A 72,089-nucleotide genomic window follows, 5' to 3' on the forward strand; every position below is an offset into this window, starting at 1 on the left:
CATATGAGTTCATTTTTAATCATAAGGGCATTTTGGTAATTTGGCATGTTGAGGGCGTGATTGTGTATTTTCATGCATGTGGGTGAATTATAAATAATACCACATTATATGGGGGTTGGTTCGAGCCATTCGGCATGAGATGATCATGGAATGCAAGTTCTCGGTCTAGTCATAACAGGATTAAGTTCGGGGCTCGGAGTGAGTCTCGGGGTAATTTGGGTGATTAGAACGTTGCCGGGAATTAAAGGGTAACGAGATGTGAATTATTGGTGTTTGGGAATATTGAGAATAATGGGAATTGGAGGGTGTTAATTATAATTAACGAGATAGGCGGGAAACGACGATTTTACCCTTGGGAGTCTTTAGAAGCCTTTATTTGACCTAGGGGCAAAATGGTCTTTTCACCCCTAAGATATATATCAGCCCTTTGAGTTTAGAAGGCTGTGGAAAGTGTAAAACAGAGCATCATTCTCATCCCTTTCTCTCCCTCCCGTACATGTTCTTCCCTCCATCTTCCTTTCAATTTTTGAGAGCCAACTTGAGGTAACATGCTAGAAGATCAAAGGTGGGGGCTTAGGACTTTGGTTCAATCATTGAAGGGGGTCTAAATCCAACTTGAGGTAAGGTTTCATCCAAGAACTTAAGCTTTACTCTGCTTTTTTCTATTAAGTTTTCAGTTGAGAATTTTGATGTGTTAGTTGAGAATTAATGGAAGTTCTTGAGTTTGGTTACTTGGGTTTTGATGAGGGTGTGGTGTAGATGAGGTTTGGGGGTTGAGTTTGATGTTTTGATGATGTTTGGGATTGGTTTGGAGGTTTGTTTTTCAAGGGAAATCGCAGGGGAGAAGACCAGGGAAATTTCTGGTCTGCTGATGGAGCCCCAGCGCTAGGCAGGGCTGATTCTGGGGCTCTCTGACTTTGGGGCAGCGCCCCAACGCTAGTGTATTTTCCAGCAAGCATATTTTAGGGCTCGGGAGGACTTTTAAGGCTCGGGGGTTGGTTCCTTTACCCCGTTTGGGTAGGTTGAGAGTCCCGAGAGTGTGGGATGGATCCCGAAAGTGAGGTTTTAGATTGTAAACATTTTTATGATTTATTTTATTGATGGGATTCCATATTTGGTTATGACTAGGTGACCGCTAAATGATCAAATAATTGATCGTTCTCAAGGGTCATTCTTTTATTAGTTCTTGGTCGAACCTAAGGTAAGAAAACTGCACCCTGTGTATATGTGACATGCATGGCTATTCTTGGTGCATGTTGGATTGTTAAATATGATGCACGAGAAACATGTGATTAGGACATGCTTTATATACTGAGTATGATATTGTTCAGAGCATGAGCCTCTGTGTTCGTGCATGGTCCTAATTGCACTAGTACTTGTTAAGTAAGCATGCTGAATGCCTTGTTTATGGATATTGGACATGTGATATATGTTTGGCGGCATGGCTTACTTGTGTGTGGTACTCACTTATTAGTCAGAATCGGCAATGGTGTTAGATCCATCTGTGAAGCTGTGATTTACTAGTCAAGTTCACAATGGGTTGAACACTGGTCGTGTTTTACTGACCTAAGAGTCAGAAATGGCATAGCGTCATGAACGCCGAGCCAAATGAAGATTAGATCTAATCGATATCAGCAAAGAATGACTCATATGGGGTATTAACGCTGGACCGACCCTAAGGTCGATGAACTTATAAGCGCTTGGCTAGTCTGAGACTAGTTATTAAGAGCTAGGGCATATGGCCCCAGTGACTGTTTGTCACATGGCTAGGGAACGCTGTTCCAGGGTTATGACTGTAAGTCATGGGGAAGGTTATGTTGGTGACTAATCATCATACACCTATCCTGTTCAAACTTATGAAAAGTTCTCTTATCAGTTAAGCTCGAGTGACCCTAACGTCACATGGCTAGAGGGGGCTGTACCCACGTTTGTGACTGTTGCGACTGTCACCTATTTGTTTGGACTGAGAGTCCTAGATGATTATTATGATCATTGGTTGATGTATTATACTCAACATTGCGTTTCTATATTGGGGCTAAGAGTCCTGGATGATTATTATGATCATTGGTTGATGTGTTATACTCAACATTATGTGGATCTGTTGCCTGTTGGAGTAGGGCGTGTGCCTTATGATCCGATGACATGTTATAACTGTTCATGAGCATATTAAGTTTTCTTGCTGGGCTTCGACTCACGGGTGTTATGTGGTGCAGGTAAAGGCAAAAGAAAGTTGGACCATCCTTGAGTTGGAGAGCTTAGGTGATGATGTGTACATATGCAGCTGCTCGTCCACCACGGTTGAGGTTTGAAGAGGAACTAGGGTTTAACCCTGTTTTGCCGGTTAGATCGGCCTGTTGTAAATATTTTCTAGTAGTAGACTCATAAATTATATTTTGGGATCCCAATGTATATATTAAACGTTCTAATGAAACGTTATATCTTAACCAAAAATTTTAATCCCTAAACCACTAATCATACTTAATTACACGATTTTGGCCAATTGACTCGATTAGCAAGTTTAGCACTGTTTACAAGGCACACCGTAACGGTCCCTGGAGTTAGGGCGTTACACCTGAGATGCATCTGGATTATGCATTGGTTGCATCTGATAATCTCAGTGTTTACACTTGCTACGTAGGATAAGTTTTTTTCTATAAATTTTTACCTAATTTTGTTTAGTTGGTTGTTTGGAGTTTCTGTTAGGATTAATTACCTGATCATATATACAAGTCGGTTTGGGTTTTGAACCTGTGACCGACCAACTGATTTTTGCAGAGAGTTTTTGTTGTCTTCTTTGTTTTCTCTCTTGTCTTTGATGCAAGTTTTTGATTAGGGTTTGAAGCTTCTTTCTTGGAGTTTGATTCAACATACTTGAAGGTGAAGAACAAGGGAATCTGTTCTAGGTTTTCTGAAGGAATTTCAGAGATAAATCAAACTCTAAGGAATTTCAACACAACTTCTAAGGAATTTAAAAGAATGTACATTGAGTGGGAGACTCAATAGTATATGTGATTGTAAATCTTTCTATATGATACATGTTTTCTTTAGCAAATTAGTGTGTGGATATTGTAATTTGTAAAGAACTAAGTTTGATATAGTGAATGAATTTTACCCCAGTTTTTGTGCCCAAAAAGTAGTTTATTTTATTAATTAATCTTGTAAAAATTCTGATGTTCTTTACTTTCTCAGTGCTTCTCTATTATTCACTTGTTTGTATCAATCACATGGTTCATTGACTTAAAAGTAACTTTTCAGACACTACCTTTTAAACGAATTTATAACCCTACAATACTTTTATGTAATAGCAAATCCAAGAAGTTGTTAAAGCAATATCATAAAAGTTAAAATTAGCAACAACAAAAAAAAAACAAAAAGACTTGATAGATATATTAAATTGACAATTTATTATTATGACTTTAATTAATTAATGTCACTGCTATAATTAAGCATGAGACATGGATTAAAAACTGACATTCCAACACTTAGAGGTCGATTCAAAAATCAACGTCGAAATAATTATGTCATACGCAAAAACATGAGATCAAGAATCAGTTCCAACCACTAATACTATTCTTTACATTTTACAAGTTCATCCCCTATTTTTTTAAAAATTTATATGTAACTGTTTTTAGTCTTTCATTCTTTATTCGATCTTCTCACAATTATATATATTCTCCATTTTTAATTTTATAACTAATATTTATTAGAAAATTTGTATTAATTGATAATATATAAGAAAATTTTATGGTGCGCCTCAAAAGTGGTGTACCGTACTCTTCTTGTATTTTTAGTACTTGGATAATTTATAGTGTAATTTTTTTTTATAATTGTATGCATTGTAATTATTTAGAATATCATGTAAATTTTAGAAATTTTTTGAATAATTTACAATACCAAAAGTAATATTTAAATAATTTGTGACACATGTGACTATTTTTGTATGTGCGTAGAAAATAATTCGTTTGAATCTTATTTTAGGCACTATAAATCATTCAAAATTTCTAAAACAATTGCAGAATATCCTAAATAATTAAAATATACACAACCATAAAAGAAAATTACTCTAAAATTTATTTAAGTACCGAAAATAAGCACATGGTGCATCGTATATCCATGTTCATACCATGTGAAATTAATAATGGATAATGGAATGAAGGCCATTAATTAATTAGTGAACCTCTAATCAATGATCACCTTGCTGACTTTACCGCCATATGAGATTATATTGAAACCATATGAGATTACTAATTGATTATTATAATGTCTCCACCCATTAGAATCATTTGACTAATATTATTATTGGGATAATAATTATGATTATTAGTAATAATCATATAATTAATGAATACATTAGTATATTATTAGTTTAATAGTAATCAAATAATGATAATATTACTAATGGGCCACAAAACTATTCTATAATATAATATTACTAATAATGATAATGGCATAATTATGGGTCATTATGTAAGCCACAAGGTGACCAAACTCAGTGACGAAATCTCAAGGGTAGACACAACTATGAGCAGACTCGTCTATAGGATCTCAGAAGTACACGAAGAGCTACTGACTATGGCAAAATCTCAGCATGCTCCACATGACATCTTTCGGGCTAAAGAAGCAGAACTTAAAAGTCTAAAAAACCAATATGTCGCTATGCAAAGTCAGCAAAAAGAAGTCTCTCTCTCCCCAGGCGTAAATCCCATACCATGGATGTTTTCAACACTACCACAACATTCCCAACCACTAGCGATGCCTACAAAAAAGGATGATCAAAAACTTCGCCTCAAAAGAATCCTTGAAGAAGAAGACCAACTAAATAAACAACAAAAAGAAAAGCAAGTAGACGACGGTCAGACAAATCGCCTCACTGAGTTAATCCATCAACATTGCATAGACAATCTCCCGCAAATTAATCTTAACGAAGAACTGGATGGCTCAAGCGACGAGATGCAATCATCCTCCTCTGACAAATCTGAATTAAGTACCAGTACCCATTTGCCAAACTCTTTCACATGGAGAATACCATTTTTATGCCAAAAAAGATTACCCACATGTTCTGGTACTTAATGAGCTCCTACACTATTGCTATTGAGGTTCACACCATAGGACTTCGAACATCTCGTCGCTTGAGCCATCCAGTTCTTCGTTAAGATTAATTTGCGGGAGATTGTCTATGCAATGTTGATGGATTAGCTCAGTGAGGCGATTTGTCTTTTGGACAATGAGCTGGTGTTTTGTCTGACCGTCGTCTACTTGCTTTTCTTTTTGTTGTTTCTTTAGTTGGTCTTCTTCTTCAAGGATTCTTTTGAGGCGAAGTTTTTGATCACCCTTTTTTGTAGGCATCGCTAGTGGTTGGGAATGTTGTGGTAGTGTTGAAAACATCCATGGTATGGGATTTACGCCTGGGGAGAGAGAGACTTCTTTTTGCTGACTTTGCATAGCGACATATTGGTTTTTTAGACTTTTAAGTTCTGCTTCTTTAGCCCAAAAGATGTCATGTGGAGCATGCTGAGATTTTGCCATAGTCAGTAGCTCTTCGTGTACTTCTGAGATCCTGTAGGCGAGTCTGCTCATAGTTGTGTCTACCCTTGAGATTTCGTCACTGAGTTTGGTCACCTTGTGGCTTACGTGAGAGAGTTTTTCATCGATCTGTGCTAGAGTTTTGTTTTGAGCTAGCATGTTCTTCGTTTGCCAATTCACGACGGCCTCTGCAGGCGAGATCTTTTTTAGGGATCCATCAGGCTCTCGAACTTTTGGATTTGTGATCTTTGGTTGGTGGGTTGTTGTACCATCTTCATCAGTAAACGAAGTAGGTAGTGGAAAATCGCGTTTCTGGGTATTTATCATGAAGTGATGAGCGATTTCTGGGTTGGGCCTTTTCTGCTTGTAACATGGTAGGATCTTCTCTTGTTTTGGTTGAGGGGAGGTTTTATGGTGGTTGTCGTCTTCATCCCATCCGGTAGGTGGGGGAAGGGGTGAGGATGGTGGATCGAAGGAGTACTTGACTAAGTAATCAAATTTTCCAGAAGGTTGCCCAAGGGGAGCAAAATTCGGGTGTCTTTCTGCCCATTTTTCTTTTAGGACTTTGCCAGCACTAGGCTTCTTGGGGATTCATTCCAGGTCGTCGATGTTAATGCAATCTGAGCAGTTGCATACGTCCCAATAAATATGCCCAGAGGATGACTTGTAGGCATAAATAGGGGCCCCATTTTTGTCGAACGAGGTGATTTCTGCATTTTTCGGTATGACGGAGAACATCATGTACTGAGTAGAGAACACCGGAGGAGTATCTTCCTTCTTTTGAAAGTTAATTTCAATAAACCCATCTTTATTTGTAGAGTACACTGGATCTGCCGAATGGATTGTAGGAGGTGGTCGGTGGATTCTTTCATAATTAGTAATCCATGAGGTCGGAAGGATTTTTTGTAGTTCTTCTGAGTGATTTTCCTGGGTATGTGGGTGCAGCTTTGCTATTGATTTGTGTCAATAGTGATCATTAGTGCATCTGAGCTTCCCGGAAGTGCGATTTCAATGGCATGGTTTTGGACTCGGTAAGCCATTTGGTAGTGTAGTGTAGCACCAATAGATTCTGGATCTTGGTCTAAACCCACTATTTGCAGTTGAACCTTTAAAGCATCGAGAAGTCTTTTATCTTTCAAAGACATGCAGAAGTTTGGATAGAATGTGACAATTACTGTACCCGCATTAAGCATTGTTTCAAGAGTACCGATGGAGGCATGTTGAAACCTTCGCATTTGCGTATCCAGCAAGGTGATCCTAGCACAAACAGGTAAGCCTTTTCGTCCATGATTGGTGAAGGCGAGTCGAATAGCCCCAAAATGGATGTGTGTCAGCCCTTGGTCTATCCATTGTTGAGGGAATTCCGGCGGGATCTCTAGTGTAACTAGCTGTTCTTGTTCGGTGGCAGGGAGGTTACATTGGTCAAACTTCGTTGATTGGATGTATTCTTTGACTGACTTTGGTTGTTGGCGAATGAGTGTTTTTATGGATCGAGTGAGAATGCCTTGTGGTTTTGAGAAGGCATGGTAAGGATTTATGAGAGGTAGGTCGGAAGGGACGATCTTATCATCATCGGAGATGTAAGAGAGTTCATACATGTAGGCAAGTTTATTGGCTGAAGATTTTTTGAGGGACGGAGTGCCAGAGGAGGCCATAGAGACAGGAGTAGAAAACATGGAGAGCTGAGATGTCGAGGAGCTAGGATTTTGAGGAATGAGAGACATTTGTGAGAGGTTGGGGTTTCTCTTTAGAAGGAGCGTGAAGGAGTCGACCTGAGCTCTGATACCATTAGTTTATAATACAAATTAATATAGCATATCTCAACATATTCACCTTTGATACACCCTTAATGAGTAAAAGACTAATCCCCAAGAAGCCATTAATACACCCATGTTCCGATGACAGGTTGAAAGGTGTATACAAGTTAAAGGTGACCGTATCCATTGTGAGATCCCGTAGATTAATCCCTCAATATGATCAAACGCCATTTGGGTGACCATAATAATGAGATCTAATAGTATTATATGATTAGACAATAATGAGAGCACTAGAAAAAATGTGCTCCCAGAATAAATTCCTACAAGAATACATGAAGCAAACAAAGCAGCTCGATAAGGTATGCAGTCCAAGAGACCTAACAATCAAATGCTCAACTAAGTCATCGTGTTCCTGCAAAAGGCCAAACTATGGTGGGAAGAGATACAGAAGTAAGTCATTCAAACCAAGAACTCCATGGAAATTTCTCCGGAGAAAAAATAGACCAGGTAAGTCTTCTAATAGATGTTTCTTGTGCGGACAGAAATGGCACTTTGCCAAGCAATGTCCAAAAGGCAAAACGGCGAAGATGATATCACACATCCAGGATGTAACAGGAGTATCCCTCTCAGACGATGATGTAGAATCTGTGTTCTCTATAGAAGATGAAATCTCCCCGTATACTGTCTATGCATTATGACCATTCTCACACTCAGACAACGATAGTGCAGGGGGAATCTTCAAAATGAATGCCATAAATTATGTTCAACCCATCCCTATGGAAAAAATGTAAATCATCCCAACCAAATACTCCAAGCCAATCAAAGTAGCTGCCTTCTTTGATACTAGAGCCTCCTACACCATCATGAATCCTGATATTCTACCACCAGAATTTTGGAAGAAAAAGAAGCAATATTTCCACGCAGCAAATAACCAAATTTTCTGCACGGAACTAATCAGCAGGCCTATTAAGCTGCAATTTTTTCCAGGCTGCTCAATAGTCCACAAGGTCATCGTCTCCAAACTTCTAAGAAATGACATAATTATAGGTTTCGACCTCTACACAAAGAAAAAAGGTATGAGAATACTTCCACGGGGGTTGGCGTACAAGTAATACTTCACTCCATGGGAGCAGGTTCCGAATTACTTCCACATGACTGAAGATTGTCTGTCATCGATCAAGGAACGCATTATCCAAAAATCATGTGCTAATTCCCATATGGAGTTCTCACATAAATGTGACCACCCACTGTGGAAAAATGAGGAATTCTTCATTTCCCTCCCATTTAAGATGAATGGAGATGCAAACCCAACTAAAGCAAGCCATCCTGGAATGAGCCCCGATCATCAAAGCCTGGAAAACAAGGAATGCGAAGAGCTAAAAGCACAAGGGCTAATCGAAGAAACTGAATCTCCATGGGCCTGCCATGCATTCTACGTCAACAATAGATCAGAACAAGCCTGAGGCAAGCAAAGATTAGTAATCAACTACCAACCGCTCAACCACTTCCTAACAGATGACAAGTTTCCTCTGCCAAACAGAAATTCCTTGTTCTCCAGCCTATCACAAGCAAAGGTCTTTTCCAAGTTTGACTTAAAAGCGGGCTTTTGGCAACTAGGAGTCAAAGAAGAGGACATGCTGAAAACTGCATTCTGTATCCCAAACCATTATTTCCAATGGACTGTAATGCCATTTGGGCTCAAAACAGCCCCATCCCTCTTCCAAAAAGCCATGAGCAAGATATACAAGCCCATCTTAAACCAGACCCTCATCTACATTGACGATATCCTCCTATTTTCCCCTGATATAAAATCCCATACCAATCTCCTAACCCAATTTGCTGGTATCACCGAAAAGTATGGAATAATGTTATCAAAAAAGAAAATGGTGTTGGGCCAGCCCAAAATCGAGTTCCTAGGGATGAAATTGCAAAATGGCACGTACGAAGCCCAACCTCACATAGCCCAGGAACTCCACAAATTTCCAAATGAAGGCCTCACAAAGACCCAAGTCCAACAGTTCCTAGGGATTGTGAACTACCTCAGAGACTTCGTGTCCCACCTGTCAGGATTCACCAGCTCATTAACCAAGATGCTTTAAAAAGATTCCCCACCTTGGGCTAAAGAACAGACAGAAGCGGTAAAAACCCTCAAAGAGTTAATGAAAGATTTACCACCACTTCAGATTCCATCAGATGGAAAAAGAATCCTGCCGACTGACGCTAGCGATAAGAATTGGGGAGCGGTCCTATTAGAGGAGGACACCAACAGCAAAAGAAAGGTGTGCGGGTACAAGAGCGGAGCATTCAAAGATTCCCAACTCCACTACCACTCTACACTAAAAGAGATCTTGGCGATCAAAATGGGAATAATGAAGTTTGAATTCCACCTCATCGGTCATAATTTTTTGGTAGAAATCGATTTCTCATCCTTTGAAGGAATGCTCACATTCAAGCAAAACAAAGCTGTCAATGCCCAATTACTCCGATTAGCCACGTGGTTCTCTCGTTACACCTTTCAAGTCAAACACATCAAAGGAAAATCAAACACCATCCCAGATTTCCTGTCAAGGCCAAACCGGAGTACTATAAATATAATCTCCCCAGAAACTAAACAACCCATCCCTCTAGTTTTCATGGCAAACCCTGCAGCAATCATCTCTACATTTCCAAAAGATGTCCAAAAGGTTATCAACAACAAAACCCCAGAAATAAAGGCCATCCAAAATGCCCTAGATATCCAATCTACCCTTATTAGAGGTCATGGAAAATCAATGGCAAAAGAGTTAGGCTTCCATCCAAAGTACCCATTTGCCAAACTCCTTCACATGGAGAATACCATTTTTATGCCAAAAAAGATTACCCACATGTTCTGGTACTTAATGAGCTCCTACACTATTGCTATTGAGGTTCACACCATAGGACTTTGAACATCGGTTCGTAGCTACATGCAAAGGCTGACCTCCGCCCGACATACCAACATCCCATGGATCTATTGCAATGGTTCAAGCCTTTATCTGATTGGAATGATCTGCTCACCCAACAATGGGAAAAGGTCTGCAACAAAAGACCGGTTGGTCTCTCTTATCCAGCTGATAAAAACGTGGCAAATCCAACAAAGTGCTACACCATTTTGTTACTAAAGCTAAATGTCAGCCCTGATCTGAAATTTACACCAAATGTTCAAGTATACAGATCCAGCGAATACTCAATGGTTGTCATCGGAAACCCTGAACACCGATAGCTGGAAAAACTTATGTTTAGCACAAATGGCATCATTCTTGATGAAATATGGCCATGACCAGAAGACGACATGGAAATTTCAATGTATATAACTTTCAACCATTTCGCCCTACCGGAATACAAATTAATACCATTAACTAATACAATGGCCCAATACAAGAGAAGATTTGTATTAATCATTATTACGACCTCATTCCATTGTTCCTATTAGTTAATCAGGAATTATGATTAATGATACATTAGTAATTAATACATGGATAAGAGAAACTATAATCATATTCAGGTATAATGATATATACCAATATATACCCATTATATATTAATTAATTAATATATTATAATCACCATAATATATAATGATTATGATAACCTCAATAACCATTAGTTTCCATTAATATGGGTCAGGATGACTTGTATTCTTCATTAATTAGTATCCATTGTATTATCATATTAGGGATGTTTTTATATTGAGGTTACCATTTGAGAAGGGAAATTTCAATTTATATGCTTGATAAAAGTTATAATTACAAAAAAATGCTAGGCATATTAAAATTTAAAAAATAATGTTATTTTTTTGCACTTTACCCAAAATGTCATTTCCACTTCTTCCTTACTTCTCTCTTCTCTCTTCCCTCTCTCTCTCTCTTATTTCACTCTCTCTCACCTCACAACACCACCACCACACTAAATATTATATTTCGAACAGATTTGGACATGATTTTTGGGTTTTTTTTGCGATTTTTTTCAGATCTGAAACTTTGAAATCTACAAAAAATCGACATTGCTCGATGGTGCTCGATGCCGGCTCGATGAGACCTTCAAAATCATGATTTTTCATGAAAAAATGACTTTGCTCGATGGTGGTTCGATAGTAGTTCGATAGTGGCTCGATGGTGCTCGATGCCAGCTCGATGAGACCTTAAAAATCATGATTTTTCATGAAAAAATGACTTAGCTCGATGGTGGTTCGATGGTAGCTCGATAGTGCTCGATGGTGCTCGATGCAATTCTTGTAAGAGACATAATTTTTCACTCGGGTGTCCGTTTGGGGTGATATATATTTTTTATTTTGGGTATTTTTTCAAGATCTACACGTTTGACATGTTAATATGCACATTTGGGAAGTGTAACACTTGTACAAAATAGAAAATTGCAAACATACCTCATGTTTAAGACATCTTTTGGTATATTTTTAAGTTTTAAACTTCCCAAATGTGCATATTAACATTTCAAACGTGTAGATCTTGAAAAAATACCCAAAATTAAAAAAAAAAAAAAATCACCCCAAACGGACACCAGAGTGAAAAATTATGTCTCTTACAAAAATTGCATTGGGCACCATCGAGTCATTATTGAGCTACCATCGAACCACCATCGAGCTAAGTCATTTTTTCATGAAAATCTTGATCTTGAAGGCCCCAGTGAATGGTGGCTCGATGGTGCTCGATGCCAGCTCGATGAGACCTTCAAAATCATGATTTTTCATGAAAAAATGACTTAGCTCGATAGTGGTTCGATGGTAGATCTATTTCCACCAATTTTTCTTAATTTTATGATAATGAACATAGAATATCATATGTTACAAATTTAAACTTTATAGCAACATTTTTTTAATCTCATTGAGATCTAAGCCCGCTGTTATAATTTTATATGACCACGGTTTAACCAAACTAACTATCAAAGAAATAAAAAATAATTAAAGAAATTATTAATTTATTTAAGATGCTTTTTGCTAAGTATCTTGAAAAAGGTCATAAAGTCTTAAATTATGGCCATACCATGTATGTACTATTCTAGTCAATTTGTCAACATTTTCTCCTCATTTTTTGAGTCTTTGAAATTAAAAAAGAAAATATCCGAACACAGAATATTTTATGTTGTTAGAAATATTCTATGGATTTGTGCTGTTAAATCTCTACCTTATGATCATAACGGATTCCACTTATTTATTTATCTATATTAAAAAAAAATTATTTTTTGTTTTGTTTTTTCTACTTTTTGTGGTGGTAATATTAATTAACTATTTATCTTATCCTCAAACAATTATTATTTTATATATACATTATTAATTAATCAGGGATGTCACATGACACATACTAACCGACCAAGTTTTATGCTTTGGACTTGGAGATTTAGATATATTTAGTTGACATAATTAGGAAATTATAGGAAATGATCCAATACATTGCTATTAGAAAAATGATTATTTTATATTGTTAATTATCTAAATTATATTTTTCTATAATTCTTTTATTTATTTAGCAGTATATGACTTTAATAAAGTTGTATATGTATATTAGTTTTTATTTTAAAATTAAATTGGTTTTTTAAATTTTTTATGGGTTGTTGTTATATTATTTTTCAACTAGTGTATATATGTTTTATAGTATAATATATCATTTTTTTATGATATTTAATTTCTATCTTATTTTACTTAATATTTTGTATCATGATATATATACATTTTAATAATAATATATAATTTTGTTAGCATAAAATATATATTTTTGAGTAATAATTTTATAAATTTTGTTGGTATATTATTTTTTAACTCAGTATATATATTTTGTGGTATGCTATATTATTCAAAAACTCATAAAAAATGAAAAAAAATAAAAATAATTATAAAATAAAAACCAATATACATAAACCATAATATTAAAATATTTAGAATAAAATAATAATTTATTAAAAAGCATATTATTTGATAATATGTAATAGTAAAAAGGTGATTAGACTATTTTATTACAAAATAAAAAATATAAATATTTAATTATTTTCATACACTATTAAAAGTCACTTTGTAATAAATCCTAATAATAAATTATTTTGTAGGAGAAAGAAAAAAAATAGTGAAAACAAATAATAAAGATAGAGGGAAAATATTTAAAGATTTTTTTAAAAATAAAATAAATATGAGAGTAAATTTAACGCGCTAAATTTTGAATTAGTTTATTTTTATTTTTACTCAGTTTCCTAATTCTATTTTTCGTCCCTCTTGTTTTTTAACCTCTACCAAACATAGCCAAAAACTCACACTTTTATGTTATTAGAATATTTGTTGATCTCATATCATATCGTTCAATTCACATGTTATTCCTTAGACTTGTTTTCCCATTCACTCAAAGTCTTGGAATCTCATATCAAGAATCTCTATAACCAAACTAGATAGAGGCAATCCTTAACAAATATATATAGGAAGCGAACACGACGCATTTTTTTTTTGCAACACTAGTACATTATTTTTCTATTTCGGCACTTGAATAATTATAATCTCAATTTTTTTTATATGATAGTGTACATTATACCTATTTAGAACATCCTACAAATTTTCAAGAAATTTTGAATAAATTATGGTACCGAAACATGGTCTAAACTGTCTGTTGCACGCGTGCCTGTTTTTTTGTGTGCGAGTGTAAAGTTTGACAGTTTGAACTCTATTTTCGGCTTCGTAAACTATTCAGAATTTCTTGAAAATTTGCAGGATATTATAAATACCTACAATGTACACCGTCATATAATTTTTTTTTGGATTATATCTATCCAGGTGTCGAAAATAGAAAAATGATGCACTGGTGTTGTAAAAAAAACAGAATGTGTTGTAGTCGTTCCCTGTATATATATATAAATGTCATTGTTTATTGATAATGTAATAACCATATTTTTCTGCAGTAGATTTTATATGATAAATCATGATTCCTGAGATGCATCTGGATTATGTATTGGTTGCATCTGGTAATCTCAGTGTTTACACTTGTTACGTATGATAAATATTTTTCTATAAATTTTTACCTAATTTTGTTTAGTTGGTTGTTTGGAGTTTCTGTTAGGATTAATTACCTGATCATATATACAAGTTGGTTTTAGTTTTGAACCTGTGACCGACCAACTGATTTTTGCAGAGAGTTTTTGTTGTATTCTTTATTTTCTCTCGTTTTTGATGCAAGTTTTTGGTTAGGGTTTGAAACTTCTTTCTTGGAGCTTGATTCAACATACTTGAAGGTGAAGAATAAGGGGATCTGTTCTAGGTTTTCTGAAGGGATTTCAGAGATAAAAAAACTGAAGGGATTTCAACACAATTTCTAAGGAATTTAGAAGAATGTACAGTGAGTGGGAGACTCAATAGTATATGTGATTGTAAATCTTTCTATATGATACATGTTTTCTTTAGCAAATTAGTGTGTGGATGTTGTAATTTGTAAAGAAGGAAGTTTGATATAGTGAAAGAATTTTACCCCAGTTTTTGTGCCCAAAAAGTAGTTTATTTTATTAATTAACCTTGTAAAAATTTTGCTGTTCTTTACTTTCTTAGTGTTTCTCTATTATTCACTTGTTTGATTCAATCACATGGTTCATTGACTTAAAAGTAACTTTTCAGACACCTTCTTTTAAACGAATTTATAACCCTACAATACTTTTATGTAATAGCAAATCCAAGAATTTGTTAAAGCAATATCATAAAAGTTAAAATTAGCAACCAAAAAAAAAAACAAAAAGACTTGATAGATATATTAAATTGACCGATTATTATGATTGTTCAATATGAAAAATTTATTATTATGACTTTAATTAATTAATGTCACTGCTATAATTAAGCATGAGACATGGATTAAAAACTGACATTCCAACACTTAGAGGTCGATTAAAAAATCAACGTCGAAATAATTATGTCATACGTAAAAGCATGAGATCAAGAATCAGTTCCAACCACTAATATTATTCTTTATTACATTTTACAAGTTCATCCCATATTTTAAAAAAAAATTATATGTAATTGTTTTTAGTCTTTCATTCTTTATTCGATCTTCTCACAATTGTACATATTCTCCACTTCTAATTTTATAACTAATATTTATTAGAAAAAATGTATTAATTGATAACATATAAGAAAATTTTATGGTGCACCGCAAAAGTGGTGTGCCATACTCCCCTCGCATTTGTAGTACTTAGATGATTTACATTGTAATTTTTTTTTTTATAATCGTGTACATTGTAATTATTTAGACATCATACAAATTTTAGGAAAATTTTAAATAATTTACAATACCGAAAACAATATTTAAATAATTTGTTGCACAAATAACTATTTTTTTATGCACGTAGAAAATAACTTATTTGAACCCTATTTTAGGCACTGTAAATCATTCAAAATTTCTAAAAAAATTATAGAATACTCTAAATAACTAAAATATACACCGTCATAAAAAAAATTACATTAAAATTTATCATAGTACCAAAAATATGCACATGGTGCTTCGTATATCAAAAAACAAGGGGTACACCATAAAATTTATCTGTATATGTATATGGCTTTAAATTTTTTAGTATTAACCTTATTATTTGACGTAACTTGTTTTATTATTTTTGACATCCAGTCTTAATTTTTCTTTGCTAAAATTTCTATCAAATCATCTGTTACACACATTTAAATGGTCTTTGCGCTTTAATTCGTTTTTATAATTTTTTTAAATATAAATTCTATTTTTAATTTTGAACGATAATTATTAATACATCCACCTTAACAACAATTATGATGGTTGCATTTGTATGAATATCATTTTTGTAAATATAATTATCTTTATCAACATAATTTATCAGTTTTAAGGTCAATTTTTGAACGGTTGATCTTGAGGAAAAAAAAAGTAGTTTGAAGTACGGTCAATTTGTAGTGAGTGTAGTAGTGTAACACTCGTCTAAAGACAAAGTTGTCAACTTTACACATGCTATCTCTGCACAATTTACACATGTAATGTTGTAATGTACTTTTTTCTTTATTTCTTTTCCCCAAAACCCAAATGTGCACACAACTGTATCCACATTGGAAATTATTTCATTAATAATTAATAATGTAGGGAATGAATATATATAAATATATATATATATATTTATACTGTTTGCTTTGAATAAAAAACATGGGGTGGTGGAACTCCCAAAACGCCCATGGTATATCACATAAACTTTCCCAACTCATATTCTCACTCTTCCACAGTCGAGGGGTACTTTGGAGTTAAGAATTAACAAGACACACAATATATATATATATATATATATTCTCATTATGATCTTAACCATTTGGGAACATCATTTTCATATATTGGAGAATAAAAAATGGATGTTTTTATTCCAGAAGAGTATGTTGTGAGGAGGAGAATGGAGAGAAAAGCAGCTTTATCATCATCATCATCATCACCATCAGGGAAAGAGAAGAATATTATTAGCTCAAAGATGGCAGTAGTATCATCATCTGATAATAATAAAAATAATGAGGAGAACATGATGATGATGATGCACAGTGGCAGAGCCAGGATTCAATTGCAGTGGGGCACATAAAAATAATACATTAAATATAAAGTCAATTACAATTATCATTCTAGCAAAATAAAAAATTACAACTCTCCTCGTCTAGTTTTCATATTTTGAAAGCGTAGCATAATAGTTTCATTATCTATAGCATCACAAATTTCTTTCTCGATGTATACAACCAAACTGTCATTTATCAATTGATCTCCCATTCGGTTGCGTAACTTGTTCTTCACAATGTTCATGGCAGAAAATGATCTCTCAACTGTAGCTGTAGCAACAGGCAATACCAACGCTAAATTTAACAAACGATAAACCAAAAAATATACCCTATTCTTTCTTGTTTCAACCATTTTTTTTGTGAGATCACCAATGCCTTTCAAATCTCCAAACTCTTTACTTGTGCGCATATCAACAATGTAAGTCTCAAGTTGATCATCTAGTGCCAAGATTTCAAAAGCAGAAAAATCATCTGGATAAAACTCGGCAAATCGAATTAATTTTTCTTTGTCAAAAGCATAGAATAAATCAATAGGAGACAAACATGACATGCATACAAGCAATTCAGTATTCACCTCATTGAAACGATTATTTAGCTCTTGAAGTTGCATATCAATCACTGAATAAAATAGCTCCACACGAAAGAAATGCAAGTTTGTAATTTCATGAGATTTGCGTCGTGATCTACCTCGAGGTGTCCAAATATCATCCATCTTGGGAATATTAATGTCGTTCTTTTTGCAAAATGAAGAGACTTTATCAAGCAGATAATCCCACCCATTCTCCCGCATGTTTTGTAATTGTTGCTTGCATATCTTAACTAAGCACATGGCATTTAAAATATCTTGATCCTCCCTTTGTAGTGCTCTTGACAACTCATTTGTAACACCCAATATGGTTCTCATTAAATGGAGACTAAATATAAAATCAAATGATTGCATCGTTTCCAACAAATTCTTTGCTTCAAATCTTTGTTCACTTGATCCATCTTCAACAATTGTTTCAATAACTTTAATTGTAGATGAAAACATAGTAATCAAGCTCATTAACGTACCATAATGTGAACCCCAACGTGTGTCTCCAGAGCGTTTAAGAGAAGTATTTTGATTCAAACCACGTCCCCTTGAAATCTCACCATTTTCAAGTGCTTCCGCAACTATTTTAATCTGATTATCTTGAAGAATATCACAACGCTTAGATGACCCACTAACAACATTCACCACACTAGAAGTAAAAAAAAATAGTGAATCAATCTGAATATGTCTTCTGGCCACAGCTACAAGCGCTAATTGAAGTTGATGTGCAAAACAATGAATGTAAAAAGCACAAGGATTTTCCTTCAAAATAAGTGCTTTAAGACCGTTGAACTCACCTTGCATATTACTTGCTCCATCATAACCTTGTCCTCTTAGTCTTGATATACTCAACCCATATCTTGAAAATAGTTTATCAATTGCAGCCTTAAGAGACAAAGCAGTAGTGTTAGGAACATGTTCAATGCCTATAAAGCGTTCAATCACATGTCCATTCTTGTCCACATAACGCAACACAATAGCCATTTGCTCCTTTGTTGATATATCACGAGATTCATCAACTAAAATAGAGAAAAGAGAATCTCCAATATCTTTGATAATAATATTGGTAGTTTCAACTGCGGCAGCATTAATGATGTCTTTCTGAATATCGGGTGATGTTAATTTCAGATTTTCAGGAGCATTTTTTAGTGTAGCAATTCTAACATCATCATTAAAATAAGCTGCAAATCGTAAAAGCTCTAGGAAGTTACCCTGATTTGTTGAGTCTAGATATTCATAATGGCCACGAAAGGCAAGTCCTTGTCGTAAAAGATACCGTACACACACCACAGATGTTTCCAACCGGGTTCGATATTCTTTTTTAACTTGACTTGACTGCTTAGAAATAATAGTTTCAATATGTTGCTTTTGGTTCATCAAGGCTTCACAGTTTCTACGAGCTTGGTTGTGCTTGCTACCAACATGTCCAACATGAGTACTCAATCTTTCTATCTTTCTCCAATTTGAAAACCCTTCAATAACAAAAGATTGGTTGCCCAACTTTTTACCACCGGTTGGTCTGAAAAGATAACACCACAAACAAAATACAGCATCTTTTTCTATGCTATATTCCAACCAATTATAATCATCAAACCAATCAGGATTAAATATTCTAAATGCTTGTCCACATTTTTTCTTGGGAAAATCATGATGTCGAGGTTGACAAGGACCCATTTGCATATAATGTCTTCTAACTTGGTCTCGAATATTTGGATTATAATTCAAAATTGGGATCCTTAAACCTGGATCAGTAGGAAGATCTCCAAGATTGAATTCTTCTTTACTTGTCTTTGCATTTGCATCATTGTTTGCTTTTTTTCTTCCAAAAAATGGAAGCTCTAATTTTCTTTTCAAATCTTTATCCATATCTGTATTTAAAAAAATTATGTCAAACTTAGTAAAGATATAATAAAATAAAAGTGCAATATGTCATGCACTTTCATACCAATATACAAATAGAGAAATCATCACTAGAAGCATATATGATATATAGTAGTATATCATAAATTCTTTCAGCATAATTAAACACTATCATTGATTTTACCAATAAAAAACTCAGCAAGCACTAATTCTCAACAATTCAGTGTTGTATTTGGTTCCCCTGAACCTGATTATGTTGTTTAATGCTATTTACTAATACAAACATTGGAAGCATAATATCACTAGTCCTTAAAATAATTATCTACCGAAAATGTACAATCACAACAGTAAAGTTAGATTTAACACCACTATTTATATATTCATTTAAAAAGTAATCCTTAAAAAATATATACTTGGAATGAAAGCTAATTTTTTGCTTGAAAAATCTGCAGCAGGTTACAGTTAAGTTGAGCAAAAAGACAATTTTTAAGACAACCAAAATCAAGAACAAACTTAAAAAGATAAAAACTTGGTTTGATCAACTCAAAACCAGAAACAAAAAGAAGAGAGAGAGAGACCCAATACAAAAAAAGACCCAAAAAAACAAGTTTCAAAAACAGAGAAACCCAAATCATTTGAATACTTACAAGAATACATATTTTATAGATTTTACTTGTATTCCCTTTCTTGTTGAACCACCATCTCCATATACAATCTGAAATTTTTTCTAAACAATAAAAGCAAAAATAAATTAGAAAGATAATCAAATTAAATATCAAAACAAAATCAAACTTATACGTGAAGAAAACAAAGCTTTTAAGCTCTTTTTTTTTTACCTTAACTTCACAGTGCTGAGAACAAGCACAAAGATCAAGAAAGTGAAAGACAAATGGGAGGGTTTACCAATTTTAAGTTTTATATTAAAAAAATATTAAAAAAATTATATATATAAAAAAAAAACAGATAAATAAGACTGGGGGCACGTGCCCCCACATGCCCCCACTTGGCTCCGCCCCTGATGATGCAGAAGAAGATGAAGAAACCTCATCACCATCGTTCTTCTCATGCTCGTGCTCATGCTCATACTAATGGTTTTGGTATTAGTGATGACAATTTTGTGTTTGCTTTATTCTCTGCCTAATAATGTTAGTTATTCAACTATCTTGTTTATCTATACATACAGCTTATTCTTCTCTACATGTATTGTAAAGTCTTGTCTAAGTTGTCTGGCCATTATCATATCTTATGTATACAATAATCTTCATATATGACTCGGTTATATTTGTGACCTTGATTAATTCTTTTTTTTGGGTTATAATTAAGAAGATGTATGGTTATCAAAACTAAATCAATATCCATTAGTACAAGTAAAAATGAATGTCACAAAGCTTGCAAGAAAACCCTGTTTCTAATTGTTGTGTTTTAATTTTAATGTCGTTTTCATATAGTTGTCGTTTTGTTAATATTCCGTCGTTTCTTATATTACCCTCGGCAAATAGAAAGATGAAAAGGCCAAGTCTTAGCGAGCCCATGATATTCAGTAAAAGGCCCAGTCCAAGCCCAGCAGTGTGCTTTTTTTTTTTTGGGAAATTTACAAAAATGCACTAAAAGTTAAAAAAAATCTGAAAAATACGGTACAATACAAAAATACGGAATTTTTGGATAAAAACACGGAATGACAAAATTGTAAATACAGAGTGGCAAAATCATAAATAAAAGCTGTAAAATACAATTTATTGTGATCAACGTTTACAAACTAGTAAATATATGTTACGAACTTATAAATATCTGTTACGCGTTTGTAAATAATATTTACAAAATCAGTTATAGAATTGTAGATTTTTTTTTTGTAGATAAAACTTACAAACAAATTCGTAACTAAATTTTTTATTTTTGTAACAATAATTTACAAATCTAGTTTTACAACTAAGAAATATATTTTTGTAACTAATATTTACGAAAATATTTTATAGTTAAGAAATCATAAACAAAATATACATAAAATTATTATACTTTTTCATATTGTTACAATATTGTACCAAAAAATTACATGAACCATCATATTTATGCTATACAACTTAAAAATATAAATTTAAGATATTCATTATTTATAAAACACTTTATTGAATATAGTGGTGAAATATAATATTTTTCTTTAAACAAGTTTTACATTTTTGTAACAACAATTTACAAAACTAATTTCACAACTAAAGAATTTATTTTTGTAACTCACATTTACATAAATATTTATAAAATTATTTAACATGATTATTACAAAGATTTACAAAACTAATTTTTTAACTTTAAATATATTTTTGTAACAAAACTTGAAACTTGGATTAGATTATGATTTTGGTTTAACATGGAGTGTTAAGACTTGACTAGCTATGATTTAAAAAATATATATAATATTTTTATAAAGAATAATAATATTGTGATTATCTTTAACTATATATTGTAATATATAGTTATTAATGTTAATTTTAATTAACAGTATATTGTAATTTGTATAAATATTTATTTATTTTTTGAGTAATTGTATAAATATTAATAAATATATTTATTTTAAATAAAATAAATTACTCTATTTTATTTTATTTTATTGAAGGTAGTACTATAATTATTATTACTTTTATTATTATATTATTTGATATGCTTAATTCTTATTAAAAATTAAAATAACAAAGTAAAACAAAGGGTTAATATATATATATACACGGGTGGTATGTAGTGAATGCCGTATTTTTGTAATTTGTTAACTGTACTGTATAAAACGAATTTTTTTTTAGATTACGGTGGAAGATGTAATTAACTCTTTTTTTTTTTGGATTTTTTCTTAAATGCATATATATATTTACTTTTTTATGGTTCCTAGTTTTTTTTTTCTTAAAAAATACCTACAAAATATGATTTTTAAAGTACAAAAACGTAAAAATTTAGTTAAAATCGTAAAATTGAAAAAAAAAAACATTTGACCATAAAAGTGTAATTTTTAGCAAAATTAAGTATTTTCTGTAAAAAAAAAAAAATTTTTGAAGGTAGTAACTATAATTATTATTACTTTTATTATTATATTATTTGATATGCCTAATTCTTATTAAAAATTAAAATAACAAAGTAAAACAAAGGGTTAATATATATATATATATACACGGGTGGTATGTAGTGAATGCCGTATTTTTGTAATTTGTTAACTGTACTGTATAAAACGAATTTTTTTTTAGATTACAGTGGAAGATGTAATTAACTCTTTTTTTTTTTTGGATTTTTTCTTAAATGCATATATATATATTTACTTTTTTATGGTTCCTAGTTTTTTTTTTCTTAAAAAATACCTACAAAATATGATTTTTAAAGTACAAAAACGTAAAAATTTAGTTAAAATCGTAAAATTGAAAAAAAAAAACATTTGACCATAAAAGTGTAATTTTTAGCAAAATTAAGTATTTTCTGTAAAAATATTTTTTTTTTGTTAGTCTTAAAAAAAATGGGTAGCTTACAAATATACTTGAGAATTAATTAAAAAAAAAAATATGGAATCTAGAAAAAGTTACAAAAATATGAAGGACCATAACCATAAATGCGATTTTTATTTTTAAACAAAATTTACAAATTTGTAACATAATTTTTTTATAATTAAAGTTTACATGTTTGTAACAATATGCGACAATTTTATAAACAACATTTAACATGATTGGACAAGCCAAATCAAAGCCTTTTAACTTTGACTTGTTTTTACATACTAAATTATGTTTAATAGTTTATAGTCTTTGATGCTGGAACCCTAATCATAAGAGAGAGTGGAAGAAAGTAGAGCACTCACATCACGTCCTTTAAAAAAATTGTTTCTTTAAAAAAATTGAAGAATTGTAACTAAATAGTCTTGCAACAGCTCTTTTAAACCCATGATCCAAAATAGAGCTCCTCTATATTTTTTTTATATCTTTCTTCACATTAATAGATTTTTTAGAGTTTCTCTAAAAAAAATTATTTTTTAATTCACTTTTCTTTCATTTTCTCTCCCAATTTATTAGATTTTTATTATTTTAATTAATAAAAATGTTTACAAATATAATATTTAAATGATGTAAAAAAAAATATAAATAAGTTGAAATTTGGTGTAATATAAAAATTTGATGTATAAAATAAAGAAAATAGATTTTAATGATGCGTTTTGAAAGAAAAGAATAATAGAAGAGCTAGTAGAGTTTTCTATGTGCTTACAAGAGACAAAAATCTGAAACTTTATAACAAGTTTGAGCATTTTTGTAAAAATTACAATGTGCCTCTTAGATTAACTGTATATATTATTTTAAAGCTAAACAGAAGGGTATAATATGATCTTTTAGGACCTTTGAGCTGTAGTTGTGCCACTCCTCATAGTCTTGGACTCAAATATTATGACATCTCAAATGTGTTAAACACTTCTATATAGTTATAAAAATACTCAGATATTATAAACACTTCTAATGACTTTTATAGTGGTAGATTATGTAAAATACATTACTAAAAGTTCCTTTATTATTATTATTATACATCTAACTTTTTAATACAATATACATGGGCTTCTCTTCTCTTCTCTATTTTTATTTATATCATTTGAATTATACATATTTAAAATATTTTTGTATTTGTTTCAAATGTAAATAAAAAGATGAAGGAAAAAAAGAAGAGAGATATTATTAAAAAATTCTTAAAAATAAATAATAACATGTAAATAAGATACTTTGCAGTATATATCTTTTCTATATAAAAAGTATGCAGATAACATAAATTTTTTGTTTTAACTGTTTTTTTATTTTTTTGTTAATTTTAACGAAATATTATTATATTTAACTAAATATTATTATATTTAACGGTAGATTGTAAACATGACTTAAACTTAAATAAAATTAAATAAATGAATAATTAAACAAATTAAAATATAATATTTTTGAGATATTTTACAATGATAATTATTTAAAAATAATAAAACTATATATTTTATAACTTAAATAAAATTTAATTAAACTTAAACTTAATATTATATTAAACATATAATATATAATATTTTGTTGTCGCTGCCAAATTCAAAAACTAAAACAAACATAAACTTAAACAAAAAAATTTAATTAATTAAAATATGATATTTTAAAGATATTTTATGATAATTTAAATAATTAAATCATATTTATTTAAAAATAATAAATGCATACATATCATTCTTTTATCTTATAAATTTGTGTGATAGTTTATTTTTTATCAAGTGATTGAAGCTCTTTTTCTTCATCAAATTCACCAAAAGACATTGTGAGATACATTGGAAACTAAAAATAGTTGATGAATGTATACTACAGCCTATACTGTGACTTTTTCTATTCTTATTTTATTTTTAATATTAATTTTTTTTAAATATTATTGTATTATATATAGATTATTGTTATAAATATTTATATATACTATAGAACTATAATTAATTCTATTATATATATATTTTTAAAACAGATAATCAATTTTTATTAAAATTATAAACAATATTTATAATTTTAAAACTAAATAAATTGTAGGTCATTTCTAAGTAGTACCTATATATAAATATAATAAAAGTTTATCTTTTAATGAGCTGGTCCATCGAAATGATAATTTTTTTTAAAAAAAAAAGAAAAAGAAAACCTTCATTATACACGTACACCTATTGGATTTTTCAACGTTTAATAGTACATATATAACAATATATATATTTATGAATTAATATGTGTAGTAATAATTTATATCTACAAACATTAAGTAAACGTTACATTGTATATAGTATATAGTATATATTACTAGCTTAAAGAATGCAAGTATATGTAAATACTTATAATAAAGAGAATAATATATATAATATAATCCGAATAAAGATTATTATTCGTGGAAGATTGCCTGATCTCTTTCATCGGCCGGGGACGTCAAGAGATGATCTTCATGAGAAACCAAGGCAACTAAAAAGTCGAAGACATCAGTGGCGACAACAGCCGAAACGACGTCGTCTTTGTGAAGAATCCTCCTCTTGCCTTGTAGCGTAAGCGTCCAAGATTTATGTGCGAGGTCTTTGATAAGAAGCTCACAAGCCTTGGCAAGCACAATAGGAGCTTCTCCTGATATCATTTTCACTTCGTCACCACTCCCAGAGCTCTTCATGATCTTCTTGATCCTTGCCAATGGCAGACAATGACCCCCATTATTCCCTCCAAATCTTATTCCTGAATATGTTCCCGCTTGCCTCATTAATTTTATTTCTCTTTTTTTATTTATTTTTAATTTACAATAAATATATCTATATATATACAAGTACTAGTACTAGTACTCCCTCTATATATATATGTTACAAATACATGTGAGTGTATATATATGTGTGTGTTTATATGTGGGCCGGCCAGAGCCTGCTTAATTAGCCGGCGATATATATGTGTGTGTATAAGGCATATACTAATGTGCTTTTCCCATAATAAAGGTTTTGCATTATAAACATTAATTTATGTATGTGATGATCATGTACTTGAACTAGTTATATAGCTATATACGGAGTTATTGACTAAAGAAAAAATATATAATTAAGATATGAGACCTACATATATATATATATATTTATGTATTACAACTTTGAAATTTTGTGATTTTAGGGCAACGTCATCTTCATATGTAATAGTCTTTCCAAATTATTGTACATAGAGAGATTGATCGTGGGTGACAAATCATATAAATTTAAATAAGTGGTTTGTCACTAGTTGGCATGGCTGCCCAATATTTCAACCAAATTAATTGACTAATTTTATAATGTAGGTTATTCAACTAGATCTTAATACATAAATATATATATGTATTTATATTTTTTTTTACCCTATGTTTTGTCTCAGTTTGGAGCCTGTATTTTGACAAATTACTTTTTGGACACGTCCTTTGTAAAATGATTCCAATAGACTCCTAAACCCAATTTTAATGAACAAAAAATTGAATATAATAATACAATTATTAGACATGATGGTTGTGTTTTTGTTATGAGTTTTTAGTTTGGTAAATTATTGGTGATTTTAGTTTAAATTTTTTTCATCACCAAAATCGAGTTTAGGGATCTATTTGATCAATTTTACAAAACACAGAGTCTAAAAAATAATTTATTAAAATGCAAAGTCCAAACAAGTAATGAGACAAAGCAAAAGTACAACATACCCTATTATTAATATGTTATATAAGCTATCTTGTAATTTGTATATAAAAAAATGGTTGGTTGAGATTTGGCCTAAGCTCTATATTCATATATTTTACTCGATTGTCTCTACGTCATATAGGTTTGATTTGTTGAGATATGGTCTATAAATATATTTATAGACAATAGGTTAAAATTTTCCAAAATAATAATGTATGTTAATTTCATATTTTTTGTTTCCTTTGACAAGCAATCTTGGATGTTTATATGCCTTAAATATTGATGATCCAAATAGAGATGGTTGACAATGAATTATTTACGATATCATGGGGTCTATTGTTAAAATTTAGTCTACATATTAAATGCCTTAATAAAGTTAAACTTTGTTTTTGGTTTTTTGTTTTGACTTTATTTATTATTTTTTAATTTCTGCACCTTTAGGTTAATATATAAGGGTATGGTGCAAAATGACCCTTAATAGTGTGTGAGAGTAAGTAAATGTCCATGTTTTTAATTTTATAGTGAAATAGCCTAATCATCTCTTTAATATCACATATTACCAAATATGACAAATTACTGTTTTATTCTAAATATTTTAATATTATGGTATGTATATTAGATTTGTTTAATTAGTTTTTATTTTAAAGTTATTTTGATTTTTTTTTCGTTTTTTTATGGGTTGTTGAATAATATACCATACCACAAAATATATATACTAAATTGAAAAATAATATACCATCAAAACTTGCAAAATTATTACTAAAAAATATATATATATACTATGCTAACAAAATTATATACTACCATTAAAATGTATATACCATGATACAAAATTATATACTACCACTATGTATATAATAAAATAGAAACTAAATATCACAAAAAAAAAATTATATACCATACCACAAAAAACATATACACTAATTGGAAAATAATATACCAACAACCTATAAAAAACTTAAAAAATCAATATAACTTTAAAATAAAAACTAATTAAACAAAACTAATATACATATACAACTATATTAAAGTCATACAGTCCTAAATAAATAAATAAATTATAAAAATGGCAATTTAAGTAATCAACAATGTAGAATTGTCATTTCTCTACAATTTTAAAAATGAGGACATTAACTTCTTCATGCATTTATTTTGGGTCATTTTCTATAATTTCTCTAATATATATTGTTTTGCCTTTCGTGAGAATTTGAGAGGAATACATTGCATTTTAATTTATTCCATATATTTTGCACTTGAATTAATTTAAGATTACTTTTGAATCTTCAAAAGTTAATAACAATTTTTTTACGAGTGTTTCTATATATTGTCACTTTTTTTTCTACATTTTTCTGAATAAACAATAAATTTTTATAAAATTTCAAAAATTATTTTCTTGTACATATTGAATTTGTATAAGCACAAAAATATTCACTAGTTAGGGAAATTTGATTTTTTTTTTTTTGCATTTCTTACATTTTATTATTGTTACTCGTTAGAAAAAAGTATAAGAGCATTCATCATCAATAAAAAAAGAATAGATAATGAAAACTTAATCTCTTAAGGATAAAAAAAAGAGAAATTATAGTAAATGACCCAAAATAATGACATGAAGAAACTAATGTCCTCATTTTTAAAATTGTAGAGAAATGACAATTTTATATTGTTGATTACCTAAGTTGTCATTTTGCACCAAGTCCCAAGTGAATATTAGGGTTTACCTAAGGCTAAAGAGGTTAAAAAGGGTCATGGTAAATGTAGAATTTCGCTATACTAATTTGTTGTATTGGACCGTTTGTTGATTTTTTTAAAAAATAGGATATTTATCTAAATAATAATTGTTTTGGGGACTATTTTGCTTGTTGACTCTAAAAAAACATAATTAATAGTATTAAAAAAACCTCACCTCTTTTTAAAACATAATAATAATATAATATTATTGATATTGTCAACTACAAATATTATGAGCAATAAAAAAAGGGGGGAGGCGGCCATTCCCCCTTAATTATTTAATTTTAACATATTTAAAAAAAAAATTAAATATATATGTGTATAAATTTATATTGCCTCCTAATATTATATCAAAATAAATATATATAAATTTAAATATTATATGTATTAACATATGTTTATTGAAGAAATAAAATTTCACCTTAAGATACATTAATCTTGGCTCCTTAATAATGAAATATCATGATATATATAAATTAAGAAAGAAAAGTATATACATTTTGCTATAAATAAACCAGGAAAAAAAATATCGGCATTTTAGCAAGAGACCCTTTTCTCTTCTAAATTTGCAAAACCACTAACTATGGGCCAAGACCCAAATAAGAAAAGCCCAAATTGATACAGAATTGGGCCGGACCAGACTACCCAAACTCAAGCTGAGGATCATTCATCATCCACTTAAGATGGAGTTCTACACCTTCATATTTTGCTTTATTTATTTGAACTTTTCAGTTTTGGGTTCTTTTCCACAAAGTATTGAGCTGTCCCCTCTTGGCTAGACTGTCATATCTTATGGACTTTATTCTCTAACCAATATACTTTTAGTTTTAGATCTTACAAACCAAACCAAACCCAACTAAATTAAATTACTAAATAAAGAAATAGAAAAAACATTTCTACCTGTATAATATCTACATATAGATTTTATATATTTCTGATCCTAAATTGTGACTAATCGTGATCATGGTTGGTCTCTACTCTCTAATCAAAGACTACTTTGTTATTTTTTTTCTTCACGTGCGATCTATACACATATGGTTGTCACTAGCACGTGATTGCTTCTTTTCATATCTTTAATTTGTTCTTTTTATATATGTACATATTTATATATGTGTCTCTTTAGCACTAGTTCTAGTGGCTCTTGCATCTATTCTCTGAGCAAATGATTTTTTTTTATGGAACAAAAATGGGGTGAAACGAAATCATGAGGTGTTGGGGTGCAATGGAAATCCTTCTTGGAAAGTATATCTTTGAACCCTTTCGAATGAATACTATATACACTCATATATATAAATATATATATTTATATATATAATGTTATGTTTGGATATGATGGGGTAGACCACACCTTCACGTGAGCACTTTCTGTTGTCTCTCATGTCACCACACAACCTCATCATTAATAATCTTTCTATGTTTTTTTTTAAAACTTAATTATGTGGTTCATTGTTGAACTTAGTCCTTTTCTTTCCCCAAAAAGAAGAACAAAAAACTGAAAGTAAAAACAAAAGAATAAATAGAAGATTAAGCTGTATATTTGTGAACTTTTTATATCTACAAGCTAACTATATATATATCTATATATATGTATGTGTGTGAACTTTTATATATAAACTATAGTACTTGTCATCACATGTGAGAAAAAGATATAAAGTGAAGAAATATAAGAAGCTTCATGTGACCAAAAGGCAATGAGAGATAGCAACGTGTAAACATAATACATACATTAAAGTTAAGAAACACTGATTATTTGTTTTGGACTAGAGTTCTATAATTATTAACCAATACGAATGAATTAGGATCATTCATGGAATTTAGCAATATATATAATCATTAATTACGTACAATAAACTTATATATATATATATATTGGCAATAGTTGATAACACTGCTTTGGCCGTGAACCAGGTTAATATTATTGGTCCATATCGTTTTTATTGAATTCCTTCGTTTAATTATGAGCCTATGATTAAGTTATCATATATATATATTTATATACGAACTACACTAGATTAATTAGATAAATACTAATTATAAAAAGAGCAGCTTTGAGGTCATATTTAACACAGGCTCTAGCTACGTCCAACGCATCAGGTTGTTGAATTAGGTTTACCTATAAATAAATATTCAACGACTCTCAATTCGATACATTATAATTATTAAGCTAGGTGGTAGATATTGTCATTATATTATAAACACATATATATATTACTGTATATAATTTTTCTAATAAAAATGACCCAGAGGAAGGAAGTATTTTAGCTATATACTAGACTTATTATCGAATCAACATGCAACTGGACATGTCTTTGAAAAAAAGGAACCAAAAAAAAACACCATTCAATGATGTTAAATTTGTTAAGGGGTAAAATGTTTATATACTTATATATATATATATATCGAGTATATATATAAATGGATATTGCTATGCATTAATTTGTTAATTAAAATCAGTGAGATCGAGTACTATATATAATGAAGGATTTATTTTCATAAATTTATCTATGGTATATATCTTGTGATTATAGCCCTTGCTTATTCATGCTTAGGTTTTTAAGATCACATATATGATAGCTTAATTATTATAAACCCCTAAAGGTGGTCACTTTGATCACGTATATAGCAAACATTTTGATGGGTTTGAAACCCAATTAATTAGTTTTATTGACCAATATCAATAATTATATATATATGTATGATCATCATCCAACCAATGAAAAAAACATTATAATTACTTTTGGTATATAAAACTCATATAAGAATTTTTAAAAAGTTATATATATATATATATGGTAGTGACAAAGTGGATTAAGGGTCCCTCTCTCTTGACTAATAAATTAGGTTTAAGAATGGGACCATGAATCTTTAGCTCTCTCTCTCTCTCTCTCTCTCTCTCTCTCTATGTATATATATATACACACACACACAACATTATCTCACTTTTTACTATTCTATGATCATGACGGTATTGCCTTTCTCCAACCATAATAATTTACCACCTTTTTTTTCCTCATTGTTTTCCCACTCCATTATTTTATGTATTTATTTATATAAATAAATGTATAATAATTAATATTTTTCATTGCTACGAATGAGTAAAAAACACAACAAATTATCTCTCCATTATTTTCTCAGAATTTTATCCATGTTATTATATATTATTATTCTCCTTTCTCTCCCAAATTTTCCACCTCTTTTTGTCAGTTATATCTTATTTTCTTGTATGTGACCCCTCCTGGGTTCTGGGTCAGCTTTATTATTGCTAATTAATTGATCAGCTTAATAAAGACCTGTAAAAACTATGCAGATAATTATTTAATTACAAAAGTGAGATATAGTAATTAAATATCATTTATTACTTTTATGTTGTATTTATAGTAGATCTGATCTCATGACTGAATGCTCATGACATCTATATTAATACATATAATATATATATATATATATGATTTAAATAAAGAAAATCTCAGAGTTTATTGAATACACATTGAATAATTTTACCACTAATTATTAGTACAATATATATGTTTTTGGTTAAGCACACAGCTTCTTCTTGGTTGGCATGGTTTTTATTATGTTGTACATAGGACCATTATTGAAACATTAATGTTGGGAAATTTTAGTGCATATTTCATGCCAAGGGGACCTCATTCAATCACACAAATATCTATCAAATCAATATTTATAGTATTTAGTTAAAAAGAAAATAGTTTGGTATGTTTATTAGTTTATTCAAATATATATGTTATAATTAATTTAAATTATTATTTAAAAAAAATAATAATAAATTGGACAAATCACAACAAGCCACGTATCACCCCAGTCAACATTTAACAAAAATAACCGATTGAAGAACTAATAACGACCATACTATTTTTGCAATTATTTTCAATATTTTTTCCTTAAAAAAATTAAGCATTAAAATACTATATTTTTTAGGGGTGTTCATAAAACCGTACCCACCGCACAAACCGTCTACACCGCACCACTCCGCACTGCAATTTGCGGTTTAGAATCATTTGCGATGTGTACTGTTTTATGAACACCCCTAAAAAGCATAGCATTTTAATGCTTAATTTTTTTAAGGAAAAAATATTGAAAATAATTGCAAAAATAGTGCGATTTGCGATTTTAAATTTTATAAATGTGGTTCAAACCACACCGCACCACATCATTATATATATTAACTTTTTTATATTATTTTTTTCAATTTTACTACATATAAAGTTAATGCATAAATATTTATATAATATAATATACATATTATCTAGAAAAAAATATATAATATTTCATAAGAAGTTAACGTATATTCTACTTCAATCTAAATATATTCATCCTTAATTAAAATAATATTTACTTTTATATTACAATTTTTTTTTGTTATCAGTTTGTTATATTTTTATTGTTTTGCTTAAAGTTTATTAGCTTATTGTACATTTAATTATTTTGTTAAACACTCTATGGTTATGAGATTTATTATGAATATTTCTTAATTATAATATTTAATTGTTAAATTATTTGGCGATAGGTATTAACCGCCCACACCGCATCGCACCGTACCACACCGCATTTTTGCGGTACGAGTTGCAGTTTGGAAAATTGTTCAAACCGCCAATACGGTGCGATCCAAAAAATTAGAGAAAAACCGCACCACCCGCACCACGAACACCCCTAATATTTTTATAAACTTTGAGTATTATTGATACAAAAAATTATACATCACATCCATATATGTCCCTCCATGTTGTGTGAATGTAAAACACTATAGAGATAAGGTGGTGGCACAATATTAGCCATTAATTGCATTAAAAAGTGTTATATATATTGTGTGTGTATGTATATATTGTGATATAGTGCATATATAATGGACCCATAGCTAGCCTGTTCTCACCCAAATGTGGGTTAAGCTTAGCCAGTTCGATCATGGCATATGCAGTAGTTGCTGGCTGGGCGCACCATTGTCGACTTTGTTAGGTCATCAAGCAGTGAATGAAAGCTGTTTGTCAAAATGCTCCAGTTGCTACTTGGGGTGGTCCAACCCTTGTCTTCAATTTTCACTACCTTTGCTTGCATTATCATTCATGTATATATATATATATCCTATTAATGCAATTCTTATTAGTAAATATATATTTTTTAATTAATATATAGCAAAAATTTATCTTATTATTGATGATAAAATTATTACCAACCTTATACCCTCCTTTTATACTTGTTATTAATTTTAATGATAGAGTGGGACTCAAATCACTTTATACATATGATCGATCATATAAGGTTATGTTATGTTATGTCACTCTTGAACTCATCAATTAGCTCTAGTCTCAGGTTACAAAATTTATGTCATAATGATAATAATAAGACAATTTTATCAGAAGGGGTTTATTATTTATGATGATTTCATGGATCATATTCATGTGTAATATAAATGGGAAGCCCAACACAATTTTGTCACTGTTTTTATGACTAATTATTATAAGTATACATCTTGGAGAGGCATAGTATAGATATATATATATGTAGTGTGGGAAAATAAAACAAAAAAATATATATAAACAATCAGAACAAAACAAAACTAATTAAAAAGTGGGACTATGTATACAAATTTTCAACTAACAAAACTAAGAAGAGTGGGTCCTAAAGTGGCTATTATATAGTGCTGGGAGTTAAGATAAGGACTTTACCTAGGGCGGCAGTTGGAGGCAAAGAGATATGTAAGTTCAGGGAGTTGTAGATTATATAATGATCAATTTCAACTGCATTATTAGAAAAAATTATAAATTTGTTGAAATATAAAGTATATGTGTTTTAATTTGTAAATTTTTTGATTTGTTGGACATATATCCCCATCAATATAAAATTTTGGTGATAAAAGTCTTTGATGTTACCTTTTTGTAGCAAACGAGCACTTTTGGCTGTGAAATTCTAAGTAGATTTATTGGGCCACATGTTAAATACTTAATTAATTATTTTAAAAATAAATTTGATCAATTAAAACCTCCACCACAACAATATTGGGGAAAACTCCTTAACGTTATCTTTTTGTAAGAGGCGAGTACTTTTATATAGGTGATAAATATTAATTAGATCTGCTAAATGCGAGCGAAAACACACGTGTCGATATCTTACCAGGCGGCCACATGTTAAATCCTTGATACATATCATACCAAAAAAAATACAAATTTAGGTAGCGAGAGTGGAGTGTAAAATCTCATCCCTGGGAAAGAACCACCGCGAGAAGTAGATAGAATGTGTTATTAATGGTAAAGTGTTACGTGTGCATTGAGAAATGAGTTAGTGTGGTAGTGTCCGGTAGTGCCTGTGGCTGCACGCATTAGATTCATGTGGGATATATGGTATGCGAGGGAGGGAGGGACTATATATGTGCATATATTTATGGTTGCTGATATATATAACTATTTTTCTTCCTTGGTTTTTTTAACTACTATTGGTAAATCTCTCAGTGTTCTTGTCCCGTGAACAGTTTTCGGTGTAATTTTTTTTTATGACCGTGTATATTGTAGCTATTTAGAGCTTCCTACAAATTTTCAAAAAATTCCAAATAGTTCATAGTATCGAAAACTAAGTTCAAACATGTTGTTGCACGCGTGACTAAATTTTTATATGTGCGTGGAAAACATCATGTTTGAACCTAGATTTCGGTACTATAAACTATTCGGAATTTTCTGAAAATTTGTAGGATACTCTAAACAACTACAATATACACAGTCATAAAAAAATCGTGTCGAAAACTATTCACGGGTCGAGAACACTGAAGACCCCCACCGGTAGGCTTAAAGCGAAGCCCATATATAAAAATTGTCATATATATATATATGAATTTTTTTAGGTTTAGGCATTTTTTAATTTCGACACTTGGAGAATTATAACCTAATTTTTTTTTATGATGACGTATATTATAGTTATAATAGGCATCCCGCCAATTTTTTAGAAATTTTGAATAATTAATGGTGCCGAAATTTAAACATTCAGTTGCACGCGTGCCTGATTTTTTTTATACGAGTGGAAACATAAGGTTTGAACTTTGATTAATTTCCCAAAATTTTGTGGGGTGCATACTATAACTATCATGTATATTGTCATAAAAAAATAGGTTATAATTTTTTAAAATACCGAAAGTACCAAAAATAGAAAATGCCCTACATTTATGTAAAGATATGTATGTAAGCATTAAATCTCACCATTAATTGGTGCTCCTATATAACTTAAAATAAGCTCATTCATCACTTCTTCTCACGCCCAACACATGAGCCAGCTTTAAAGCCAAGTAAATGAAAAAAAGACACACAACAGTGCTGCTGCTATATCTATATATAATATCTATATAGTTCCTCTAACCAACTTACCTTACACATTTATAATCTCTTTCTCTATATCTTTCTTTCTTCCATATAAGTCTAAGTCTAACCCTTTTTCTTTCCATTTCTTCCATGTTTGTACCACCCACCACACTACTCTTCTCTTTTTTCTTTCCCTTTTAATTTTCATTTTGGGATTGTTGTTGTGTCAACCAATATTTTCCACACAATTAATGTACATAAAGTTATTGCTTATATACTTAATTCACCTACCTAAAATTATACTTTATACACTTCAAGATACACTTTATTATACAAATTGGTTTTTATTAGCAAAATAACTTTTTTTAATAATAATAATAATAATATATACATGTATATATTTTTTTTATAATTTTGTACATAGTATTTGTTTAAACTTACTCGACGTCTTATTTATTACACTTGACACACACTTTATTTAAAAGATTATTTTCTAAAAAATTATCAAATAAAAATCATTTTGTAAAAAAATATTTCCACCAAATTACTCTTAATAAATTTATACACATCAGATTAATTATATAAAAAAATTATATTTACTGAGTTACAATAAATATAAATGTGTATGTACATAAATATGTGAATTAATTAAGCATTATTTTCCAAATATTTGTAATTAATTTATTAGGGCTATAATTTGTTCCTTTTACAGTAATCTCAGCTAAATATAATTAGCTACATTACCAAACGGCAGTTGTCTCATCATTTAAACAAGATTAGTTATTATAAAAAGGTTATAATGAAACATTTATATTATATATATTCATTCACATATATATGTATATATTATTTTCTGTTAAGTGAAGCATATTTATATATTCACCTCTAACTACTAAAGGTCATAAGAATAATCTGTTTATAAAATTGTCATTTATATTAATGATTGCTTAAACCAATTCACTAATGACAAACACTACAATAACCAGAAAAATGAATTAAAATTGGGTTAATTAATTAATATATTTTCTGAATAATATTACCTTATTTTTATTAAGTGAAATCAATTAATAATATGAAACAAAAGCAGGTAAAAAAACATATAGATTTATTAGCTTTCACGTGATTGCATCAGGGAATTGTCTTACATTTTTATTATTTTATAGTAAAAATAAAAAATAAAAATAAATCTTTTATAATAAAAATTAAAATATTTTCTTTATTTTCCGCATGCCAAATTCACATACAGTAAAGCTATATTTACTGAGTTAAAATGTTTTGGAATTTGTCTAAAGTAAATTAATTAAAAAAAAAAAGTTACAGGCTTCCCAAAAGCTTAAAGAACTCAATAGATATATCATCATATTCCCATCTTTTTCTTTAGAAAAAAACACTTGTTGGAAGAAAAAGTGTTTTAACTATTCAGAACATTAATATAAGGTATTATTATTATTGTTGTTTAACACAACAACTGAAATATATTCGAGACTCACATAAATGAAAATAGTTTTTTTTTAAGATTATTTTTATATTAGTGTGTGGTGTTAGCTAAAGAAAATAAAAAATATTGGAGAAAATAATAATGGGGTTAAGTTTTTTTTCTTCTGCTTTTCAGTGCTCTTAAATTAAAAACATGTATTAATTATAGAGTTCATATACCAATACTCAACATAACATGAAAATGTGTGATGATTTAATGTCTTGTTTAATTAAAAAAGAAAAGGACAGACATTGATGAGTTACTCATAAATATGAAGTGAGAACACATTTTTTTTTCTAAAAAAATTTGTACAATGTAAGTAAATTTAAAAAGCAAGTGTTAAATAATTGAAACTTTAATTTTCAAGATTGGTCCATAAATATGGATTTTTCAGAATTTGTTTTGTCAAAAGTTAACATTGATGATTAAATTGATCGGATGGTTGTTAATTGTTTAATGTATGAGTAAATCAAATTTAATTTAAATTTAAAGTATATTATATCTTAACCTAAATATATAAAACAAAATTTATAATATACATGACAGAATACATTTTTCTAAGGGCTCACTTGCAACTCCACCCAAGGGCTCTGTGGTAAATTTCATTTTAACTATAGGTATCATTACCACAAAAAATATTAATATATATAATTGTAAAAAAATGGTGATATTCATCATTTTACAGAGCAAAATGCCAAAGAAATGGTACTATTGGCTCTTATATATGCTTTTTACAGTGATCATTTCCTTTCATCAAATTAAAAGTTTTTGGAGTTTCTTGTTTGGTACTCCATCTATGTTTACTTTTCTTTACACCATGGCCTCTCTGCATTATATTCTTTGGTCCCCAACCCCAACACCAACTTTGTTTAATATTTTCTTCTTTCTAGTTTAATATACTATATTATTTTTCAGGTCAAAAACTCTGAATAATTGACTGTACACTAGGTTAATTAATTGTTGCTATAACCAAAGTAAATTTCCATTGGCCAAAATTTATGGCTCTACACTTACCTAAATATTCTATTCAAGAGCAAATTATTTTGCTTGATTTTTACATCAAAATATGAGTAGTGGACCATATTCAATAATAGAGGTAAATATTGTGATATATTTACCAAACAAAAAAAATGTAATATATTTAATGCTACAATGCACAATTGTAAAATTTGAAGCAAAAATTAATATTTTATTAATACTTATTTGATATTTTATTTAAAATATACAAAAAATAATAATTTTCCTTTATATTTTATTGTTATAATTAAAAATAATAAGATAAAAAGTCTAGCATTTAATAAAAATGACAAAAAATAAATAAAAAAATGTAACATTTATGTCGATACAAAATATACATTATGCTATATTTTGTGTCAAACTTGACACAACTTTTAGCATGTGCCAAATTTGACTGAGTTTTTAGCACACTATTAGAGCAATTTTTTTTTTGTTGAGTGTGTTATATTTTAGTACTGCATCACTAATTTGACACTCTATTATAGATGCTCTTATATTAGATGAAATTCATATAATTAACAACTCAAATTTCATTTCATTTTCATTTTAGATTTATCATGATACAAAATCAATGTAAAAATCTGTAATTACCAAACCTATATCTCTATATATAATTTTATTTGTTAGAGGTTTTATTTAGCGCATAATAAAAGGATTTTTAATTATTTTTTTTCCAAAGAGGTAGTAGATAGTCAAGTGTCATTATTAATTTTGTTCTTTCTTTGAGCATTATTACAAATAAACTATTAAAATTGTTAAGTGCGAACATGTGTGGATATACATTTATATACATATCTTAATAGTAATATATACATTTTGTGACCTAAAAATGGAAGTAGGTATTCAAAAGATTAATATTCGTAATTAATATATTTATATAAATTATGGACTAAAAAAGAGCATAATACATTAGTTATAATGTCATTATCTCGAGATTAGTAGATTACATTTATTCAAAGAAATATATTATCAGTCAGAAAAGACCATTCTCATCCATTGATGTCGTATCCTTAGAGCATACGATAGAACAATAGAAACAAAGCTATGGAAAATTACTATAATACCCTTGTATTATTTTATAAATAAAAAATTCAAACCAATTAATTATTGCCCATAATAAAGAATACTTTATCAAAATAAGTTTCTCTCTCTCACTGCTTACAATAAGATATTGAATATGAATTTATGTTCATCATATCAAATGAAAACTGCACTATTTAGTATGGGAGGAATATATGTATGTCATATGTGAATAAATTAATATTGATTTTTTTTTTATCATTTTCTAAAATATTTAATGCATGCAGGGATTTTAAATGGACAAAGTAGTCACAATCTTGACAATGTTGTTATACTCATCTTGTGTTCAATGCCAGCAAACTCAGATGTAAACTAAAAACTAATGGCTTGAAACCAAAGGAAGTTGAATTAGAGGGGTATTTTTGTAAATTCACTTAAATTTATCTCTGAAGTACATTTTCCTTATTGAAATTGACATTATCTTCAATAATATACATATAGATCTATGAAAAAGGAGAAGGCTATGAAAGTCCTCCTTTCTCTAGTTGTTCAATTTTGGAAAAATTATCTCTAGATGGGGCCAAGTAAAATGTGTATTATTTTGGATGGAAAAATAATACATAAAAATACATTCTTTGTGGGTCTCATTTCCCAAAAGAGTCCATTAATTAGCATGATAATGACATAACCAAATCTTGTAAAAGAATCCAATAATACCATGTCCAATACACTACCTTTAGTTTTATAATTTTGATTAGAATTAAAATACTAGTATTTAATTAGTAATGACACAACCAAATACTTAGAATATGTGTGAATTTAAAGTTCTCCATACATATAAAAAGGCATAATATACTTTCATATGAAAAGGCATAGAGTATATAAACCATTTTGTGGCCTACCTAAAAAAGCATTTGCATCTCATTAAACTTTAATTGTGTAAAAGTATGAATTTATATATAAATATATCATGCATATATGAGAAATATTTCATCTATTTAGTGAAATAATTCAACTCTTTGAGAAGTGTTGGGAAGTGCATGTTTTAAAACTAAACAACATGAAATGGGAAATCACAAATGAATCCAAAAAAAATTAATTTTAAAAAAACAAATTGATAAAAAAAAAATTAAAATTTGACTTTCAAACCCAAATTAGTAAATAAGAATTGTTTCTTACTTTCTTCCATTCCAAAAATAAACTTATTTTAAACTATGGTAGTAAACTAATCCTAATACAAGCTGGTTTACACGTGGGATATGCCCAAGTTGATATTTCTCAATCAAACTCTTAATTAAAAATAAATGACAATTAATTAAGATATTTCCTTAACAAAACATTACCTTAAAAGCAAGTACTATATAAGTATAAGGGTAAGCATGTCAAATTGAATTATATAAAATTCATACATACAAACAAACCATATAATATAAACCATTTAATTTCACCTAATTATTTTTTTAATTATATAATATATTTACATTCAAATTATTTATCACACACAAGCTTCTCCCACAATTTATTATTATTATTTTTTTCTTTTTCCATTTTTTTTTTTAAATTACAAATGTCACCGCTTTCAAAAGAAGTATTATAGAAGTGAAAAGAGAAAGAGAGAGAGAGAGAGAGCGAAAGAGAGCTTCTTCTCATCAGATCTGCTCGTTACTATTGTCTTCTTCTGAATCTGTAAAATGGTTCCCGAGGTTTCACATTCCAAGCTTCTATGAAAAACTGGGTCTCCCTTAACTCGCTTTATCTCCCATTGATTCACTGAGTCGAGTCGTTTCTATGTATTCTGCTCTGTTTTTCTTAACCAAGTGAGTTTAAACCATAAAGCTAAAAAAAACTGATTTTTGGGTTGGCATTGGGTTCGTCGGTGGCTGTAAAGATCGCAATGTTGAGGCGAGTTTTGACGGAGCTCCATCGATACATGGAGTTGCGTTGAAGCTCAATTATTCAAGGGAGGTGGTAGTGGTGGTAGCAGGGGTATAGTTGTAAGATGTTTAAGTCGGCGAGATGGAGGAGCGAGAAGAACAAGATCAAAGCCGTGTTCAAATTGCAGTTCCATGCAACTCAGGTAGACATTATCTCAATTGGGTTTTGTTTGGTTGCCGAGAAAATGCTGGAAACGGAAGGATTTAATAATGGGTTGTTGAGTTTTGAAAATTTGCTAACTGTTTTGAAACTGTGAAACTACAAGAATCTTACTCAATTGAGCTTCACATTGTTGGAGCGAGCTCTCCAGTTCTTGGAAAGCAACAGCAGACCAAATTTTTCTTTTTCTTTTCTTTTCTAAGCAACCAAGCAAAAAAAAGTCAGAAAAGAGTATGAATATTTATGACATTTAATAGTGATCAAAATGTTTTGCTCATTGGGTTAATTTGTTTTATTGCAGGTAACCCAATTGGGTGTGGATGCCTTGATGGTGTCTGTGATTCCAGGGGAGCTGGGAAAACCGAGTGTGAAGTTAGATAAAGCTACCGTTCAAGATGGGAGCTGCAGATGGGAAAATCCAGTGTATGAAACGGTTAAATTTTCTCAGGAGCCAAGAACTGGGAAAATCAGTGAGAAAATCTACCGTTTCAGTGTCTCAAATGTATGTGAACTGTTTGATGAAGTTACTTTCAGCTTTAAATGTTTATATATGCATCTGTATAGTGATCTGTGTATCGGCATTATATCTTGCTCTTATCTGCTTGTGTAGGGATCGGGCAAAGGTGGTACCCTTGGAGAGGTTTCTATTGATTTTGCTGCTTATGCTGAAGCCAATAAGGCTTCTACCGTCTCTCTTCCACTTAAGAATTCTAGTTCTGATGCAATATTGCATGTTAGTAATCTTTCTCCTTGAGTTTGTGAATGTCTGAGATGAAAGACTTGGATGGTTGTTTTATCTTCTTGTTAACTCTTGCTTCTTCTTCTCTTTCTTTGAGTAGGTTTTAATTCAAAGGATACACGAAAATGTTGATCAGAGGTAATATGAGTTTCAATGTTACATTGTTTGTCTTTGAGTTTTGCAGATTTTGGTTCGTGATTTCTGATGAATTTGGTTTTTGTTGGAAAAATTAAAATGCAGAGAAGTGGAGGAATGTGATGAGGTGAAGTCTAGACCCCAAGCTAGGAGCTTAAAGACCCACTTGAGCAACGGTGATTCAGATGAAAACATTAGGATTGTGAGTTTCATTACATCTCTAATAAGAATAATTCTGAATTCTTTTTGTTTCTTATTTTGCATTTTGAAAATCTCAGCTAGATCCTGTGTTTTTCCACGGTCCAAATTAAACTTTATATAAAAGCAAACATGAGAAATGTATCAATGCTCTATTTTTCTTAAGTTCTTTCTTTTCTTTTTTTTTGCATGGCAATGTTTACAGGATGGGGCAATAAACAAACCCACCAACAATGGCGAGTTGAATGGAAACCGCAGAGCATCTAGCGGATCCGACATTACATTGTCAAGTTCTGATAGCAGCTCTGGAGTAAACACTCCACGAGAAGTTGGAGTAAGAAGTGTCGATGAGCCTTCATCTCTGAATCACCCATCTGTGCCTCATAAAAAAGAAGCATATGTCTCAACGGCCTATGAAGATCACCAGAGATCACAATGGGACTCGTATGGAAGTTCTGATCACGGAGTAAGTACAGATGGTTCAACACAAAGCTCCCACAACATCCTTACCAGAGAAGATTCTCAACAGGCTTCAGATGTTGAGATTGAAAAGCTCAAGGCGGAGCTTACTGTTTTGTCTAGACAGGTGGATGTGTCCGAGATGGAATTACAAACTCTACGTAAGCAGATCATAAAAGAGAGTAAAAGAGGGCAAGATCTCTCCAGAGAAGTTGCTAGTTTGAAGGATGAAAGAGATTCATTCAAGGCAGAATGTGAGAGACTTAAAAAACGTAATGACATTGCAAAGCTCAATAACAGATCGCAGTTAGAAGGTGGGGACGTTCGGGCTCTCCTTGACGAACTCAGACAAGAACTGAATCATGAGAAGGATTTGAATGCCAATCTAAGGCTGCAGCTTCAGAAGACGCAGGATTCAAATTCGGAATTAATTCTGGCAGTTGGAGATCTGGAGGAAATGTTGGAACATAAGAATAAGGAAACATCCAATCAACCCAAGCAATCAGGCTCTGATGAAGATGATGCAAAGCCAAGAGCAAATTTACGAAACTGCGAGACAGATGAGGATGAAGAACAAAAGGCACTGGAGAAACTTGTTAAGGGTCACAGTCATGCTAATAACACAACTCTTCTGGAGCAGAAGATCATTGACCTCTACAGTGAAATAGAGATATACAGGAGAGACAAAGATGAACTTGAAATGCAGATGGAGCAGCTTGCACTTGACTATGAAATATTGAAACAAGAAAACCATGACATTTCCTATAAACTTGAGCAAAGCCAGATTCAAGAACAACTGAAGATGCAGTATGAATGTTCTTCTCCTTTAAATGAGCTCGAGTGCCAAATTGAGAGCTTAGAGAAAGAACTGAAGACGCAGGCAGAAGAGTACACTGATTCTTTGGCAACAACAAAGGAGCTCGAGTCTCATATCAAAAGCTTGGAAGAAGAACTAAGGAAGCGATCAAAAGAATTATCTGATTCTTTGATAGCTGTAAAGGAGCATGAGTCCCATATCAAAAGTTTGGAGGAAGAACTGAAGACGCAGTCAGAAGAGTACACTGACTCTTTGGCAACAACAGAGGAGCTTGAGTCTCATATCAAAAGTTTGGAAGAAGAACTGAAGGAGCGATCAAAAGAATTATCTGATTCTTTGATAACCGTAAAGGAGCATGAATCCCATAGCAAAAGTTTGGAGGAAGAACTGAAGAAGCGGTCAAAAGAATTATCTGATTCATTGATAACAGTACAGGAGCATGAGTCTCATATCATAAGCTTGGAGGAAGAACTGAAGTCACAGTCAAAAGAATTCTCTTGTTCTTTGGTTACAATAAAGGAGCTTGAGTCCCGTACGAAAAGCCTGGAGGAAGAACTGAAGACACGGTCTAAAGAATTCTCTGAAGCATTGGTTACAATACAGGAGCTTGAGTCCCATACAAAAAGCTTGGAGGAAGAACAGAAGATGCAATCAAAAGATTTTTCTGATTCTTTGGTAACAACAAAGGAGCTTGAGTCATATATAAGAGTCTTGGAGGAGGAAATAGAGGAACAGGTACAGGGATTTGAAGCTGACCTTGAGGCTTTAACTGTTGCCAAAGTTGAGCAGGAGCAAAGGGCAATCCGGGCTGAGGAAGCATTGAGAAAAATGAGATGGAAAAATGCTAATACAGCTGAGAAGCTTCAGGAGGAATTTAGAATGCTTTCCATGCAAATGGCCTCAACTTTTGATGCAAATGAGAAGGTGGCAAAGAAGGCAATGACAGAAGCTAACGAATTGCGTGCGCAGAAAATTCAACTAGAGGAAATGCTTCAGAAAGCTAAGGATGAGCTCCAGCGAGTTAGGGATGATTATGAGGCAAAATTGCATGAGCTTTCCAGTCAAATAGATGATAAACTCACTCAGATGGAAAGAATGTCATCGGAAACTGACAGCATGACCAAGGAGCTCAAACATCATAAGAGGCACGGGGAAGAAATTAAGGAGACTTTCTCCCGGGAGATCTCTCAGCTCAGGGCTGAGATTGAGAGGCTCAAAACAAAGACTATTTCTGTTCCCGAGCAAGAAGAGCAGTACATGGAATTGAAGGCTGAATTGGAAAAAATGAAAACCTCTGCCAAGGAAAATGAGATGCTGGTAAAAACAGGAAATGTGGAAAGACATGAGCTCATAAATTCTATTGCTCTGATGAAGAAGGAAGCGAAGGATTCATTGAATAAAATAAAGAATCTCAAGGATGAAAAGGAGGCTACCGTTGAGCTCTTACAATCGGAGTTGGAAAAGCTTAAAGCACAGTATGATTTCTTAAAGCTGTCTGTGCTTAACGATGAGGCAGAAAAAGAGAAACTTAGAAAGGAAGTATCCTATTTAAGGAGTGATCTAAAGAAGAAAGAGGATGCACTCGTCATTATTGAGAAGAAACTCAAGGAAAGCAATGGGCGCACACCAATTTCAGATGGAACAAAAACCTCTCCAAAAAACAATAAATCTACGGCAGTGCCACGCGGTGGTCTGAAAGAAGTTGCTAGCATGAGGGAGAAAATAAAAGTGCTCGAGGTAAGCTAACATCTTGAATGAAAACTGCAACAATATATAGCTCTGCTGTGAACCTAAGATGGAAAAAATCCAGATTGGCAATGACTATGAATGTCCTTTTTTTGTTGGAGCAGAATCTGGATTTAATCCAATTGATGCTTCTTCTACTTGTTTATGTCAACTGTTGTTTATATTGGTAAATGTAATAATGCTGCTCAGTTTTTCCTCTTACAGGGACAAATAAAATTAAAAGAAGCAGCCCTGGAAATCTCATCTTCTTCATTTTTGGAGAAGGAAAAAGATCTTCAAAACAAAATCAACGAGTTGGAAAGCAGGATGGAAGAACTCAGTCATAGTAGTGCATTTCAAAAGGTTTGTAGCAGCTTGCTTAAGCTCAGAAAATGAAACCTCTTAAGGGTGTTTTAGATGGTGGTGTTTAGCTGAGCTTTAACAGTAAACATTTACTGACTATTTCAATCCATTCCACAGAGAATTCAAATTATGTGACTACTAATAACAATGCTAGTTTCCAATGGTTTTGCAATTGCGATTATGCTAATGAAATTTTCTGGTGTTGCAGGTAGTTAAAGATGCCAGTACATTAACTTCAAATGAAAATGAAATGCCACTGATAAAGAGGTAAGCATGGGAGTATTAAGCTCTTTTCTAGCAATTTCACCAATGGTTGTCAGGGGAGACTAACTTTATCTTTTTATCTTCATTTCAGAGATGAAATTGTAGCAGGAAACAAAGCCCAAAATGTCGATAGTGAAGATAACAATAAACTTGAGGAATTAGCAAGTGAATTGGCATCTTTGAAGGAGAAAAACAAAATAATGGGAAGTGAACTAAAGGAGATGCAAGAGAGATATTCAGAGATAAGTCTCAAATTTGCAGAGGTTGAAGGTGAAAGACAACAGCTAGTAATGACTGTACGGAACCTAAAAAATGCCAATAGAAAGAGCTAGCTAGTGAGGAGACTACTGGTTCCTGATATAGTTACATTTTATCTACATCAAAACCATACACCATGTATAGTCAAAAAGTGATTGGTTATGCTTACATGAGAAAATCCCAGATGCCAAATTCCTTGGACTGAATAAATTTATTATGTATACAGCCAAAATATGTATATCTTTTTTCTTTTTTTTTAATATATATATATCAGCCCAATTGGGTTTCACACAGATTACTTAGTCTCTTCTTCCATTGTAGTAAATGTTCTCCCACTCCGGTGCTCGTTTTGTAATTTTTTTTTTTTTACTTTCAATTGTAAGAGCTTTGTCATAATATGTAAGGTGTTAATTATAACATGCATTCTTTTTATTTTTCACAAATTAAAGTGGTTTCTTTTTCTTGTTCTTTGATGGCATTTAGACTTGTACTTAAAGAGCTTTATACTTTGAACTAGATTGTATAACAAATCTTGAACAGAGTATTAGAACGAAAAAGCTTAACCTCAAGATGAGATTAAGTGATTTATTTATAGAGGAGTAATTACAAAGAATGAAGTTGTTACAGCAAGAAAACTAACAAGAATGTTGGTAACAGAATTACAAAATTCAGTTAGAAACTAACATGAGCTACAACAACTAACCAACCTAACTGTATTGGTTATTATCCTCCCTCAAACGAAAGGGTGTAGACACCACTTTCAGTTTGGTTTTGAGATAGTGAAATCGATCAATCGGCAAGGACTTGGTGAGAACATCCACCACTTGATCAATGGAAGGGACATATCGAACAGAGAGCTGCTTTGCTAAGATCTGATCACGAACAAAATGCATATCTATCTCAATGTGCTTGCAACGTGCATGGAAAACCGGATTAGCTGCAAGAGAAGCTGCGCCTTGGTTATCAACCCATAGAACAGGGACATCATCAAGCTTGATTTGTAGCTCAGACAGAAGTGAGGTAAGCCATTTGATTTCTGAAGCAGCATTCGCCAGTGCCCGAAACTCACTCTCAGTACTTGAGCGTGCGACGACTTGCTGTTTCTTGGCAGACCACGATATGAGATTACCACCCAAAAACATGGCATATCCTCTAGTCGACCTACGGTCATCAGGGCAACTTGCCCAGTCAGCGTCTGAATAGCCATATTAGGACATAGTGAGCGCAGGCTTAAGGAGAAGGCCCTCTAAGATAATGCCTTTGAGATATCGAAGGAGACGTTTGGTAGCTTCCCAATGTACAACTGTTGGAGCATGTATAAACTGACTCAGTTTATTGATAATAAATGCAACATCTGGTCTAGTGAGAGTTAAGTACTGGAGAGCTCCAAGCGTACTTCTATACAGAGAAATATCTTCAAAGGGTGTCCCTTCAGTCAGTGAAAGTTTTTGAGCTGAGCTTGTAGGACTAGAGCTGGGTTTAGCCCCTTCCAAATGTAATTTCAATAATAGATCAGTAATGTACTTGGATTGTGAGAGGTACATACCAACAGAATTTCGATAGATCTCCACTCCTAGAAAGTAATGCACAGAGCCTAAATCTTTGAGTGAAAACTGAGAGTTCAAGTCAGAAATGAGCTGCTGAACCAGGAGCTTGTTTGGACCAGTAATCAAAAGGTCATCAACATAGACTAGTAAAAGAACTAGATGAGCTCCTGAACCATATATGAAAAGGGAAGTATCAGATTTGGACTGATAAAATCCCCATTGAAACAATGTCTGCTTCAGCTTTTCAGACCATATAAGGCTTTGTTTAATCTACACACATAGTGAGGAGTAGCTGCATCTTCAAATCCAATAGGTTGTCGCATATACACCAACTCATTAAGAGAGCCATTGAGAAATGCATTACTTACATCTAACTGTTTGACATCCCAGTTAAATGAAACCGCAAGTGTAAGCACCATCCGAACAGTGGCAGGTTTAATAACAGGACTAAATGTCTCTTCATAGTCTATTCCAGGTGTTTGTAAATATCCCTTAGCTACCAATCTGGATTTGAATCGGTCAAGTGTCCCATCAGCTTTTAATTTGACTCTAAAGACCCATTTGTTGCCGAGGACATTCATATCAGGTGTAGGAGGAACTAAGGTCCATGTACCTTGCTTTTGGAGGGCATCAAACTCTTCCTTCATAGAAGCATACCATCGGGGATCCTTAAGAGCACTTTTAACTGATGAGGGTTCTGTAGGGAGGAGAGATTCAGGCAGCTGGTATTTGGTTGCCAAAAAAGATTTAGGCTTGTAGATTCCTCGCTGAGAACGGGTTGTCATGGAGTGAGTGCGAGTGACATCAGTTGGAGGAGGTAATTCCACACTTTCAGAAGGAGAAGATGAAGCAGCAGCTATATGTTGAACCCGAGTAGGAGGAGGTTGTACACCAGTGGAGAGTGATGGTGGAACGCCAGTGTGAGGAGGAGGAGGAACTTCAGGTGGGACACTTGTCGCAGTTGTAGATGGTGATGTAGAGTCAGAGAATGTTGGAGACATCACAGGCGAAGGTGGCACAGTAGAAGAGCACAAATTAGAAGTATCAAGAACTGGTGTAGTTGAAAATTGAGCAGTAGGAAAAGAGTGAGTTATGGAAGGAGGTACCTGAGTAGATGCAGTAGGTGTTAAGGCTGAGAAATGAGTCTCATTAAAGACTACATTTCTAGCAATGAAGATCCTTCCAGCAGAATTCTCACAAATGTAGCATTTATGCTGTGGAGAGTATCCTAAGAACAAGCATGGTTCAGACCGAAAACTGAGCTTGTTATTGTTATAGGGCCTGAGGTGAAGAAAGCATGTACAACCAAAAGGTTTCATGAAATGATAATCCGGTTGCTTATTGAATAAACACTCATATGGACTCTGATTTTCAAGAACAGGGGTAGGAAGCCGATTGAGGGAATAAACACCACACTGAAATGCATGCCACCAGTAGGAAAAATTAAGTCCAGAATGAGCCAAAAGAGTGAGTCCAGTTTCCGTGATATGGCGATGTTTTCGCTCTGCTCTGCCATGTTGTTCATGCGTGTAAGGGCATGGATGTTGAAACTTAATTCCCTGACCCTGCAAAAAACTTTTAAACACTCGGTACTCACCACCCCAGTCAGCCTGAACACTTTTAATTGGTAAAGAAAATTGTTTCTCAACAAGGCTTTTAAACTGAACAAATATATTGAGTGCTTGAGATTTGAGAGTTAAAGGAAAAATCCATGTGAATCTGCTATAATCATCAATAAAATGAATGTAGTATCTAAAACCATCTTTAGATGTGGTGTGAGAAGGACCCCAAACATCAGTGTGAATCAATTCTAAGGGTTGAGTAGCTCGACTAGAAGAAAGGGAAAAAGGATGCTTATGGCTTTTACCCATTTGACAATAATCACAGAATTTTAAAGTCTTTAATGAACCGGAGTGAGAAATTTGGGACAGAATCTTGCTCAAAACTTTTGGAGAGGGATGTCCTAATTTTATATGCCAAGAATTAACATTAGTAGAAGCATTAGAAATAAAGGCAGTTGGTTGAGTATCAGGAATATAAGCAGTAAAAGTTTTATTGATATCAGTTGAAGTACAAGCAGAATTTTTACAATCATAGTCACAAGAAGAACTAGAAGATGAGTGAGTAGAGTGTAAATTTGTAGAAAATTGAGAGGGTCAAATATTAGAAACAGTAGCTAAATGACACTGAAGTGCTGGTAGAGAGGAGCTGGTGGCATCATCCCCAAGCATGTATAGACCATTTCTAACTCTTCCCTTGAGTAAGACAGTCCCCGAGTCCTTGTCCTTAACAAAACAACAGATTTTGTGAAATTCAAGGAAGACACTATTGTCTTTGGTAAGCTTAGAAACACTCACAAGATTCTTTGTAATAGATGGAACATGTAAAATGGAATTTAAGTGTAAAGATGAAGCAGAAGTAGATGGAATAGTAGCCTTGCCTATGTGAGAAATTAACAATTTCTTACCATTACCTACAGCAAGTGTTTCAGAACCATTGTAAGGGGTAGCCGATTCAAGAGTGTCCATACCAAAAGCACCATGATTTGTGGCCCCTGTGTCAGCATACCACATTTGATCAACTCCAAAATCAGGTACTGATGTAGAGACATAGGCTTCAGGATCAGTTATTTCAACTCCTTCATCATCACGTTCAGTGAGATAAGCTTTGGCCTGAGAAGTAGTGTTTTTCGGAGTGATGAATCCAAGATCAAATCTGTAGTGACAGACGGGTGCAGTGTGGCCAATCTTGAGACAAAGTTGACAAACATGCCGTGTAGATTGCGGAGGAGGCCGGTGAAATGGTTGAGCAGATGGCCTTGTGAAGGTAGAAGGAGGCCTGTAACCATGAGAATACATGTTTCTGGAAGTACCAAATGTAAGATTGGCAGCCATCTTGGAGGAGAGATCAGCAACAGAGTGATGACGCTTAAGACGACATTCATGAGCCATGAGAAGAGCCTGAATTTCTTCAAGAGTCTTTGTCTCACTACTGGAAGTAATTCCAGAAACCACAGGGTCATATTCGGGTCCAAGACCATTGAGCAATTGGAGCTCAAGATCTTGATCACTAATAGTACACCCAGCAATGGCAAGACTATCACAGAGTGATTTGATTTTGTCAACATAGTCAGAGATGGACAAACTACCTTTCTGAATATTAGACAATTGACCCTTCAATTGGAGTAAGCGAGCTTTAGATTGGCCTGAAAACTTTTGCTCCAGAGCACGCCAAACATCATAGGAGGTGGAGTAAGCTGCGACGGTTCCAAGAATGCCTTCAGACATAGAAAACCTGAGCCAAGAAAGAAGTAACTGGTCACGTCTCTTCCACTGGCGGTATTCAGGATTTGCATCACCATTGACCAGCTTCTCTGGAGGAGAAACATTGCTGAAGAGGAGTGCATCAAGATCATGTCCTATAACAGTGGGTACCACCTGAGATTTCCAAGCAAGAAAGTTAACTCTATCAAGTTTAAGAGTTAAAGAAGAAGTAAGAGAATTAGAGAAGGGATTCCATGGCAAAGAAGTCATGGAAGAGGTGCTGGCCGGAGAAGCAAGAGCTTGAGCAACAGCCGGAGGATCAGAGTTGGCCGGAGGCGTATTGACAGTAGGAACTGATTGAGGATCGGATGAAGAAGAATCCATGGACGTTAGTCAGAAGGCTGTGATACCATAAAGAGCTTTATACTTTGAACTAGATTGTATAACAAATCTTGAACAGAGTATTAGAACGAAAAAGCTTAACCTCAAGATGAGATTAAGTGATTTATTTATAGAGGAGTAATTACAAAGAATGAAGTTGTTACAGCAAGAAAACTAACAAGAATGTTGGTAACAGAATTACAAAATCCAGTTAGAAACTAACATGAGCTACAACAACTAACCAACCTAACTGTATTGGTTATTAGTACTATTTTGTGATGATTCGTCATGCTTATCTACAGAAGTTTCTTCCCATGTGCAATGAATGCACATTGATTTAAGACAAGGCTAATAACACCACCGAATAGCCATTGCCTATTGCAGAGTACGAAATTAGAGAATATTTATAAATATTTTATCTTTTTAAATAGAATATCTAAACAATTTAACTTTTGTTATTATCTTTTTAAATAGAATATCTAAACAATTTAACTTTTGTTATTAAAAAAGAAGAAGAAGTTTTTAGCATAGTTGCAATAAAGGGTTGTTATTATTTGTCAAAAATAAAAATGAAGAATGATAGATTTAATAATTATATTAATTTTTAATTTACAAAAAAATTAATAACAAAAGTCATGTTATATTTTATGCTCCTCCTAAACTAACCACGAAGCCGCCTCCGCTTCCTCCGCTGCCGCCGCACTCTGCTCCCGCCCATACTCCGACACCCTTTTCTTCGTCACCATCCCCTTCGAAGTCTCCGGCTCATTCTCCGACTAAATCTCCTTCTCCGGAGACTTCCCCGTCTGTTTTCCGGCTAAGTCTCCAGAAAATCCTCCAAAAGCTTCTCCAGTGGTTAGCCCGATTGTCTCTCCACCATGTACGGCTCCGATTTCGGCGACTCCTCCCCCAATGGCTTCCCCTCCGTCGTTGGCTCCGGTTAGTTCGCCAGAGTTGAGTCCGGTGATTGCGGCTACACCCAAAGCATCGTCTTCGATTCCTTCGAGTTCGGAGACGCCGTCGGATTCTCCTTCGATGTTAGCCCACCGAATCCGGCGGAGAGCGCTTCCCCGGAGACTGCTCAGGGAACTCGAAGAATGGAGTTGATGTTGTTTCGAGTGGGTTTGCTATTTGGGCCGGCTTGGCTATCTAAGCCCAAATATGTCTTATTGAATATAATACAGTGGAATTTACAAACAAAAAAAAAAATTAGAGGAAATTACATTTTATATGGAATTTTTAATTAAGTGTGCAAAAATATGGTTTTTGTTTTTCAAAAAAAGTTAATATATGACTTTTTTTTTAAGAATTTTCACTTTTATGAGTTTATTTTTTTATATTTTTGTATAAAAGTTGGTTTATGCCATAAATTTACTCTTAATCAATTTTGGAAATGTGTGTTTGTAATTTGATTATTATTTTTTTAAATTGTTTTTATATTACTAATTTTATATTAAATTTTTCTTTGATTGTTTTGTAAAAATTTTTTTTTGTAATATGAATTGTTTTTAAAATTATTATTTCTTTATTATAAACGTGTTTTTTTTAAGATTCTACTTTTTTTTTCAAATCTTGGGTAAGGTAACCAGTTGCTTGATTGATCTTAAAAAAAAAATCTTAGAGCTAGGTTAAATAACATGCACCAGGAGGGGTAACCAGTTATCCAGAGATAAGTAACTTTCTGCCATAAGAGAGGTAACCAGTTACCTAAGAGGGGTGACGAATTACTTATATTAAATATGAAAAGAAACATCAAATTTGAAGGAAAAAATGGAAGAACACTTCATTAAAAAAGGAAGAAGAAGTAACTATGATTTTAGTAACATAAGTAACTAGTTACCATAAAGAAACCATAAATATACACACACCAGAACGTGAAAGTAACCAGTTACCCTCAGAAATATACACACACAAAAATGTGAAGGTAACCAGTTACCCATTCACATTTTCATATTTTTATTAGTTTTCTTTCCAACTTTTGGTATTCCTATAAGTGTTACAGTAAAAAGAAAATGCTGAAAAAAATGATTTGAATTTTTTTTACATATAGTAGAAAAAACTATAAAAAAAAATTACAAAAATAAAAGATAATAAATAAAAAAAATAGTAGAATAATTATGTAATGTTAAAATATATGTGTGAAAAAAAAGAAAAAAAAAAAATAGAATGAGAAAAGAATAAGTACAAAAATGAAAAAAAAAAAAAAGAAATGATGAATGAAAAAAAATAGATGAATAAATAAGAATGAAAAGACGAAGAAGAAAAATAATGGAAAAATGAAAAGAAAAAAAAATATGAATGAAAAAATTGGTAGAAGTAAATGAAAAATATGAAAGAAGAAAAAAAAGCTCATATGTGTGAAAAAAGAAAAAAAAATAAAAGGAGAAAATAATAAATACAAAAATAAAGAAAAAATAAAATAAAATAAAAACTGAAAAAAAATATGAAAAAATAAAACAAAACAATACAAATGAAAGAAAAAAATAGATAAATGAATAAAAATGAAAAAAATAATAAGAAGAATGAAAAAATTGAAAGAAAAAAAGATGAAGGAAAAAATTGGTAGAAAAAAAAAAAGAAAAAGGAAAAAATGGAAGAAAAAACAAGTAAAGAAAAAAATTAATTATAATAAAAAAATGATGGAAAAAAAATTACCTTCAAAATAAAAAATAAAAATAACTATAATAAAAAAAATGTGACATTTTCATATTTTAGTTAGCTACTAATTGTGTTTCCCATACTTTAACTTTTTTTTTAATAAATTTCTCATACAAATTAAGAAAAGTATAACTCTCATATTTTTGCACATTGATGGTATAAAAGCCATATTTTTGAAAAATTCCAAAAAAAAAATATGGGAAAATTAAATAAATTTTGATATAAATATATATGGTTTTTTTTATATGTGCATTTTTTATGGTATTTTTTTATTGTTTAATTTTTTTATAGGGTTTGTTTTATCATATTTATCAAATAAATTATTTGGTTTCCTATATTTATACAATAAATTATTGTATAAGATTATTTACACTAAATTTTAATTTTTGTGAGGACATTTCAGTAATTTTATGTATTATTTTTTTTCTTCAGTTTTTTGGAAAACAATCTTTTAACAAAAATCAGTCAATGTTATTTCTTCTGGATGCAGGTACTCAAGTACCTATATCTTCTATTTTTTGTAGGTTCCTTCATTATCACGTTTTTGTATAACCTTCATTTCGTATTTCTCCTCTCCTTCAGCATTTATTATTCTGTTTTTTGCTCTTCTCTTTTGTTCTGTTTTTAGGCTTTTATAAGTTTTTTGTTTGTGGATTTGTAGCTATTGTGTTGTTTCGACTCGGTGAGTGCCTGGTTACAGGGGCTTATGTTTTAATTTTTGTAATGTATATTTTTATTAATTTTTCTTTGGATTATCTATTTCCGGTCATGGGTGGTTTTTTTTTTAATTGGTGTTAATGGTGGTTTTTGTTTTTGGTGCAGGATTTGATGGTTAGATTTTCAGTGGGGGTTTTGACAGTTTTTGATCAGTTGTTTTGGGAAAGTTTATGGGTAGTTATTTGTAATTTGTGCTCTATATATTTATATATATATATTTGTTATTCATTTTCATTTGTGTTGTTTGTTTTTATTTTATGCAATGCATTGTGTATTTTAATTTCAAAGATTTATGATCGATCACTATAGTAAAGTTGGTGGTGTTATTGGTTCTGAGAATAAATTTTTTGAAGTAGTAGAGGATGATTCGAAGGTTGGCTGTGTAGGAGATGATATTGGCGAGATTCTTCCTCGAAGGAGTAACATTACTTGTTTGAAGCCTGTTGCAAGGAAGAAGAGTAAATCCCCTTCCACTGTTAAACAGACGAGGGAATCATGTGCATCTGGTAGTAAGGATGCTGTAGATGATTCTCTTGAGACTAAGCATGTTGTGGTATGTGTTTATTTTCTTAAGTATAATAATAAAAAAACATGTTAATATATTGATGTTACTGTAATTGGTTTCACATTCAGGGGATCGTGTTTGTTTTATTTTTATGGTTGTGTTTTTTTGTTCTTAAAAGTGTTTTGTTTCTCTGTACCTGGTTACATATGTAACTGGTTTCTTGCAGATAAGTAGTTTATTTTGCATAATGTTGAGTTTTGATTGTGTTTGTTTTTGTTATGACTGTTTTTTTTTTCTTAAAGTATTTTGTTTCTATGCACCTAGTTACATGTGTAATTGGTTTATTGTATATATGTAGTTTATTTTGCATAATGTTCATTTTTTATTGTGTTTGTTTTATTTTTATGGTTGTATTTTTTTGTTTCTTTGTACCTGGTTACATGTGTAACTGGTTACTTGTAGATAAGTAGTTTATTTTGCTTAATGTTTTGTTTTGAGTGTGTAACTGGTTTCCTTAGTGAATGTATTGTCTTTTTTTTTTTTTTTGATATTTCAAATATGCAAAAGTTAAAGACATATAACCAATTTTATAAACGTAAATAAAAATCTATTTTCCATGTTTATATTTTATGAAACTGGTTACTTGTTGTGTAATTGGTTTGTTTGTTTCTTCTACAGGCTCATTTAAAGATCAATCCCTCTAAGAGGTTTGGAAGTAAGGTTCAAAATTTCAATGAGAAGAATTTCATTAAAGACTTGAAAGCTAAGTTCACCAAAAGTCAAAAAGCATTTTTTAAGAATACGCCTTTTGGGCACTTCTTAGAAGTTTATGATATTCATTTCCAAACCCAACTTGCCCAACTGGTCTTGTTGAGAGAGATGTCTCATGAGAGGGAGGATGAGAAGATGTGGTTTAAGTTGGATCGTAGGGTTTGTAGATTTTCTATTGAGGAGTTTGCCCTTGTTACATGTCTTAAATGTGATGGTCTCTTTTATTTAAGTCTTTTTCAAAAAAAGAAAGTTCATTTTAAGAAAAAAAATATTTGGTCGTTTTGTTGGTAAAGTGTCAAAGGGAGAATTGCGAAATGTTTTCATTAGTAAGGAGTTAGTAGATGATGATGTTGTTGTGAAATTGGGGATAGTTCATATTTTAGTAAACTATTTGTATGGGTATACTAGTGAGAAGTTGGTTGATGACTTTTTTTTTTAGATGATTGATCGTGATCTATCTGAATTGGAAAATATTGGTTTTGGGAAGTTTGTTTGGGATAGGACTATTCATTATATGAAAATTGCTTTGAAGGGTGGTAATAAATTTTTTATAAATTTTTTTATAGAGTTTTTGTTGATGGGAAGGTTGGGCTTCATCCTTGTAACTTCTTGGTTTTCCAATTACTTTTCTGGTTTGGATATATGAAACTATATCTGAATTGAATCCTGAGTTTTGTCAGAGGGTTGGGAAAAAGTATCCCCGTTTGTTGAATTGGAAGAGTTCTGATAATGTCTTCTATTCAAACTTGGTGGCAAAGATTTTTAACAACAAAAATGTGTAATATTTTATTTTGTAACTTGTTACTACGTAAATTTGTTTTAATCATTTATGATTTTTGTTTGTGTAGCTGGTTACAGATCATGGTAACCCGTTTCTTATTTTTTTTATATTTTTTATTTATTTATTCAGTTGACTATCTTTGATGTTTATCCAAATTCTGGGGAGAGGAAGAAACCAGTTGTGAAGAAGTTTAAGTTTGAGCCTATATATTTGCCCAAGGAGTGTGCTGACAATGAAGATAATGGTTCAGGTAACTAGGTACTTGTTAGTGTTGGTGTTTGATTTAGTTAAAAAAAAATAGTATTTTGTTTGAAATTTATAGGTTTGTTTTTATTTTTATTTTTATTTTTTGTTGTTTTGTAAATTTTTTTATTACTTTTTTCAGGTTGATAGTGAAAAATTGAGATTGATTTGTGAATCAATTTCTTCATTAAAAGAGAGCCAACAATCTATTATTAGTGATATTGCAATTATGAGGTCTGAGTTCATGGGGAAACTCAGTGATTTGTCTGAAATGATTGGAAGAATTGTTGAAAAAAAAATCAGAAAAAGTTGTACATTCTACTGATGAAACTGCTGGATATAATGAAGTGAAAAAGTCAGTTGATATTGATAACGTATCTAGCCCTATTTCTCATGTATCTAAGGTAACTTGTTTGTTTTATGTTTTATTTTTTTTAACCATTTTTTATTGTAACCAGATTCTTTTTTTTTTTTTTTTGTCCAGGCTTGTGGGATGGATTTAGGTGAAGATTTTGATGGTAGTAAGGTAACTGGTTTCTGTTTCTAAATAGTATGTTGTTATTTTTTAGTTTATTAGTGTAACCGGTTATTGGTGTAACCAGTTTCATTTGTTATTTTAGGGTGTTGGGAAGGATTTAAATGAAAATTTTGATGTTGTTTATACTGGGTTGGAGTTGTCAAATGTTGTGGGTGGAAATAAGGTTTTGAAATTTATTTTTGTTTTTGTTTCGTTGTATTATTGGATTTAAAATTGAATTTGTTGTAACTGATTTTATTGTTCTTCATTATAGGATTATTCAAAGAAACCTAAGTTCAGTTGGTTTAAGTTTTGAAGAAATATATTTGGATTCAGAGTTTTTGAAGGTTATTGATAAAATTGTTTGAGTATGCAGAAGGAGAAAAGAGATTTAGTGGGAGTAAGGATGATTGAAAAGTTGTGATGGTTGGTGATGTTGATGAAGTTCCTGTTGCTATTGAAAAGCGGGAGCCTAAACCTAGTACTCATGTTAAATCTCATTTTGTTACTGAGTTTGGTTTATCTGAAGTAAAAGAAAATGTGAAGAGGAAGGTCGAAGAAGTGTTGATTGTTAGAGGGTTGCTTCCATTTAAAGATGAAATTGGACAGAATGTGTCAAAGAATGAATGTATGGATTATATTACATGGATTGATGATAAAATGATTTTTAAAAATAAGTATGTTTTTTTATTTTGTTTAATATTATTGTTCTTGATATGTAAATGTATGGTAATATATATATATATATATTTTTGGTTTGAAGGAAGAAGAAATTTTCTGATGTCAATAACATTATCAATCCACCGATGAATTATTCTTTTGTTAAAATTTCTGAGAAGATGTGGTTTTACAAGCTTCAAACTTGTGGGAAGGAGCTTATGGACACTGTAAGTAACCAGGTTCTTGGTATAATGTTTTGTAAGCAGTATTTGTTTGTTTAGATGTTTTGTTATTTTTGTTGATCATGGTTAAGACAAGTAACCAGGTTCTTTTAGTATTGTTTGTAACTGGTTTTGATATTTGTTTTTTTACAAGTAACCAGATTCTTGTAGTATTGTGTGTAACTTGTTTTAATTATTATTTATTGGCTAGTAACTAGGTTCCTAACTTTTGTTTGTTTATTTATTTTTTGTAGCATATCAATGTTTGTTTTTATTACTTGAGGAAGAAGATTAAGTAGAGTGATAGTTTGAACAAGAGGGTTACAACTACAGACTTCTAGTTTGACGTTACTATCAAGGGTTTGTATGATAACTTTTTGGCAGCCAAATGTGAACCAAACAACATTCGTTTTGATAACCTCATTTCAGATTATACTATTGGTGAATATTTGTTTTGTAACACTCCTTAGGTGGATGTGGATCATGTTCTTTTTCCTGTTCATGTGAAGGTTCAGTTGCATTGAGTTTTTATTCACTTTTCCATAGAGAGTAGGATGTTAACTGTCTACAACTCTTTGGTGGGGAAGAAGAATGAGAGTATTGCTTTGTTATATGTGAATGCTTATTCTATTGTTTTACTATATTTTCTAGACTTTCTTGATTTTTATGATTCTAGGAAAGATCTGGACTTGAATGTTGGTCCATATTCTGTTGGGAAGAAGTATCCAATTGATTTTAACTTTGCCAAAGACTTGCCTTCTCAAGAGGACAAGTAAGTAATTGGTTTTTATAATTTGTTGTTTATTTTTTTATTATGTTTGCTTTTAATAATTTCATTTGTTGTTTTTTGTTTGTTTTCCAGTGATTATGGAGTATTTGTTATCAAGTATGTTGATTTGTTTATCCATGGGAAGATTGATGACATCCCAAAGAACATGGCTGCCAAAGCTGCTACCTATCGCGATTATCTTGCCATTAACTTGTATAGTCATGGGAAAAAGAAGCAGATTGGTGGGTACAAGACAGAAGATCATGCTCCATCAAATATATCAAAGAAGAGGAGGAATTATAAGTAGATATTTTTGTAGTTTTTTTAAGTTGTATTAATGACTATGTCTTTTTTTTAAAAAAAAGTGAAGTTGTGGTTTGTAACTGGATACTGGTTTAATACTGTACTTGTTTCTGGATACTTTTTTTTTGTCAATGTAAAGAACTGGTTTCACATTTTGGCTTAATATAAAGTATTTTTTATTTGTATTTTATATTAATGTGTATGTTTTTTTTCAATAGAGTTGGTGATTGTTTTAAAAGTTTGAAGATATTGTTATGTTCGTGTTTTTTTTTCATATAGGTTTCAATTATTTTTGGAGAAGTTTGTGTGCTAATGGAAAATTGATTATTGTATTGTTTGAAAAGATTAGTCATACGTTACAGGTAATTGGGTACAATTTATTTATTTATTTTTAATTTATGAATTATTTTATGTTAAATTATAATAATTTTTTATTCATGAATTTTTAATGTTTTTTAAAGAGATACTTCATTATGTAACTGGTTTGTAAATGTTAATTTTTTTTGTAAATAGGTTTGTATGAGGATGGTGTAACCGATTACTTCTGTTTTTGATATATTTATGTTTTTTTTTTTTTTGTGTGAAAGATTTGTGATTATGTAACTAGTTTTTTAAGTCGTTTGTTACATGTATATATAGTCGTTTGTTAAATTTATTTATAGTAACTGGTTTTTTTTTAACATGTGTTGTAACAAAGTACTTGAGTCTTCAGATTTGAATAACTTGTGTTGTAACTAGGAACTTAAGTGTCAAGTTTACAAAATGTTAAATGCTTAAAAAGTCTGTACTTTTATTGAAGTAGAAAATATTAGGATACAATTTTATTATATCAATTGAATTAATTGAAATTGTAGTTGTTGACCCTTGTTTTGGTCAACTAACACGGAGTTAAATGCTTAATGTGATAGAAAGTAATGAAATAGATCTAATGGAAAGAACAGTAAACGACACAACAAATTATAGTGGTTCGGCCCCACGAATTGGTAATGACCTACGTCCATTTAAGTTATTATTGATATTGATTCTCAAAGGAGTGATCAAAGAACTAGGGTTCTCCGAGTTTTACAAGCCTTAGAGGAAGGAATAATACAATCGAAAGATAATAGCTATAATTCTCTTATAAAGCATAAACTTAGAATTAGCCAAAAAAAGTCCCAGTCCCTCCCTTGAGCTATTTCTTCTCTATTCATAGGCTCAAGGAGGATTACATGAATTAGTTACAGATATTCTTTCCTAAATAATCAGATACTCAGTGTTATCCCCAAAATTTGAAAACGATGACGTGGCAATAGAAATGACAAATGGCAAGGAATGGTTGGGTGACCTGGCTTAGGAATGACCCGGTAGACCATTGAAGAATTTTGACTGGCTTGAGAAGTGTCATGACCGACCAGGCATGACCTTGTCCGACCAGTCACATGTTTGTCTGCTCAGGCATGACCTTGTCCGACCAGTCATATGTTAGTCTGCCCAGGCATGACCTTGTCCGACCAGTCATCTCACATGTTGATCTGCCCAGGCATGACCTTGTCCGACCAGGCATGACCTTGGCCGACCAGGCATGTCCTTGGCCGACCGGTCATGACCATGTCCGACCAGCCAAATGCATGTCTGCCCAATCAAGTGCGTGTCTGCCCAGTCAAGTGAGTGTTTGCCCAGTCAAGTGCGTGTATGCCCAGTGAAGGTGTGGTCGACCAGCTTGAATGAGATATGGATTGACTAGATAGAGCAAAGCTGCGCAAGAGATCCCAGAAACAACTTCAATGAGAATCGGTCTTGGCTTGCGCGGGAATCTCTCATTTATCCCACGAATATAGTGTACTGTTACATTTTGAATATTAATGTAATTTAAATATAATGAGAATCATAAAATATCCCGATTATGGGGATATCATCTGTACGATCATGAGCCTATAAATACAAGGCTTATGGCATCATAAAGAGGACTTTTGGACTTTTGGACTTTTGAACTTTTGATTCAAATTCTTATTTTCTAGAGAGAGAGAGTACTTGTATTTGAGAGAATTCTTGTATTCTTGTAATCTGCACTGAAGAAACTCAGTTGACTCAGGTTCATCTGATCTTGAATGCAGATCTATAATCACAACTCTAAGTGGATTAGGCTATTACCAACATATTGGGGCTGAACCACTATAAAATCGTCTGTGTCGTTTATTTCTCTTGAAGGTTTTTGTTGTTTTTGACGTCTACACGTCGTTGGCCAAAAACGCAGTCAACACTCAGGAATTATGGGAGATAATCTCGGATATGATTACAATTGCACAAGATCTTCTCAAAATATACGGAGTATACGACCAAGCTGGTCGTATATAAAATCCAAATGTTATTTCAGGGGAATCTCCCTGATCGATAGTCGATCAGGACCTCTGCCAGGTGTCAACCACGTGTTAAAAATGTTTACCACGTCATCCACGCCTGTTCTTTGGATAACATTTTCCCCCCAAGTTTATTTATTGCGACCAGCAATAAGTAAACTTAGGAAAACAACCTTTCATATGCCCCACGAAATATGTCAGAGCCCTCGTGCGTTTTTTAAAACCGTGACCTAATCACATCTAATCAAGCCTTTTCAGTTTTCAAGAAACCACTCCGACGGCTGTTACACTCCCCCATGCTTCGAAAAAGGAAATTCATGATTACTCATTTTTGTCACACCTCGGTTTCTATAAGTAACCCTCTCATTCACCTTTTGACCTTTTACTCGCCATTTCCTGCCAAGAACTCTCAAGAACTCCATCCCAGGGCTCAGAACTTTGAAGGTCTCCCGTCATTTTGCTTAAGGGTTCTTTGTTTGCAAGCCCAAAGTCGTCGCGTTTCAAAATCTCCAACCTTCATCCATGTAAATTTCTTCGTCTTTTAAACTCTTTGAGATGCCATGCATACTGCTTTTGAGTTCTGAAACTTTTTGTGTTCTTGGGTAGATGTTTGTGAAGATTTTGCATATACTGTTTGATGCCTAATAAGGTAGTGTACTTTTGCTCTATATAAGTTAGGAATCAATTTGATAGTCAGGATCATAGGTTTAGGGCATAAAATTGACGTAAAAATTCGATTTTTAGGCTAGTTGAAAAACCAGTTTTTTCCCACCCCTTTGGAGTTGAAAAAGCTTCTATTCAGAAAACTTTTTACTGTCACTTTTTGATCCGTTTTTCAAACTGCTAGCATAAAACTTAGTATTTCGGTTAGAATTCTACTGGTCGATAGACGCGAGCAACGTTATTCCAACTTTCAACATAAGCTCCCAGACTGTGCGTCTTATCTCCTCCTTTGTTTGTTTGCAGTTCATATGCAAGACCCGTGGGGAGGAGAAAGACCCATTGACGACGATCTCTTAGTTCAAATGCTTGAAGACGAAGAACAACCTTCGACCTTGATATCAGATATTCCTTTTTCTCGCGTTAACCTAAACACTTCCCCAGTTTTGACTCAAAATATGGCTCGTACCAAAACCAAAGCTCGAAAAAGAAAAAATCCCAACACTTGTCATCAGCCTACTGTTGATGCTCCCTCGACCAGTGGTCGGGACGAAAATGCCCCTGATCCAAATGTGTAAAGGCATGCCCGCCCTCGACACGCTACTCAGCCGGACGTCGAGTGGCATGTAGTCTCTGAAAGTAGGGTGACGATCAGAATGATCGCCAACTACTTAAACAAATACAATCTGACAAGGGTGACCCTAGTCAAACCTAACCCAGACTAAAGGGCTAATTTGCCTGGAGGTGCCTACAGCGCCTAGCTGCAGTTTCATATTGAGGCAGGAGCCACTTTGCCTTTTCATGCATTCTTTCAGGGTGTGGCCAGCTATTTTGGAGTTTCCCCCTTCCAAATTACTCCAAACGGATATAGAATGCTCGTTGCACTCTATATCCTGTATAGCCAGAAAAAATGGCCCGTGCCGTCGCCACATGAGGTCAACTACCTGTTCGACCTCAAGTCTAACCCCAACCAAGAAGGCATGAGGTTCTTCCATCTTTGTAATCAGGAAACCGGGCGCACTTTCCTGACTGACACGACCCACATCTCGAACGTGGGGAGGTACCACCAGGAGTACTTCCTTACGCCTGACCTGGTCGCAGACAATCTGTCATTCGCTCGTGGAGGTAAAACTTTCACATTGCTGGCTGGCTTCTTCACTTAGTGTTTTTCCATCACAAATGTCTTAAACTTTTAATGTGTTTCAGGCCCGTGGCTGCGGCCAAACCCGACTCTGGGGATGGAGTCAAGAGCAGCACTCTTAGCCAGCATGTCATATGCTGAGAAGAGTGTCAAAAATCTAGTTACAGAGGCTAACCTTAAGTTGGCTGGCCTCTGGGACCTTCAACCAAATATGAGCGGTCCTTCGGCAGGGGGTGCTCGCGCCAAAGCGGAGCCCAAGCAGCAACCCCAAGCGTCTCCTCCGCGGAGGAGACCAACTGGGGTTACGATCAGGGAACCTGCCAGCACTCACCGAGCAGAGAGGCCCTCGGCTCCCAAAGGGAAAGGAAAGCAGAAGGTCGCCGAGCCTGCCGAACTCTCTGATGACTCGTCGGATGACAACGGTATAGTAATTTCGCTTTTAAACAATTTTCCAATTCCCTGTGATCTGTTTGATGGGGATGGCAACTATAAGAATGCTCCAATCTTAAATTTAGATTTCTTCCAGGCAATAAGTAGTTCAGTAAATAATGTAGCGACCAATAATTGTAGCGCGGGTACTTTACTTGTAATCTATTCACTTTCATTTTTTGGCCCTATGTGACCATCTTGTCTTACTGCCCACGTTGTTTCCTTTTGTGCAGATATGGACTCTGAGGACGTGTTCGAGCATTATAGGGCTGCTGCCGCCTCTTTTGGCCAGAAGAAGAACAACAAGAGGGCTCGGGGAGAGAGCAGTAAAACTGCCTCGAAGAAGGCTCGCCCCGGCTACCGCTCCTTCGAAGGAGAACTCACCACCTCCATCGCCACTCAAGCAACCGGCTTCAACTCCTTCGGTCGATCAAACTTCTAATCCTGCAACACCCGCCGACCGGCAGCCTTCTCCTAAGGCTCCTAGCATCCAAACTCTGCGCACTCAGCCCGAAGGCTCCCTGCCCAGTATCGTGGTCAACTCTGCCAGGGAGAGAATATACAAGCTCTCCAAGCATAAACGCAGTCAGGCAGCTATTACTGAAACTGCCTCTATGGAGACTGATCAAGTTATCAATAGAGGGCTGAACAAGATAGCTAGCGTAAGGCAACTCCTGATGATGTAACATTTATTTTTCGATTCCCTGCCTTTATTTTATCTTTTTCTATCTGACTTCAGGGACTACTGACCATAACTGTTGGCTGGCGCCGTGCTGGGGCGTTGGTGTCTCGGGACAGGAATTTCGATACCAAGCTCGCCGAGGCTAAGAAAGCACTCGAAGCTAAAAACGACGAGCTTACTAAATAGAATGGCGAGTTGCTCGGGGAGAAAATGGAGCTGTCTAGGTAGAAAGAAGAACTGCTCGAGCAAAAAGCTACTCTGACAGAGGAGCTGCTGGAAACCCGGAACGCCCTGAAGAAATCCAACGAAGCCAGGGAAAAATTCAGGGAAAGCGCCACACTTAACTATCAACAAGCTGTTCAGCTCGAGCTTGATCTGATCGCAAGCAGGCAGGAGGCGGAAGAACTCGGAAAACGAGTGCAAGAGCTTGAGGAAGCTGGAGCTAAGAACTTGGAGAAATACAAGGAAGCCACTCATCTTTGCTTCTACGAGTTCTAGAAGCACAACTGGGAGGCTAACTTCAGCTATCTATCAGAACGCTTGAGGATGACTTTAATGTCGCAGTGTGCCATTCGCTTGGAAGAGGAACAGAGGGCTGAAGTGCCTGCTTCCCCAGAGATTTCCCTGGCAGCAGGGATAGATGTTGTAGACACTGAAGCTGGCATAGTCGTTGACCAAGACGTTCCCAAGATCCTCCAGCTCCTTAATCCCATTTTTTTTTCTTTTCTGTTATTTCAACTACACGACCCACGGGTCGTGATGTAAAGACAATATTTTTTATTGCTGCAAGGGCAGCCATTTTACTTTTACTTGAACAGTTACATCCGAGCAGTACTGCTCGCGGTGTAAAAGGATTCCTTTGACATTATAATATTTTTGCTTTATTATAATATCTGTTCGCATGACCGAACCTAGCATAGTACTTTGGCTTGATTTAACAAAATATAAATTTTGAAAAATACTCTAAGTACCGTAGTATGCTTTCACTTATTTTGTTCATGTGTTTACATACCTATTGGTATGCTTTGCTTTCTATGTACCTTATATGCCCCCCAAGTGATTGAGGAGCTTTAGGTCCTTGGTCACTTGCCTTGACCATGACCTGTACGAATATTACTGCTCGGTATAAAATGTAAACTTATAATACAGCAAAACAACACACGTAATGAACAAATACTTGTAAAAAATTACAAAGTTTGGCAAGAATGACTGGTTGCGCACAATCCCTTATAATTCTCGTATTTAAATGGACTAAACATGTCTTTATGAGTGATCTTTGAAAGATCTTACACTTATAAGCGATTAGCCATATAACATGACTAACCCTTTTCTCAAAACTTGTAAAAAGTAAAAATTAATACAAGCCAGTCCTTTAAGAAGGACTGTTTACTGATAATACTTGCGCATGTGTTCTCCATTCCATAACGCGGAATGAGATCTCCATTTAAGCGTGCAAGTTTATAGGTGCCTGGATGAAGGACTTCTTCAATCTGGTAAGGTCCTTCCCAGTTTGTTCCGAGTACTTCAGCAGCTGGGTCGCGGGTGTTTAAGAAAACTCTTCGAAGCACTAAGTCTCCGACATTGAACTTTCTTTCTTTTACTTTGGAGTTAAAATACCGAACAACTTTTTGCTGGTACGCAGCTACTCTGAGTTGGGCTTTTTCTCGTTTCTCCTCGATCAGGTCTAGGGACTCCATCAACAGTTGGCTATTTTGGTCTTGGTCGTACGTGATTCTGCGATGCGAGGGTGGATCTAACTCGACAGGCAACATAGCTTCATACCCATATGCCAAGGAAAATGGGGTATGACCTGTTGTTGTTCGGTGAGAAGTTCTATACGACCAGAGTACTTCAGGCAGCTGTTCCGGCCATGCCCCTTTAGCTTCCTCGAGCCTTTTCTTCAGGGTATCCTTCAATGTCTTATTTACTGCTTCAACTTGCCCGTTTGCTTGCGGATGAGCAACTAAAGAAAAGCTCTTGATTATGCCATGCCTTTCGCAGAAGTCTGTGAACATGTCACTATCAAACTGGGTGCCATTGTCCGAGACTGTGACACCCCACATCACTATGGCTGCTTTCTGGAATGACGACTAGCCCTACAAACCAAGACAAGTCTTTTCAGCGTGCTTTGTCCTCACTCGCACACTTCCTGGGAAAACTTCCCAGGAGGTCACCCATCCCAAGATTACTCCAGGCCAAGCACGCTTAACCATGGAGTTCTCAAGTGATGGGTTACCGAAAAGAAGATGCACCTTCCTGATATAGGTAGTACCCATCAATCCATTTAAGCCCTCTTCAACTGTGTAGTCCCATACCTACATAGTCTTAGAATCATTACACTTGACCTTCCCCAGGCAGTGTGGGATTGCACAGCTTACCCGGTCTTTCCCCTTACGGATCACGGGATTAGGACTGTCACAGAGACAATCTTTCTTGGCAATCCATATCGACAAACAATGTTCTTGATGACAAAATCAAGTACTTTCTTTGTCGTTATGGTTGCGAGTGGTTCGGCCTCGGCCCATTTGGTGAAGTAGTCGACCGCCACAACTGAGTATTTCACCCCACCTTTTCCTGTGGGCAAGGACCCGATTAAGTCTATACCCCATACTGCGAAGGGCCATGGACTTTGCATTTGATTTAACTCATTAGGAGGTGCCCGTGGGATCTTGGAAAATATCTGACACTTATCACATTTTCGCACAAACTCCATCTAGTCTTCGTTCATTGTTGGCCAGAAATAACCTTGCCTTAGAATCTTATTTGATAAGCTCTGCCCCCCAGCGTGGTCTCCACAGAAGCCTTCATGTACTTCCTTCATCAGTTCTATAGCCTTTTCTGGTGTAACACACCTGAGCAGTGGCATTGAGTATCCTCTTCGGTAAAGAACACCATCGACCAGTATATACCTAGCAGCCTGTCTCTGAAGGGTCCTGGCTTTGTTTCTATCTGCTGGTAGTATACTACTCGTGAGATACTCAAGGCATGGTGCCATCCACGTATTTGCTAACCGGACTTCCATATTGGTTTCATCTGCTAGTATGCTTGGTGTGTGTAGCCGCTCAACTGGCACTATATTTAAAGTGTCAGCATCCTTTGCACTCGCGAGTTTGGCTAAGGCATCTGCGTTTGAATTCTGATCTCAAGGTATTTGCTCGAGGGTATATTTTTCAAATTGTGCCAACAGATCTTTAGTTTTGTTCAGATAGGCCACCATTTTCAGACCTCGTGCTTGATACTCCCCTAGGACCTGATTCACTACCAGCTGTGAATCACTGTAAATATCTAGCACTTTTATGCTCATGTCTTTGGCCAACTTTAATCCAGCGAGTAGGGCTTCATACTCAGCTTCGTTGTTCGAAGTGGTGAAATCAAACCTAATTGCGCAGTGAAATTGATGCCCTTCTGGCGTTATCAATATCACTCCTGCTCCTGCGTGAGATTCGTTGGACGATCCGTCTGTGAATAGCTTCCACAAAGGAGCTTCAACCCGAGGCTCAGGCGCACTAGGCTTTTCACCCTACTCGCCGTCTGGGAGTTTAGTGAATTCAGCAATGAAATCAGCCAAGACTTGTCCTTTTATTGCTGCTCGCGGTGAGTATGTTATATCGAATTGCCCGAGTTCGACTGCCCATTTCAACAAACGACCAGCAGCCTCTGGCTTTTGCAAAACTTGCCGAAGGGGTTGGTCAGTCAAGACTGTGATTGGATGGGCTTGGAAGTAAGGACGTAACTTCCGTGAGGCCAAATTAGGCAATAGGCTAATCGTTCGATGGGGGGATATCTCAATTCGGCCCCGATTAACCTCTTGCTCATATAATACACCGCCTTTTGTACGCCTTCTTCTTCTCTTACTAACACCACACTAGCAGCATATTCGGTGATCGCCAGGTATATGAACAAAGTTTCCCCATCTATAGGCTTTGATAAGACGTGAGGCTACGCCATGTGGGCTTTTAAGGCTTGGAAAGCTTGTTCCCAGTCTTCAGTCCACTCGAACTTCTTGTTGCCCCTAAGTAGATTAAAGAAAGGGATGCACTTATCCGTCGATTTTGAAATAAATCTACTGAGCACGGCAATTCTTCCAGTCAAACTTTGCACATCTTTGATCTTTACTCACGATTTCATATCGATTAGGGCTTTGATCATTTCGGGATTAGCCTCGATTCCTCTCGAATTGACAATGAACCCCAAGAACTTCCCTGATCCTACTCCGAAGGAATACTTGAGAGGATTTAGCTTCATTTGATATTTATTCAGAACATTAAACACTCTTGTAAATCCTTCACATGTCCTTCTGCCTTTTTTGACTTTACCAGCATGTCATCAACGTACACCTCCATGTTTACTCCAACAACTCCTTAAACATGTGGTTAATTAGTCGCTGGTAAGTCGCACTAGCGTTTTTCAATCCGAAGGGCATTACTTTGTAACAGTATAACTTTGTATCGATCCGAAAGCTAGTGTTATCCTCGTCAGGGGGATGCATACTAATCTGATTGTATCCTGAGTATGCATCCATGAAAGAGAGGATCTCATGGCCTGCAGTTGCATCGACCAGCTAGTCGATCCTTGGAGTTGGAAGCAATCTTTAGGGCAGGCTTTATTAAGGTCTGTGAAATCCACACAGGTTCGCCATTTTCCATTTGGCTTGGGAACCAGTACTGGATTAGAGACCCATGATGGATAAAACGCCACCCTGATGAACCCATTCTCCTTTAGTTTTCAATTTCCTCCTTCAAGGCTTTTGATTTGTCTTTATTGAGCAGCCTTCTTTTTTGCTACACGGGTGGAAAGCTTTTGTCGACGTTCAGGACATGGTTGATGACTGCAGGATCTATCCCAGCCATGTCTTTATGTGACTAGGCAAAAACTTCCTGGTTTTTCCTCAAAAATTCCACCAGTGCGTATTTTGTTGTTGCTTCTAAATTTTTGCCGACTTTTACAACTCTGGTCGGAAAATCTTCGTCAAGCTGGACCTCCTCAAGGTCCTCGACAGGTCCTACATCTTCTTCAAAATCCCCAAAGCGAGGATCTAAGTCCCTATCCTCACTTTGGGCAACACCCTATTTGGTGACTTCATCACCCGATTGGGCTTGTACATCAATGGCCATCTGCAACTTTTCTGGGGGAGCGCTCCTCAACATACCCTTCTTGGCTTAGTGATTGAGGCATTGTAGCAGTCCCTTGCTTCCCTCTGGTTTCCCAATATGCGTCCTACCCCTGCGTCTATTGGGAATTTCATGGCCAGGTGCCATATAGAGGTGACGGCCTGAAGGTCGACCAGTATGGGCCTTCCAATTACAACATTGTAGGCCGAAGGACAATCAACTACTATGAAAGTAGTGAGTAATGTCCTGGTAGCGGGTGTTGTACCTGCTGTTACTGGAAGCCTGATTGACCATGTTGGAGCGAGTCCCTCACCAGAGAAACCATAAATTGTTTGGTTGCAGGGCTCCAAGTCCTCGACGGACAACTTCATTCGTTCCAGCGAAGATTTATACAGGATGTTAACTGAACTTCCTGTATCGACCAGTACTCTTTTCACCATCATGTTACAGATGTACATCCACGACCAGCGGATCAGAATGTGGGAACCAGACATGCTGGGCATCGCAATCAGAGAAGGTTATTTCACTGTCCTCTGTCCGAGCCTTCTTTGATGCCCGATCCTCCACAGTCATCATCTCGATGTATTGGTCGTGGCGTAGGGTCCGAGCTTATCGTTCCCTTGCCTTTCTGCTGTTTCCCGCAAGGTGCGGGCCTCCGTAGATGGTGAGTAAGGTGCCAGCCACAGGGCAGGCTGTAAAGGTGGCGAGCATTGGCGTGCAGGCGCCTGCTCGTTGCCACCTGGAGCCTCTCGTTGGGAGGCCCCCGCAGCCCGCACGTATCTTCTCAAGTGTCCTTGTCTAATAAGGAACTCTATTTCATCCTTCAGCTGGTTACACTCGTTCGTATCGTGTTCGTAGTCGTTGTGAAAACAACAGAACTTGGTGGAATCCCTTTTCGAAATATCCTTTCGAATGGCAGCGGGTCTTTTGTAAGGCACATTGGAACTTGTGGCCTAATACACCTCTGCTCGAGACTCGATGTAATGCCCTACTACCTTAGAGTCGTTACTAAGTGAGTTTAAAACGTGCAATCACTCGCTAATCGAGATTTTTAAAGCAAAAGTGTTGTTTAAGCCATAATCAGAGTAAAAACTTTAGAACTAACTCTATTCCATTGAAAATCATAAAAGTTTGACACCTGGGATCCCATAATACAGTTTAAAAATATTTACAACATATAAATACAACCAAGTCGGCTAAATGACAAAATCTAGGTTTTATTACAATCATCTCCCAAAATCCCCTGGCTGTGGCATCCAGGCTGGCCAAACATGTACACGCCGCCTCATGCTCGCTACACTCATGGTTGGTTGGCTTTCTCCTTGCCCTTACCTGCACCACAGAGCACCCGTGAGCCGAAGCCCAACAAGAAAACCCACAAACAGATAACATATGCAAAAGCCAACACATAACATATAAACAGGCCATCACTAGGCTAAACACATACGGCCAAGCCGTCCCAGGCACTTTACCAGACCTTGGGTTCGCGTTCTTCATAGTTGGGATATCCCAGGTATCCTTTAGGGTCTCGCCCTAGCAACTCGCACTCCACGTGCTCAACGCTACTCCCGGCCCCTTGCCGTACTCGGCCTTGTACTCAACGTGCCCAACGCCGTTCCCGGCCCCTGCCGACCTCGGCCTACCCTGTTCCCGGCTCTTGCCGATCATTCACACAATTGCACTCATAGCATAATAAACATACACTGAACACTAAAAAATTCAATCAAAGGGCTACGCCCTGCAATTCAAACATACTGGGCTCAGCCCTGCATACAAGCTTTATGGGAACAAGGGTTTTCTTACCTGAGTCCCAAGCTCTCCGAGCACCACTATCCCGAGAACAGTCCTCTAACTTGAGCCTCGCTGAAACCCTAGTCACAACACATTAACAATAATCCATCCATCAATTTTTAATCCATTAGATAACTTTGAGCCATAACTCTAACCTCCGGGACCTTGAATTCTATCAATCCGGGTGATAAAATCCATCTCGAGCCTTAACCATTGAGTTCCCAAGCCTAATCACACTTAAAAACACAAACTGGTACTAAGAGCTGCGGCCCTACCCACAAGTGTCGCGGCTAGCCCCAAAACAGAAGCTAGCACCTCCCTGTAACACACATGGGCCGCGGCGCGCCTCAAGCTTCTCGGCCTCCCATGGCCGCGCGCGCACACAGGCCGCGACCCTAGCCTCCAAACCCAGAAATCTTCATCTTTTCCTGCATTTTTCCTCAACCCAATTCACCCAAAACTAACTAGCAGTTCCAGATTATCACCACAAAAGTTCTAACACAGTCTCTACATCAAAACCTATCAAGAACCAGCCTCCAAAACTCAGCCTAACAATCAAAACTATCCAACAATCCATACCATGCATAC

At 33.6% G+C, this 72,089-nt stretch overlaps 4 protein-coding genes across 4 annotated transcripts; 2 read left to right on the forward strand and 2 right to left on the reverse strand.

The window, feature by feature from the left end:
• Positions 1-9,439: 9,439 nt before the first annotated feature.
• Positions 9,440-10,207, forward strand: LOC133780068 (uncharacterized). Its single transcript, XM_062219948.1, has one exon. The coding sequence runs from the start codon at positions 9,440-9,442 to the stop codon at positions 10,205-10,207; it is 768 nt and encodes a 255-aa protein (XP_062075932.1).
• Positions 10,208-16,906: 6,699 nt separating this feature from the next.
• LOC133780069 (uncharacterized) lies at positions 16,907-19,261 on the reverse strand. Its single transcript, XM_062219949.1, has one exon. The coding sequence runs from the start codon at positions 19,259-19,261 to the stop codon at positions 16,907-16,909; it is 2,355 nt and encodes a 784-aa protein (XP_062075933.1).
• A 5,811-nt stretch (positions 19,262-25,072) lies between these two features.
• On the reverse strand, positions 25,073-25,598 carry LOC133834055 (nuclear transcription factor Y subunit C-3-like). Its single transcript, XM_062263571.1, has one exon. The coding sequence runs from the start codon at positions 25,499-25,501 to the stop codon at positions 25,139-25,141; it is 363 nt and encodes a 120-aa protein (XP_062119555.1). The 5' UTR covers positions 25,502-25,598; the 3' UTR covers positions 25,073-25,138.
• A 14,961-nt stretch (positions 25,599-40,559) lies between these two features.
• Positions 40,560-46,478, forward strand: LOC133778381 (COP1-interactive protein 1-like). The gene is made up of 9 exons (XM_062218278.1): positions 40,560-41,040; positions 41,359-41,559; positions 41,668-41,790; positions 41,897-41,934; positions 42,037-42,133; positions 42,335-45,142; positions 45,356-45,493; positions 45,702-45,760; positions 45,849-46,478. The coding sequence occupies exons 1-9, from the start codon at positions 40,963-40,965 to the stop codon at positions 46,087-46,089; spliced, it is 3,783 nt and encodes a 1,260-aa protein (XP_062074262.1). The 5' UTR covers positions 40,560-40,962; the 3' UTR covers positions 46,090-46,478.
• The last annotated feature ends 25,611 nt before the right edge of the window (positions 46,479-72,089 follow it).

This window comes from Humulus lupulus, chromosome 5 (assembly GCF_963169125.1).
Source record: "Humulus lupulus chromosome 5, drHumLupu1.1, whole genome shotgun sequence".
Taxonomy (NCBI): Eukaryota; Viridiplantae; Streptophyta; class Magnoliopsida; order Rosales; family Cannabaceae; genus Humulus; species Humulus lupulus.

Coding starts and splice junctions, on each gene's coding strand:
- LOC133834055 (XM_062263571.1), bottom strand. CDS start 25,501: ATGAGGCAAGCGGGAACATATTCAGGAATAAGATTTGGAGGGAATAAT.
- LOC133780069 (XM_062219949.1), bottom strand. CDS start 19,261: ATGGATAAAGATTTGAAAAGAAAATTAGAGCTTCCATTTTTTGGAAGA.
- LOC133778381 (XM_062218278.1), top strand. CDS start 40,963: ATGTTTAAGTCGGCGAGATGGAGGAGCGAGAAGAACAAGATCAAAGCC. Junction 41,560..41,667: donor ACCGTTTCAGTGTCTCAAAT/GTATGTGAACTG, acceptor CTGCTTGTGTAG/GGATCGGGCAAAGGTGGTAC. Junction 42,134..42,334: donor CAGATGAAAACATTAGGATT/GTGAGTTTCATT, acceptor CAATGTTTACAG/GATGGGGCAATAAACAAACC.
- LOC133780068 (XM_062219948.1), top strand. CDS start 9,440: ATGAAAGATTTACCACCACTTCAGATTCCATCAGATGGAAAAAGAATC.